This window comes from Phoenix dactylifera, unplaced genomic scaffold (genome assembly GCF_009389715.1).
Source record: "Phoenix dactylifera cultivar Barhee BC4 unplaced genomic scaffold, palm_55x_up_171113_PBpolish2nd_filt_p 000734F, whole genome shotgun sequence".
NCBI classification, from domain to species: domain Eukaryota; kingdom Viridiplantae; phylum Streptophyta; class Magnoliopsida; order Arecales; family Arecaceae; genus Phoenix; species Phoenix dactylifera.
Window position 1 is genome coordinate 119862 of NW_024068110.1, and position 70749 is coordinate 190610.

The 70749-nt window shown below is 44.8% G+C and overlaps 6 protein-coding genes and 2 long non-coding RNA genes across 9 annotated transcripts in view; 3 read left to right on the forward strand and 5 right to left on the reverse strand.

Annotated features, from left to right (window-relative positions):
• Positions 1–12090: 12090 nt before the first annotated feature.
• Positions 12091–12563, reverse strand: LOC120107033. Its single transcript, XR_005509003.1, has 2 exons — positions 12509–12563; positions 12091–12382 (listed from the first exon to the last, which is right to left on the reverse strand). It is a non-coding gene; the product is annotated as an uncharacterized LOC120107033 (long non-coding RNA).
• Positions 12564–16179: 3616 nt separating this feature from the next.
• LOC120107031 lies at positions 16180–16910 on the reverse strand. Its single transcript, XM_039120183.1, has 2 exons — positions 16615–16910; positions 16180–16525 (listed from the first exon to the last, which is right to left on the reverse strand). Exons 1-2 carry the CDS (start codon positions 16905–16907, stop codon positions 16399–16401), a joined length of 420 nt encoding a protein of 139 aa, XP_038976111.1. The 5' UTR covers positions 16908–16910; the 3' UTR covers positions 16180–16398.
• Positions 16911–17597: 687 nt separating this feature from the next.
• LOC120107036 lies at positions 17598–31325 on the reverse strand. The gene is made up of 2 exons (XM_039120187.1): positions 30825–31325; positions 17598–18261 (listed from the first exon to the last, which is right to left on the reverse strand). Exons 1-2 carry the CDS (start codon positions 31111–31113, stop codon positions 17642–17644), a joined length of 909 nt encoding a protein of 302 aa, XP_038976115.1. The 5' UTR covers positions 31114–31325; the 3' UTR covers positions 17598–17641.
• An 18614-nt stretch (positions 31326–49939) lies between these two features.
• Positions 49940–51752, forward strand: LOC120107030 (aspartyl protease family protein At5g10770-like; the record flags this gene model as incomplete). Its single annotated transcript, XM_039120180.1, has 2 exons — positions 49940–51083; positions 51748–51752. Coding segments are annotated over 2 exons (1149 nt in total), but the record flags the coding sequence as incomplete, so codon positions are not given.
• Positions 51573–53429, reverse strand: LOC120107032. Its single transcript, XM_039120184.1, has 7 exons — positions 53366–53429; positions 53015–53259; positions 52728–52931; positions 52549–52641; positions 52351–52452; positions 51916–52266; positions 51573–51815 (listed from the first exon to the last, which is right to left on the reverse strand). The coding sequence occupies exons 1-7, from the start codon at positions 53385–53387 to the stop codon at positions 51759–51761; spliced, it is 1074 nt and encodes a 357-aa protein (XP_038976112.1). The 5' UTR covers positions 53388–53429; the 3' UTR covers positions 51573–51758.
• Positions 53430–53529: 100 nt separating this feature from the next.
• LOC120107035 lies at positions 53530–55118 on the reverse strand. Of its 2 annotated transcripts, none has more exons than XR_005509005.1 (3): positions 54709–55118; positions 54042–54116; positions 53530–53563 (listed from the first exon to the last, which is right to left on the reverse strand). It is a non-coding gene; the product is annotated as an uncharacterized LOC120107035 (long non-coding RNA). The 2 variants fall into 2 exon arrangements; XR_005509004.1 differs by having other exon boundaries at positions 54042–54122.
• Positions 55119–64156: 9038 nt separating this feature from the next.
• LOC103697076 (aspartyl protease family protein At5g10770-like) lies at positions 64157–67295 on the forward strand. Its single transcript, XM_008778852.1, has 2 exons — positions 64157–64220; positions 66046–67295. The coding sequence occupies exons 1-2, from the start codon at positions 64157–64159 to the stop codon at positions 67293–67295; spliced, it is 1314 nt and encodes a 437-aa protein (XP_008777074.1).
• Positions 67296–67393: 98 nt separating this feature from the next.
• LOC103697075 (aspartyl protease AED1-like) overlaps positions 67394–70749 on the forward strand; it is a 4143-nt gene continuing 787 nt past the window's right edge. The window contains exons 1-2 of the mRNA XM_039120181.1: positions 67394–67413; positions 70267–70749. The exon at positions 70267–70749 is cut by the window's right edge and continues 787 nt beyond it. Coding sequence (XP_038976109.1) covers positions 67394–67413; positions 70267–70749 — 503 coding nt within the window. The remainder of the gene's footprint in view (positions 67414–70266) is intronic.

The window sequence follows — 70749 nt, forward strand, 5'->3', positions numbered from 1 at the left end:
GGAGCCTCCCACCTGCTTACCTGGCCAATTGTTCGATTACCTCTTATGAAGAACTCAAGTTGCAAACACTAAGACTTGATTATGCAATATTAAGTCCATAGGTCTTCCACCGTAGTAGAGCTGCTAAGGTCTTTTCGGTGTTGATTTGTCTCGGCTGGACACAGTGAGCAAGTTGCATCGGGGGACTGGACCTCTCTATTAGACATGAGATGTTGCGGGGTAAAGGTGGGGTTGGGCACCAATAATTGTTAGGTGAGGACCCAATGACGACTTTATTTCTGCGGTTATACGGTGGGTCTGACTTAACTAAGTAATGGGACCAATAACTGTTGGGTGAGGTCTTCATCACTTAGAGACCAAGTACCACTGCAATTTGCTTGAGAAGCATTGTACAAGAGTTGTACACTCATCCATTTATATGTCACCAATAACTGTTAGGTGAGGCGGCATGTAAATCGGTGAGACCGCAGTACCCACTGAAAATTCTAGTCGCGTAGGGTTTTCGTTTCTCCATCAGGGGAGTATGAGGGATTCGAGAAAATAGTGGGAGCATATTTGTTTTAAAAGTTCCTAGAACAAATTAAGTTCAAGTACAAAGTCTAACTAGAATCTTTACTCTCTACAGATCACAATGTCAGCTTCAAACCCTTTGACCCGAATCCTTGAGACCAACAGACTGACCGGAACCAACTATAGAGACTGGCTTAGGAACCTGAAAATTATTCTGAATTGTGAGAAAATAGGGTATGTGCTCGAGAATGATATCCCTAGGCTACCAGCACGTCCTACTGATGATCAGCGTGAGACGCATCAGAAGTGGACTGATGACGACATTAGGGTCAAGTGCTATATCATGGCATCCATGACTAACGAACTTCAATGCCAGCATGAGAACATAAAGACTGCTAGAAAAATACTGGCTCACCTGCAAGAGTTGTATGGTGAGCAGAGCTGCACTGCACGCTTTGAAGTGTCCAAGAGGCTCTTCAAGGCAAAGATGCGCGAGGGGCAGTCTGTCCAGGATCATTGTCTGACTATGATCAAGGACCTCGAGGAGCTTGAGAAGCTCAGTATGTCCATGCATAAGGAACTGCAGATAGATCTGATCCTGCAATCCCTTCCTGATTCATTTGGTCAGTTTATAGTAAACTACCATATGAATAAAATTGAATGCACGAAGACCGAGTTGTTGAACATGTTGGTAACTGCTGAAGGGGCCTTAAAAGGTTCAAGGGGCTCTGTTCTGGCTACTGAGCTGACTTCTGGTTCCAAGAGAAAGTTTACTTGGAAGAAAAAGAAGTCTGCAAAGAAGCACAACAAAGACAAAAAGCCTAAGAAGGAAGTTCATAAGAAAAAGGCTAATGACAAAGCAAAATGTTTCCACTGCAACGTCAACGGCCACTGGAAAAGGAACTGCCCTTCATACCTCGAGAGCCTGAAGAACAAAAAGGACACACCTTCTGAAGGTATGCTAGACTTGCTCGTGATTGAAACTAACCTTACGGTTTCTTCTACTTCTAGTTGGGTTATAGATTCTGGTTCTAGTGCTCATTTGTGCACTACTATGCAGGATCTAAAGGAAAGTAGGAGGCTGGCGGAAGGTGCAGTGACCCTTCGGGTTGGCAACGGGGCAAAAGTTGCTGCTGTAGCTGTGGGCACCTATCCTCTGCGATTACCGTCTGGATTTAGTTTATTACTTAGAGACTGTTATTATGTCCCTGCTGCTAGCAGAAATTTGATTTCTGTTTCATGTTTAGCATAGGATGGTCATGTTATGACATTTAAAAAAGACTGCTGTTCTATTTATTTTAGAAATAAATTAGTTGCACGTGGTTTCATGATTGACAGTCTCTATCACTTGCATATTGATGTGTCTGTGAATGTATCTGAACAAGTGGTGAATCCCATAGGATCTAAAAGATCCAGAGATGAGATAAACCAGAAGTATTTGTGGCACCTCAGGCTTGGCCATATTGGAGAGGACAGAATGAATAAAATGGAGAAAGATGGGCTTCTTGGCCCATTGACTTCCGAGTCATATCCAGTTTGTGAGTCCTGTCTTCAAGAAAAAATGGCTAGATTACCCTTTGTAGGACATGGGGAGAGGACCACTGAAATACTTACCCTCGTACACACTGATGTGTGTGGCCCATTCGATGTGCTAGCCAGGGGTCGTTATTCATACTTCATTACCTTTACCGATGACTATTCACGATATGGGTATGTGTATCTTATGAGATACAAATCTGAGTCTTTTGAAAAGTTCAAAGAGTTCAGAAATGAAGTAGAAAAACAGACTGGAAAAATCCTTAAGGTTCTTCGATCAGATCGAGGAGGAGAATACCTTAGTGGGAAATTTCGGGATTATCTCAAGAAAAATGGCATAGTCTCACAATGGACGCCTCCGGGTACACCTCAACTCAACGGGGTGTCAGAAAGGAGGAATCGGACTCTATTGGATCCATGATGAGCTTCACTAATCTACCTATGTTTCTTTGGGGAGATGCCTTATTATCCGCAATTTATTTATTGAATAGAGTTCCCTCTAAATCCGTTCCTACCACACCGTATGAGATATGGCATGGTAAGAAGCCGAGTCTTGGTCATCTCAAGATTTGGGGATGTCCGGCCCACGTCAAGCGACTACAGGCGGACAAGTTAGAGTCTAGGACCATAAGTGCTCGTTTCATTGGATATCCTAAAGAGTCATTAGGATACAATTTTTACATCTTAGAGGATCACAATGTGTTTGTGAGCCGACATGCCGTCTTTCTGGAAAAACAGTTTATCCTTAATAGAGGCAGTGGGAGGAAAATTGAGCTTGAAGAGAAAGTCTCTGAAAAGCAACGAGTAATGGATCCTATAGAACCTATTCACATAGAGCCAGTACACATAGTACCTCCTCCACCTCGTAGATCTAGTAGGGTCTCCCATCCTCCCGATAGATACTTAGGTATACTAGTAGAGGACACCGAGAAAATATTTCTCATGGGAGATAGGGAACATGTACAGGATCCCAATACCTACAACGAGGCGATATCAGATATCGATTCCGAAAAATGGCTGGAAGCCATGAAGTCAGAGATAGACTCCATGTATTCCAACCAAGTCTGGACCTTAGTAGATCCACCAGAAGGTATAGTACCTATTGGATGCAAATGGATCTATAAAAGGAAGATAGATTCGGATGGAAAGGTAGAGACCTATAAGGCAAGGCTAGTGGCGAAAGGGTATAGTCAGCGCGAAGGCGTTGACTATCAGGAGACTTTTTCACCTGTAGCTATGCTAAAATCCATTCGAACATTGCTTGCCATTGCAGCGTTTCATGATTATGAAATATGGCAGATGGATGTGAAAACTGCTTTTCTGAATGGATATCTTGATGAAGATATCTATATGGAGCAGCCTTTGGGTTTCACTTCTAGTGATAGAGATCACAAGGTCTGCAAGCTGCAAAGGTCCATCTATGGACTAAAGCAAGCATCTCGGAGCTGGAATACTCGTTTCAATGATGCAATCAAATCGTTTGATTTCATCAAGAACGAAGAGAAACCATGTGTTTACAAGAAGGTTAGTGGGAGTGCTGTCGTGTTCCTCGTACTGTACGTGGATGACATCCTCTTGATTGGGAATGATGTTCCCATACTAACCTCGGTCAAGGTCTGGTTGTCAAAAGAGTTCTCCATAAAAGACCTTGGGGAAGCATCCTACATTTTGGGGATTAAGATCTATAGAGATAGATCTAAGAGGTTGCTTGGCCTATCACAGAAGATGTACATAGAGGAGGTACTGAAGAGGTTCAGTATGGAAAACTCCAAGAGGGGTCTATTACCCCTTAGGCATGGGATTCATCTCTCCAAAAAGATGTGCCCCAACACATCTGAAGAGATTCAACGCATGAGCAGGATTCCTTATGCTTCTGCAATAGGGAGCCTCATGTATGCCATGCTATGTACACGACCTGATATAGCCCTTGCTGTGAGTGTCACTAGCAGATATCAGTCGAATCCAGGCGAAGAGCAATGGACAGCTGTGAAGAACATTCTTAAGTACTTAAGAAGAACTAAAGATTTATTCTTGGTCTTTGGAGGAGCATCGGAGTTAAAGGTAGAAGGATACACAGATTCAGACTTTATAACTGATATTGATAATAGAAAGTCTACATCTGGATATGTGTTCTTGTGCAATGGTGGTACGGTAAATTGGAAGAGTTCCAAACAACCGATCATTGCTGATTCTACCATGGAAGCTGAGTATATCGCCGCCTCTGAAGCTGCAAAGGAAGCCTTCTGGTTCAAGAAATTCATTGCAGAGCTAGATGTAATGCCATCAGATGCCATCACACTCTACTGCGATAATAATGGCGCCATAGCTCTCGCTAAGGAGCCAAGGTCTCATCAGAAGTCCAAGCACATAGAGCGGCGTTTCCACCTCATACGCGACTATCGAGGTATAGAGAGTAGACTCCGCGGATAACGTGGCAGACCCGCTCATTAAACAGCTAAGTCAGCAGAAGACTGAAGCCCATCTTGAGAAAATGGGACTTAGATATATGGCTGATTGGCTTTAGTGCAAGTGGGAGATTGTTAGATGTATGCCCTAGAAGCCAATCTGGCAGACACATTATTTATTCTGGGACATAAATTTGTACTTGACTTTATTATTATTGAATAATAAATGGGCATCTTTTCCTTCATATTGTTTATGTGTCTATAAATCGTCCAAGAAATTAATAAGATGATGATACATATTCTCAAGAGTTGAGAATTTGAGCCATGTATCATTGGTGATTAATTTCTAAATGCTCCTAATCAATGGATCATCACGAGGACGGTGATCGATCCGATTAGTGCACAGATCGCTTTCCTTATGGATGGACGAGACTCGAGTCCACAGTATAGGGACACTGAAGTGAGAGTGCAGGTGCTTGTTAGAGAACAAGGGTACTGAGCGTGACCAAGATAAGAAGTCACTTGGATGTCTATCCACTCGTCAGTGACTTACTTGATGTTGCAGTAGTGTGACTGGTCCTTTGACCTGCGGTGCTTCGGCTACTCACAGTGAGGTTATTGTAGTTTGACTGCACATATATATGGTCTCTAGTCATATGGGTCCTTGTTGTGTAGATTGGCTGCAGTAGGTTCACTGTAGGAGTAGGGTATGCACTTACATGGAATCTATCGACCTTGATAGAAGAGGAGTGATCCTATGTGATTTATTAGACAGAGTTCTAAAACCTTGGCCAGGGCAATAATATACAGTGGACAAAGAGTTTTCCACTATCGAACTCAAGTCGAATAAATCTAGACATATGACAGACGACGGGGTTTGACGAGTTATCCATGACCTCCGGTCTGTAGGGATCCACGATAGAAGGACTGTATCATACGATAACTGCACCTAGAGGTTCATCATTCTATTCTGCTGGGTGGCCACTACATACTGCTAGGTGTCACTGGTGGATGGTGAGACTCACAGGGATCATCTTGATGGTCGATAAACCTTGATGAGTTGAGTTGAAATTGTTTCAACCCATTGAAAGGAGTTTTCAATGATATTGTGATAGAGATCGCAATATATCTCACTACCAGTCAGAATAGAACCTATGGGGTCACACACATTAGAAGTATTGATCGATCCAATGGTTGAATTGTGATTAAGAATCACAAATAATCAATTAGATTGATAAATGAAAACCCGCTAAGAGTTAGTGGTTAGAAAAAGGAATAATTGCAATCGGATTGTAATTTAATTTAATTAATTGGACTTGATCATGAGTCCTACTTGGAGTGGAAATCATGGAGTCCTAATTGGATTAGGATTTCAAATTAAATTAGAGTCCTACTTGGAATAGGATTTCTAATGTCCTAATTGTCTTAGGGCTGAAATTTGAACAAGTCCTGATTAGATTAGAATTTTCTTAAGTCCTAATTAATTTTAAATTTAATCTAATTAATTTCATGACTCCTAATTGGATTAGGATTGAAGAGTTCAATAGAGTCATGGTTCAATTAAGTCCTAATTAGATTAGGCTTGGGAGGAAATTGAAATAGGTCCATACAAGTCCTATTTTGACTAGGATTGGACTCATGCACTAGACCCAAATTAAATCACCCATTAATTTGATAAGCGGCAGATTTAAATGGATAAGAGGGAGGGGAATATGCCCCTCCCTTTGAGCCATGCGTGGGAGAAAAAGCAGGGGCGCATGCCCCTCCTAGGTGGCATGAAATAGAGATAAGGATGAGCTCCTAAAAAATAGGAGCTCATCTTTATCCCTTTGCAATTAAAAAGGGAGCATGGAATTTCGGCCAAAATGAATGTTTTTCTCCTCATTCCAGCCGTGAGCACCCTCCTCCATCTTCCTCCTTTGAGCCACAATCAAGAGAAGAAAAAGAAAAGCTTGGGACGCCCTCTTCCTTCTTCATCTTGGTTCCAAAAAGGAAGAAAAAGAGAAAGGCTGCGGGTCTTGTTTTTTCTTCCTAAATCCATCCTTCTTCTTCTTCCTCTCAAGCCAATCAAAGGTTGATTCAAAGGAGAGGACTTCAGCCATCCATAGCCATCTCTGCAAGGGAGCTAGCACCCCGGTGAGATCCAAAGGCTTCGATCGAGTCAGTACTTCGTGTGGATACCTGTAGAGGCCGGACGCGTGTGCGGCTTCCACTGAGCCTTGATCAAATACCACGTAAATCGGATTTGCGGAGACCATCTACCCGCACAAGATGAAGATCTGATCTTCTTAATGATTTTAAATTAATTTAAAATAATTTAATTCTAATCTATCTACAAACGAATGGTTTTAAAATACGTTCATGCGATGAACGGATCCCGCATATGTTTTTCCGCTGCAATCTGAAAATTATTTCGAAATTTTCATGACATATGAGGGATGCTAACACTAGGTAGGTGAGCGCCCCCTCCTGCTTTGGTATCTGCAATATCCCTCTGATCTCCTGTCTGACTCTGCTCTTCGTACTGGGGCTGAAAGAAATGGTAGACTTAAGCAAATTCACTCTCTGGCCGGACGCCGCGCAGTAGTCAGCCACCACCTTGTGGAGAACCTGAGCGTCTGAAATCCATGCCCTGGTCAAAAGAAGACAATCATCAGCAAAGAGTAAATGGAAGATAGGGCAAGCCCCCGGGGCTGGGACATAGGCCTCCATCTCCCGGCTGGCGCACACCCTCTCCAAAGACCGTGACAAGATATCAGCACAGATAATAAACAAGTAAGGGGATAAGGGGCATCCCTGTCGTAATCCTAAGGTGGACTCAAAGAAGGATGACGGTGTGCCGTTGACCAAGATAGAAAATTTTGGCCCACGGACACACCCCATCACCCAATCAATCCACTGCCTAGGGAAATCGTAAGCCTCCAACGCCCGCTGAAGAAAACTCCACCTGATCCTATCATAAGCCCGCTCCATATCCAGCTTGACTGCCATTAGGCTGTTCCACTTCGAAGCTCGCCGAAGATCCCATATCATTTCCTGGGCCAACATAACATTGTGAGAAATATTTCTGCCAGCCACAAAAGCCCCCTGCTCCTGGCTAATGATGTCAGGTAAGAGGGGCTTCATCCTGCCCACCATAATTCTTGCCACAACCTTGTATAAGGTTGTGCACAAGCTGATAGGACGAGAGTGACAGGGCTCGGTCGCATTCTGACGCTTAGGTATGAGCGTGATGAAGGTAGCCTTCCAACCCACAGGCATAGCTGCCTGGGTAAAGAAGCACTGAATAGCCTCCACCACCGCTAGTCGGATGATACTCCAGTACTGCCGAAAGAAGAAAGGAGGAAAGCCATCAGGTCCAGGGGCCTTGTCCGGAGTCAAGGCCCAGACTGCCTCCTGTACCTCCAGCGCCGACACCGGCCAGATCAAGGATACACTCTCAGCGTAACGAATACCCACATCCACCCTCAGAGGGCGGTCCCCATCACTGGCCTCCTCATCCTCCGTCCATCTAGTACGGAAAAAGTCGAGTAAGACCTGACGGATGGCAGGCTCGCCCTCCACTCGATGTCCAGACCCATCTCGCAGAGAGTGAATCATGCTCCTCCGTCTCCGTATAACCGTAGTCCGATGGAAGAACCTAGTATTACGATCCCCTCGCTTACCCACTGCACCCGAGATTTCTGTTGCCAGAAAGTCTCATGTTGACGTAACAGCGAGTGGTGAGTCGCGAGCAATCCCCGGAGATCAGCCATATCGTCCTTTGGGAGCATACCCCCTAGGTCTTCCTTCCTTTGCAACTCAGCGATCGAGGACTCTACGCCCTCCCTTGAAAGTGCTAGTTTGTCGTAAACTTTTTGACGCGCTGTTTCACCTCGGACCAAGTGCAAGTCTGAAGATAGCAAAGATAATTCACGGATTACGAATATTATGTATAGTTATATTATTCATGAATTATAATATTAAATTATAGTGTTTGTTGGTGGGTATGCATGGACTATATGTCGGGAATACAGGTGATCACGGGCCTTCTGGCCCGCCCAGCCCGCCCGGCCCGGCCCGAAATTTTTCGGGCTTGGGCATTGAAAAGGGCCCATTGGTCGGGCCTGGGCAGGAAAAGCGGCCCGACCAAAAAAATCGGGCCGGGCCTGGAAACTTTAAAAATGGCCTGGTTCGGCCCGGCCCGGCTATAAAATCCTGTTATAATATATTAAAAATTTTTAAGAAACCCTACCCCTTTTCCTTCCTTTTCCTTCCCCTCCCCTCCCTTGCTGAGAGCCGCCGCCGCCCCCCCCCCTCCCTCGCTGAGAGCCGCCGCCGCCCCCGCCCCCCCTTTTCCCTCGCTGAGAGCCTGATAGCCGCTCCCTGTAGCCGATTCCGCCGGTTTCCCTGTAGCCGTCGCCTCCTCTCGGTGTCGTCGCCTCTTCAACGACCGGCTGGCGGCTCTTCGCGTCCTTCTCCCCCGGACGGCAACCTCCGCGGCTCCGGTCACCGACTCACAGTCACCGATAAGAGTTTTCTCCTCCTCCTCCTCCTCTTCGAGCTCGATCCCGGTAGATTTTGCCCAAGCCCGGAGAGAGAGAAAGAGAGAGAGAGAGAGGTGGGGGGGCAGCGAGAGAGCTCGGAACAGTGGAAGAGTGGGGACAGTGGTTTTGTTTTGGGTGGAGACGGTGGTTTTGTTTTGGGTGGAGACGGGAGACAGAGAAAGAGGGAGGAGGGATTTGGTTGGCTTGAGATCTTTCATCCCTTCTCTTTTTTGGTTTTGGTCTTGGTTTTCCTTCCCTCACATTGCTCCAGTTCCAGCTGGGCCATCAGGAAGAAAGATCGGGGGATTGGAGATGGACTTCTTGGAGGGTGGAGATTCTCTGAATTTTCTCCTCTCAGTTTCTTCTCCCCTGAGTTCTGATTTTTTTTTTTTTTCGGTTGGATGGTGCTTTATTTGTATTATGATAAATATTACTATCCCAAGTAATGAAGGAATGGTTTGTTGATAGGATAATTCTTATGAACTGAATTTTTTGTATAATTAGTTGTATAATTTTTTGATAGGCTTATGTCAATGGCAAGCGAAAGTTCACCTATTCTTGTTCAATCAACAATTGCTAATGTTTCAATTTTGTGTTTGTAGGTTTTGAGAGTTAGAAGATGCAAGGATGTTCTACAGGCTTCAAGAATTATGAACTTTTGAATGCACAAAGATGCATGTTTGTTATTATGTTAATGGGATAATGTAATTTGTATTTTATCTAAATATGTAATTGTCTAAGTTTGCAGTTTTTATTGTTGGGTTGTAATTTTCAGCTGGATACACTACAAAAGAAAGGATATCTCCCGGCGCTTTTTTTGGTCTATCCCGACGCTTTTAAGCGTCGGCGAATTTCCAGCCACGCATCACAAAGCGTGGGTCAGACGTCGGGCAGGTGGGCGTGGGTCGGGTTTAACCCGACGCGTCAAAAAAGCGTCGTCGCTCTATGCTGACGCTTTTAAGCGTCGTTCACGTTATACAAACCCGACGCTTAAAAGCGTCGGCGTACTTCAACCGACGCTTCCCACCGTATTTTGTGTTTGACTATGCCGATGCTTTTAAGCGTCGTTCATTTTATACAAACCCGACGCTTAAAAGCGTCGGCGTACTTCAACCCACGCTTCATGCCGTATTTTGTTTTGGACTATGCCGACGCTTAAAAGCGTCGGCATAGTCAAACCTATGGGTTGCGAACTTCTGGTAGTTGTGAACTTGAGGTTTGCTTTCTCTGTCTCTATATTGAAGACCACCAGCATCTTCACCATCCAAGGCTGTGTCCCTTGAAAAAGACACAGGTGTCTTCTTAAGAGGCTCAACTATCACACAGCAACTCAATTTCAGACGACAATTATAAAACATCTAAATAGACAATGAACAAGGATTAACATATTATTATGCTTAAACATAAAAAAGGAGGATCTTGATTGGGTACAATTCCATCTTGGAGATTGAGTGAAAGATTCTAAATCATACAAAAATGATGCCTTAAAAGACTTCTTGTTGCGAGGTTTATGATACATAAAATCTAGTGATGTCAATGCCAAAGTTTGATTACTTCTTTTAAGTTAGAAGGAACAATGCCCAGCAAGTTTTGATGGCTTCTGGAGCAAAAGATCTCCTCTGTGTTTCTCGTCTGCATCCTCGGAGCAAGGTATGAAGGTAAGATGGAAAATTTCAAAGACATTGCAGGAGCTTCAGGTATCTCGCTTGAATCATCCATTTTCCAGCTTCAGGTTATCTAATCACGGAGCATCAATTCTTTCGGTCGCACATCACAATTCTCCTTGTGAAAATTATTCTTTGAGGTCTTCAAAATATGACGCAGGAATCTCTGAGGGAGGAAGCAATGCAGATACACACTTTAACTGTTCAACAAAAAGAGTGCTCGTCAGCCCAATGAAATTGAACTTAAGGTTTTGAATCTTGCAACTACTAAGTAAAACTGATGGCAGGGTAGAAGACAGGAACCTACCCTATGCTGCTTGTACTTCTCTCTAATAGCCAACAAAGAGGATCCTTTCTTGTTCAATTGCAAATCATGTATGGCATGAATGCACTACTTTAGCTCAGACGGCCTATAATCACTGCAGTGTTGAAGTATTTTGTTCTGGAAAAATGCATCAAGAAAATTGGGCACATCCAAGAAAGACAGGCAGTATATATACTAAGAAGCCCTGTAACTGAAACCATAAACATTTGGAGTAACATGCTCTTACCCAAGGGTTGGATTTTCGATTAACAGTCAATCTTGCGACAAAAAAGAGCTGAAGCAGCAGCTACTGATGGCAAGAACTGAACACAGCCATAGTCAAGTAAGCTCAACTCTGCAAGGTATCTGCCTAAGAACTCCAGCAGAGGAGGATGCTGTAACAGAAGGTGAAAAACCACTATGAATAAATGAACCAGAAGAATTGCAACCTCCAAGGCTAACAGGGTGGGCATGCTGTATTTTCATCCAGACCAAAAAGATTTCTAGAAACAAGTGGATCAGTTCTTCTTTGAGTATTTCAATTTGAACAGGGTGTCCTATAATTGCTTTGCCATTCAATCTGCTCATCAGAGAAACCAGAGGAACATGCTCACCTTGATAACTTGCTTGAACCTTCAAATCCACATCAAACAGCATAGGCCTCATGTTAGCAACATGGTAAATACTGCAGTTTGGACTGAAAGTTAAAGCATTGCCAGGAGAATATGGTTTAAAAGAACTTTGTTAATATGAGCTGCCAGCTTGACTTTAAAAAAAAGAAAGAATAACTAAAAAAATGTAGAACGCAGTGCTTTCTTTTTTTTATTTCTCATTTAGAAGCAAAACGTTTACCAGAAAAGTAACCTACTTGTTCTTAAGGATTTAAAACATGGTCAGTGGAGGGTACCCAGAGCTTTGTTCTTATAAGCTGCCAGCTTTGAACAAAAATAAAAAGAAGAGATATACAACTATATACTTCTTTTTCTCATAAAACTTTGGAAGCTACTGCAGCTAGAATTACATTGAGAGCAAACAATTACAACAAATTAGAACCTACTTCAAGTGTACTTACAAGTTCAATGACTAGAGAAGGATTCTATCAGTCAAAATACTTAAAATAGCGAAAATGACATAATTTACACGGATTAATCACGAAATTATGACAGTACTGATAATGGTTTCTTACATTCCAAAGAGATTACCCCACTCCATCATGTAGTTACTAAAATTATACTCTGGTATGTACATGAGGTCAGCTTCTCCATCCACCCCAAATTCTCCAACTAGAGGATGGTAAGTAACTGTTGAGAAGGACGAGGTAGGGCTGCCCTCACCCTCGCCGCCGCCACCGTTGTAGCCAGAAGCTCCATTCACTGCTTGGGAGAGCTTCCTCATGGACACTTCGGCCTCTGCAAGTTTCTCCTTTAGTTTCATAAGCTGCATGCCAAACAAAATACTTGGTTATCTTCTCCGATGAGCCTCAATAACTATGGAGCATCTTTATATGATGCAGTTCTTGAATACTAAACCACATCTATAGTAACTTGGAAGAGAGAAGCAGACCTCATTCTCAAGGTGGCATTTCTCGACGACGACGGTGTCGTGGGCCGACTTAAGCCACAACTTCGCTTGCTCGCTCTCAACATGGAAATCCACCATACATCTTACTGATCCATGAAACGGGAAAGAAGTACTAAAGAAATATATAAAAGGAAGGGAAGGTGGAGGGGAAGGAGTAAGGGCAGCTAAAAGAAGCGGAACAGCAAAACAAAGAAAAACACCGAAATGGATGTTCAGCAGCACAACAAATTACCCAGCCAGCTCAAAACTCTTAAGTCAGAAATATAAACAGCAATTACCAGAACAACAGGATCTATCTCTACAGGAAAACAACTCAAAAAAGAAAAAAAAGACAATCCTATAACATCATCAAGGACCTCAGCCAGCAGCCTCCAAGCATAGTCCTCTGATGCCTCTTCATAATCTTTCTTTTGCTTCAGCACCATGTGCCCGCTGATCTCCCATACAGCAGGGTTCACTTGAGTATCCAAGAGCTCCTAGCTCACTTCGCCAAGAGCCTGTTTTTCAGCATAGCACTGAGCAATTTGGGCACAGGAAAGAAAATCAGCAAGGCTTGTTTCTACTACACCACGGAAAATTCATGATACAATTATGGATTTAGCCCACCTTCGTAAGTTATGATCATATTTAGAAAGAAAAATTAGAATACCGAGAGATCACCCTCTTCCACATACAGGTAATGGCAATAAATGTTTGATAAACAATTCCTAGCCATCCTTAAAAAAAATTAACCCATCAACTTATGACTACTATGCCTAGTATAGTTAAGAGAACCAACAGTTCAAAGTTCAAACACCGCTACTAGTTCAGGATATGAATTAGTTCACACCGCTTGTTCCCACCCACATTCCATCAAGGAGTATTCCACACATAAGTATCAAGTGCATAGACACCAGCATAAATGAAACTAGAAAAAAATAATAGAATTTACTAAAGAATACAAATAGCAAGCAACAAAAAAATTGACATGTAGAAGTCCAGTTACCTAGTATAGTTTACTTTCATGAAGAAGATGTATTCCAGTTACCTCATCTAGATCGTGGGAGTCAAGTCGTCCAGCCGGACTGCCTGTCCTGAAACCATGTTCCTGTCAAGTCAACATAGAACATACTAATTAAAGTCCTTTCCAAGATCTATACTTATCAAAGTTCTGGCATAATCGTATTTTGGAAATTGAGGTAAGTATCAAAAAAAAAAATTTAAAACAATCTAAAAACATTCATCTCAAAATCGTAAGTACACAAACTACGATGTATCAAGAATCGACGGCATCATCATCTCTACGAGTAGATGAAGTATCAGCAACCTACAAGAAAAAAATACTTTAGAAACTAAAAATACGAAAGTCATCACGCTCATACAAGAATACATTATAATTATATAAAATATTCAAATATATTTAGTTATGTACCGGAGGAGCAAATCTCTGCAAAAAAGATGAAATATGGTCAAGCTGATCCTGCAAAGATTGTATCTTCAACTCTTGGCTCTGCTTCAACTCCGCCATATCAGTCATATGACTCTGCCTCATCTCCTCTATCCTTGTCTCATATGACTGCTTTATCTGTGCCATCTCTGTCTTCAAACTACAAACCTCTGCAGTGCTAGTACCTTGTCTGGCATCTTGGGTATATCGGCTCACTGCAGACAGCTGAGTGGGGGTAACTCCGATACCATAACCCCTCACCCGACCATAACGTTCTGGGCCCATCAATTATGCATAGACCTGAGCCTCGACGCGACTGGCCGCGTCGGATGATGATGACTCCCCGACGCGCTCTGAAATGAGATTTGTAGCTCTTTCCTATATCTCTCTCAAGAAAAAAAACAGTCACATTAATATTTTAAAAGAAGTAAAATTAATAACAAAATTCTGAACAAATAAAAATGAATACATACAACTATATCTCTCGACTCGTCCCGGACAAAGCTGCCATCTCGGTGAGTGTGGGTCATCTTATAAAACTCTACCTCACCAGGCTCCCTTCCATGCTCTACCATCTACACATACGGAAAGTATATTGGCAAACTATATATCATGATACGTGCTATATGTTAGTAAAATTTCAAATAGTTTCAAAAGAACTTACGAATTCATTTCTACGTCTCGCATAACTCTTCGAGCCTGAAGTATGAGGAACTGCTTGAGAAGCTCGTGCAGCTCTACCAATATTAGAATATGTCTGAACAAATAAAAGCACACAGTATAATATGATTCAATATATATATTTGCAATCTATATTAATAATAAAGATAATAGAAGATATTGAAACAATATACGTGACCTGTCCTCTTTCAGAAAACCAGTAATGAACAAGCTCCCTCCACTGCTGAGGGTATACATCAGGAGGAGTAACACGAGCAACCTCCTCCTCTGTCATACCTTCGCGCTTGAAGTCTGTCTTCAATTTTGCTTTATATTCTTTTCATTTGCGATTGAGGGACTTTAGCACCCAATCATGGCTCTCTGGAGGGAGTACAAACTTACCCTACAACAAGATTCAGAATGTTATAATAATATTAAACATCTAAAATAAAATTATAATACTAAGCAAATTAATATACAGGAGGTGTCGAATTAAAAAGAATAAATTCAATTCATTACCTCTATAAGTCTAAGAAGCTCAACCTTATACGAAGGAAGCATGTCATTCCACTTCGTATAGTTGAGCGGACACAGCTGACCCTTGCGTGCAACCGATCCTAAAAAGCTTGATAGAAGACTTCCAGCTCTATTGATGGGCTGCCCCAATTCGTTGCATCGGATGATGATCTTCTCACCCGGAGGAAGCTTCCACATATCCTTTGCTTGAGTGGGTCCCCGTCTCGTCCTCACCATCCCTTGTCCATCTATTCAAATTAAATAAAATATGTCTTAAAAAGTTGAAGACAAATATGAACATAAAATCTTTAAATCGAATTACCCTGGATCCGGAGCTCATCCTCCGGACAATCAGCAGGAGGCTCGTGTTGAGATCCTGACTCGTGCTGCTGGTGCTCACATGGCTGCTGGGACTGCAGGGACTGCTCAGAAGTAGATCCCACCTGAGAATGCTGGAACTCCACATCTCTAAATCGTCTCCCTCGGGGCATATTGTTACCTAGAATGCACAAAAAAGAATCAATATTTGGTTAAATAATAAATTTATACTAAATAAAGGCCTAATAAAAGAGAATATAATACTTGGTTAAATGATAAATTGTACTTACCATTATGAAACTACATTCTCATTCAACATCCATCCTAATCAAACTCCTTGGCGCATTTACTTCATCAGTTGGCACAATATTATAAGGCATACACTGAGTATAAGTATCATCGTCCTCCTCTTGCAACCTTTTTCCCATATCATACAAGTCCCTAGGTTTCGTCTTAATAACAAGAGACCAATTTTTATCTTTTGAGTCTTGCACAAAAATACTTGTCGAGCTTGAGATGAAAAAACAAATGGATCATCTTTCAATAGCACACCTGTATGTATCAACCTTGAAAAATTTACAAGTGTGAATCCATTTATGTCTTGCCTCAAACCTCTAGATGAGTTTATATCCACCCAATCACATCGAAATAATACTACCTTAAAATTTCCATAATAATCCAGCTCATAAATATCTGTTAGAGCACCATAATAATTTTTTCCATCCGCCTCAACCATAACCCCACTATTTTGGGTTTTTCTAAATTTCTCACGCTCTTTAGGATGAAATTTAAAACCATTTTTAATGAACCCACCATATCTGTTGACAATATTATTCGGACCTCGAGCAATGACTATTAACTCCTCGGAACAATTCCTCTCCATCATCATTGGTACCTAAAAAGAATTATAGAAGTAATGATTAATTTCTCTCTATAAAATTTAAAAAAAAGCTTAATATATTAGACATCTAACCTGTTTGAAAAGCCATTCTGGAAATAACTCAACCAACCATCGTTGCTCAATCCTTGGTGTAGGACGAATGTTATGGTTGAGACTTCGCTGAGCTATTAAAAATTCTCTGCACGATCAAGGTTATCTTTAATTAAAAACCAATATTACATTCTCCTGACATGACAGTAAATTTAGATTTCAATTAACCGTACTAACCTGCGAGACTCGGATATTATATCACTATGAAGTAAGACATAGCGATGTGCCTGTGCCAACGATTTCTGGTCAAGAACAACACTTTCAACTTTTCCCAAAACTCTTCCGCCAGATGAGAACTTGTAAACATCTGCATTCTCTATGATATCACAATTCCTTTGAGGTCGATTGAAAACCGTTTCAACACCTTCAAGATATCTCGAACAAAATGTCAAACACTCCTCAGCAATATATCCTTCAGCAATCGAGCCCTCGGGATAGGCTCGATTGCGTACATAATCTTTTAAGCGCATAAGAAACCTTCAACAATATATTTTTAAAATAAATATCAAAATCAAACTGATTATTAAATATGGACATTAGAGTTTAGAAAAATCACCTCTCAATAGGATACATCCATCGGTAGTGAACCGGTCCACCAAGTTTAGCTTCCGCCGCTAGGTGAATGAGTAGATGAACCATAATAGTAAAAAATCCAGGAGGAAAGATCTTTTCCATATGGCATAGTGTAAGTGCAACATTAGACTCCAATTGATCAAGCTCCTTAGGATCAAGAACTTTGAAACATAATGCCTTAAAGAATGATGACAATTGAGAAACAATTGCAAAAACTTGTTTCGGTGTTGACGATCTTAAAGCCAATGGAAAGATATCTTGCATCAAAATGTGACAATCGTGACTTTTAAGATTTGAAAGTTTTCGCTCTTTGAGATTTACGCATCGTGAAATATTCGATGAGTACCCATCAGGAACCTTCAAATTTTTCAGAACTGTTAGAAAAAGATCTTTCTCTTGAGTAGACATTGTATAACATGCAGGAGGTATATAAAATTTATCATTGGCAAGCTCTGTCGGATGAAGCTCTTGTCGTATGCCCATATCTTTCAAATCAAGACGCGCTTTCAAGTTGTCTTTAGTCTTTCCATCAAGATTTAACAATGTTCCAATCAAGTTATCACAAACATTCTTTTCTATGTGCATGACATCAAGATTATGTCGAAGAAGATTATACTCCCAATAAGGTAAATCAAAAAAAAATACTTCTTTTTTTCCATAACTGTTTATGTGTAGAAGCAACCAATGTGTCATCATCATTTTCCTGTCCATATGCATTGTCATCATTCTCAAAAAAGTTAGCATCCTCTAAAATCTCTGATATTAACCCTTCATTTAATGAGCTACCAACATCCTCCCTTCCCCTCTTTTTTAAACATTTGGAGACCTTACCAGGTATGTAATTTGTGCCATGCATTTGTCTAAGAACTTCGGTACCAGTTGGTGGAATAGGGGCAGAACGCAACTCTGTGGTACTATCAAACAGATCATTCTGAAATCGAAATGGATGGTTTGGTTCTAACCATCGACGATGGCCCATATAACAGAACTTTCCTCCATTTTTTAACCAATATGAATGGGTTGAATCTCCACAAGAAGGACATGCAATACGCCCCTTAGTGCTCCAACCGGATAAATTAGCATATGCAGGAAAATCATTAATAGTCCATATAAGAGCTGCACGCAATTTGAATGTTTGACCAGTAAAAGCATCAAATGCATCAATACCCTCCCATAACTGTTTCAATTCCTCTATTAAAGGCTGCAAAAAAACATCAATATCATTACCTGGGCCCTTATCACCTGGAATAACTGTTAGATGTATGCCCTAGAAGCCAATTTGGCTGACACATTGTTGATTCTAGGGACATAATTTTGTACTTGACTATTTATTATTGAATAAATAAAAGGCATCTTTTCATTCATATTGTTTATGTGTCTATGAATCGTCCAAGAAATTAATAAGATGATGATACATATTCTCAAGAGTTGAGAATTTGAGCCATGTATCATTGGTGATTAATTTCTAAATGTTCTTGATCAATGGATCATCACGAGGACGGTGATCGATCCGATCAGTGCACAGATCACTTTCCTTCTGGATGGACGAGACTTGAGTCCACAGTGTAGGGACACTGAAGTGATAGTGCATGTGCTTGTTAGAGAACAAGGGTACTGAGCATGACCAAGACAAGAAGTCACTTGGATGTCTATCCACTCGTCAGTGACTTGCTTGATGTTGCAGTAGTGTGACTGGTCCTTTGACCTGCGGTGCTTCGGCTACTCACAGTGAGGTTACTGTAGTTTGACTGCACACATATATGGTCTCTAGCCATATGGGTCCATGCAGTGTAGATTGGCTGCAGTAGGTTCACTGTAGGAGTAGGGTATGCACCTATAAGGAATCTATCGACCTTGATAGAAGAGGAGTGATCCTATGTGATTTGTTAGACTGAGTTCTAAGACCTTGGCCAGGGCAGTAATATAAAGTGGAAAAAGAGTTTTCCACTATCGAACTCAAGTCGAATAAATCTTGACATATGACAGACGATGGGGTTTGACGAGTTGTCCATGACCTCCGTCCTGTAGGGATCCACGATAGTAGGACTGTATCACATGTTAACTGCACCTAGAGGTTCATCATTCCATTCTGCTGGGTAGCCACTACATGCTGCTAGGTGTCACTGGTGGATGGTGGGACTCATAGGGATTATCTTGATGATCGATAAATCCTAATGAGTTGAGTTGGAATCGTTCCAACCCATTGAAAGGAGTTTTCAATGATATAGTGATAGAGATCACAATATATCTCACTACCAGTCAGAATAGAACCTATGGGGTCACACACACTAGAAGTATTGACCGATCCGATGGTTGAAATCGTGATTAGGAATCATAAGAAATCAATTTGATTGATAAGAAGTTGAAGAAGGAACAAAGGGAATTAATTAATTGGACTTAAACACAAATCCTACTTCGGGTAGGATTCCTAGAGTCCTAATTGGATTAGGACTAGGAATCCTAGTTGGAGTAGGACTGGGATTCCTATTTGGAATAGGATTCCTACAATCCTAATGAGATTAGGAATTTTGAATTGGATTCCTACTTGGAGTAGGATTTCTAGAAATCCTAATTGGATTAGGACTTCGGATTCAAATGGAGTCCTAATTGGATTAGGACTAAAATTAAACAAATCCTAATTGGATTAGGATTCCTTAAGTCTAAATTAATTAATAATCTAATGAATCAACATGACTCCTAATTGGATTAGGATTGAAGAGTTCAATTGAGTCATGGTTCATTCAAGTCCTAATTGGATTAGGACTAGCGTAGATTGAACCCAATATGGTCAATCCTAATTAGATTAGGACTTAACCATAAGAGAGGCACCCAATCCTCTTTGGAAGAGGATTAGGGCAACACAAGAAGGAGGGATCACGCCCCTCCTCCTCTCCTTGTGTGCGGCATGAAGAGAGGGGCCGGCGCCCCCCTTCCCTCTTTGGAAGATTGTCTTGGAGCTCCTAATTGTTAGGAGCTCCACTCCTTATAAAAGGAGGACTAGGGCCGGCCCCAAGGTAGAAGAGCCCTCTTCCTCCAAGCCGTGGCCACCCTCTCCCTCTCCACCCTTGGTTCAGCCGCCATCAGCAAAGGAAAAGAAGAGGAGGCGTCTCCCTCCTCTTGGTCTTCTTCCTTGGCTTCAGCACGTGTGAAGAGAAGAAGGCTGCGAAGGGATTTGATCTTCTTCTTCTTCTTCAAGATCCTTCTTCTTCCTCCTCTCTAGTGCAATCAAGAGTTGATTGAAAGAGAGGACATCAGCCATCAAAGCTATCTTTGCAAGGGAGCTAGCACCCCGGTAAGATAGAGAGCTTGGATCGGATCCTGCTTCGTGTGGATACCCGTAGAGGCCGGACGTTTGAACGGCTTCAAGCGAACCCTCTTCCAAAACCACGAATTCAGATTTGCGGTGATCATCTACCCGCGCAAGGTGAAGATTTGATCTTCCTAATAGTTTTAAAAGTTTTAATTCTTACCTAATTACGAAAGGTCTCGAAACAACGTTCATGCGATGAACGTCGAACCCGTGCATGCCGATTCCGCTGCCATCTGAAAAATTTTTGAAATATCAGCGGCATGGGCAGGTTCCCAACAGTGGTATCAGAGCCTAGGCTTCGTAGATTAAGGTAAGAATTAAATATCTAAAGGCATAATAGATCTGAAAATTGAATGATCATGCATGCTGAAAAATTCTGCATGCAGATTTTTCAGGGGTGCTGATTTTTTGCATGCTGATTTTTATGTGATAAAAAGATGATTCTAAATGCATTGTTAATGGGATTACAAAGTTTAGAATCATGATTAGCATGATCAGCGACCTATGTCATGATACAATCAGTTAGTTTTCAGATCTGAAAATTATAATTGTTGCATACGGTGATGATCATAGGATTCAAACCCTTTTGGTATCAAATGTAATGACCTGCGATGTGATCTGCGATGTCATGTAATTTTTCAGATGCTTGCATGCATCTTGTTTGATGTTTTGAGAGGCCTGCGTGCCTCCTAAAAGGAGATGTAAATTATTTTTATTTTTATTTTACATCTGGTTGTATTTCTGTGATGTGATGTACATCAACGATCAAGTTGAAGCAAAGGCATGAGATGAAAGGTGATCTAAGCGGTTGATGGCGATGGGATCAAGAGTTGATCAAGGATCGAATCAAGGTGGCTTGGAACCAATTCAAGAGTTGAAGACCACTTGATCGATTGATGTGCATGTGCTTGTAATACGACCTAATTAGAATCCATGATCATCACCTAGTTAAAGTTTAGCTTTAATTTGATGCTGCGATTATAACTGCCTGTGATGTGCCGTTTGCATGTGATGTAAATGCGAGTCGGGTAGATAGGTTTACATGTGATGTAGCAAACCCAATTGAGACCTAAATCAAAACCTCCTCAATCAAGTCGAGAGTGAACCGACATGAGCAAGTCATATTAGATTAATTGATCTAATTGGTGTCTAGGAAAGCATGAAAGGTGGTTACTTAATTAGGACCTTACTCTCTGAGTAAGGGGAGCCTCCCACCTGCTTATCTGGCCAATTGTTCGATTACCTCTTATGAAGGGCTCAAGTTGCAAACACTAAGACCTGATTAACCAATATTAAGTCAATAGGTCTTCCACTGTAGTAGAGCTGCTAAGGCCTTTCTGATGTTGATTTGTCTCGGCTGGACACAGTGGTCAAGTTGCATCGGAGGGCTGGACCTCTCTATAGACATGAGATGTTGTAGGGTAAAGGTGGGGTTGGGCACCAATAACTGTTAGGTGAGGACCCAATGGCGACTTTATTCCTACGGTTATACGGTGGGTCTGACTTAACTAAGAAATGGGACCAATAACTGTTAGGTGAGGTCTTCATGGCTTAGAGACCAAGTTACACTGCAACATGCTTGAGAAGCATTGTACAAGAGTTGTACACTCATCCATCTATGTGTCACCAATAACTGTTAGGTGAGGTGGCATATAAATCGGTGGGACCGCAGTACCCACTAGAAACCCTAGTCGTGTGGGATTTCCGTTTTCCTACCAGGGGAGTGTGAGCAATTCGAGAAAATAGTGGGAGTTACATTTGTTCTAAAAGACCTTAGAACAGATAAGGATCAAGTACAAAAGTCTAACTAGAATCTTTACTATCTGCAGATACAATGTCAGCTTCAAACCCTTTGACCCGTATTCTTGAGACCAACCGACTGACCGGAACCAATTACAAAGACTGGCTTAGAAATCTCAAAATAGTTTTGGATTGTGAGAAGATAGGCTACATACTCGATTTAGATATCCCCACACTACCAGCACGTCCTACTGATGTTCAGCGTGAAATGCATAAAAAGTGGTTGGATGATGACATTAGAGTAAAATGCTATATGATGGCATCCATGTCTAATGAACTCCAATCCCAGCATGAAAATATAAAGACTGCTAGGGACATACTGGCACACCTGCAAGAGTTGTATGGTGAGCAGAGTCGCACAGCTCGTTTTGAAGTGTCCAAGAGGCTTTTCAAAGCGAAGATGCGCGAGGGGCAGTCTGTCCATGATCACGGTCTGACCATGATCAAGGACCTAGAGGAGCTTGAGAAGCTCGGTATGGACATGCACAAGGAATTACAAGTGGATTTGATCCTACAGTCACTTCCTGATTCATTTGGTCAGTTTATAGTAAACTACCACATGAATAAGATTGAATGCACTAAGACTGAACTAATCAACATGTTGGTAACTGCTGAGGGAGCCTTGAAAGGTTCAAGGGGCAATGTCTTTGCTGCTGAGTTGACTTCTGGTTCCAAGAGAAAGTCTACTTGGAAGAAAAAGAAGCCTGCTAAGAAGCAGAAGAAAGACAAGAAGCCAAAGAAGGAAGTTCAAAAGAAAAAGGCTAACGACAAAGGAAAATGTTTCCACTGCAATGTCGAAGGCCACTGGAAGAGAAACTGTCCTTCATACCTCGAGAGCCTGAAGAACAAGAAAGGTGACACACCTTCAGAAGGTATAGACTTGCTCATAATTGAAACTAATCTAACGGTTTCTTCTACTTCTAGTTGGGTTATAGATTCTGGTTCTAGTGCTCATCTGTGCACTACCATGCAGGGTCTAAAGGAAAGTAGAAGGCTGGCGGAAGGTGCGGTAACCCTTAGGGTTGGCAACGGGGCAAAAGTTGCTGCTGTGGCTGTGGGTGTTGGGAACCCGCCATGCCGGTGATATTTCAAAAATTAAATCAGATGGCAGCGGAAGAGGCATGTGCGGGATCGACGTTCATCGCATGAACGTTGTTTCGAGACCTTTCGTAATTAGGTAAGAATTAAAACTTTTAAAACTATTAGGAAGATCAAATCTTCACCTTGCGCGGGTAGATGATCACCGCAAATCTGAATTCGTGGTTTTTGGAAGAGGGTTCGCTTGAAGCCGTTCAAACGTCCGGTCTCTACGGGTATCCACACGAAGCAGGATCCGATCCAAGCTTTCTATCTCACCGGGGTGCTAGCTCCCTTGCAGAGATAACTTTTGATGGCTGATCAACTCTCTTTCTTTCAACTCATGAATATACTTGAGAGGAGGAAGAAGAAGGAAGAAGAAGAGGAAGAAGCAAGGCCCCTGCAGCCTACTTTCTTTTCCCTGCGTTGGAAGGAGGAAAGGAGGAAGAGGAGGGCGCCATGGCTTCTTTTTCCCTTCTTCTTGCTGGCGGCTGAACCAAGGGAGGGAGAGGGTGGCCACGTGATGGAGAGGAGGGGGATTCCTCTATCCATTAGGTCAGCCCCCAAGAGTCCTCCTTTTATAACATCTAGGGCTCCTACAAGTTAGGAGCCCTTAATGTATTACCAAGAGGGGCGCCGGCCCCTCTTGTTGCCGCACCAAGAGATCCAAGGAGGAGGGGCGTGAGCCCCTCCCTCTCATGTTGCCCTAATCCTCATCTAATGAGGATTGGGTGGCCCTAATGTGGTTTAGCCTTAATCCAATTAGGCTTAGCCCAAGGGTGAACCAATTTGGATCCAATCTAGGCTAGTCCTAATCCAATTAGGACTTGAATGAACCATGACTCAATTGAACTCTTCAATCCTAATCCAATTAGGAGTCATGTTGATTCATTAGATTAATAATTAATTTAGACTTAAGGAATCCTAATCCAATTAGGATGTATTTAATTTTAGTCCTAATCCAATTAGGACTCTATTTGAATCCGAAGTCCTAATCCAATTAGGATTTCTAGGAATCCTACTCCAAGTAGGAATCCAATTTTAATTCAAAATTTCTAATCTCATTAGGATTGTAGGAATCCTATTCTAAGTAGGAATTCCAGTCCTACTCCAACTAGGATTCCCAGTCCTAATCCAATTAGGACTCTAGGAATCCTACTCGAAGTAGGATTTGTGTTTAAGTCCAATTAATTAATTCTCTTTGTTCCTTCTTCAACTTCTTATCAATCAAATTGATTACTTGTGATTCCTAATCACGATTTCAACAATCGGATCGGTCAATACTTCTAGTGTGTGTGACCCCATAGGTTCTATTCTGACTGGTAGTGAGATATATTGTGATCTCTATCTCAATATCATTGAAAACTCCTTTCAATGGGTTGGAACGATTCCAACTCAACTCGTTAGGGTTTATCGATCATCAAGATAATCCCTATGAGTCCCACCATCCACCAGTGACACCTAGCAGCATATAGTGGCTACCCAGCAGAATGGAATGATGAACCTCTAGGTGCAGTTAACGTGTGATACAGTCCTACTATCGTGGATCCCTACAGGACGGAGGTCATGGACAACTCGTCAAACCCCATCGTCTGTCATATGTCAAGATTTATTTGACTCGAGTTCGATAGTGGAAAACTCTTTCTCCACTTTATATTACTGCCCTGGCCAAGGTCTTAGAACTCAGTCTAACAAATCACATAGGATCACTCCTCTTCTATCAAGGTCGATAGATTTCTTATAGGTGCATACCCTACTCCTACAGTGAACTTACTGCAGCCAATCTACACTGCATGGACCCATATGGCTAGAGACCATGTATGTGTGCAGTCAAACTACAATAACCTCACTGTGAGTAGCCGAAGCACCGCAGGTCAAAGGACCAGTCACACTACTGCAACATCAAGCAAGTCACTGACGAGTGGATAGACATCCAAGTGACTTCTTGTCTTGGTCACGCTCAGTACCCTTGTTCTCTAACAAGCACCTGCACTATCACTTCAGTGTCCCTACACTGTGGACTCAAGTCTCGTCCATCCAGAAGGAAAGTGATCTGTGCACTGATCGGATCGATCACCGTCCTCGTGATGATCCATTGATCAGGAGCATTTAGAAATTAATCACCAATGATACATGGCTCAAATTCTCAACTCTTGAGAATATGTATCATCATCTTATTAATTCCTTGGACGATTCATAGACACATAAATAATATGAATGAAAAGATGCCTTTTATTTATTCAATAATAAATAGTCAAGTACAAAATTATGTCCCTAGAATCAACAATGTGTCAGCCAAATTGGCTTCTAGGGCATACATCTAACAGTGGGCACCTACCATCTGCGACTACCGTCTGGATTTAGTTTAATACTTAGAGACTGCTATTATGTACCTGTTGCTAGCAGAAATTTGATTTCTGTTTCATGTCTAGCACAGGAAGGTCATGTTTTTACATTTGACAAAGACTGCTGTTCTATTTATTTAAGAAATAAAATAGTCGCACGTGGTTTCATGATCGACAGTCTCTATCATTTACATATGGATGTATCTGTGAATGTTACCGAGCAAGATATGAGTGCCAAAAGGATCCAAAAGATCCAGAGATGAGATAAACCAAAGATATTTGTGGCACCTCAGACTTGGCCATATTGGAGAGGATAGGATGAACAAAATGGATAAAGATGGGCTTCTCGGCTCATTGACTTCCGAGTCATATCCAGTTTGCGAGTCCTGTCTTCAAGGAAAAATGGCTAGACTGCCCTTTGTAGGACATGGGGAGAGGACCACTGAAATACTTACCCTAATACATACAGATGTATGTGGCCCATTCGATGTGCTAGCCAGGGGACGTTATTCTTACTTCATTACCTTTACCGATGATTATTCACGGTATGGGTATGTGTATCTTATGAGACACAAGTCTGAATCCTTTGAAAAGTTCAAAGAGTTCAAGAATGAAGTAGAAAAATAAACTGGAAAACCTCTTAAGGCTCTTCGATCAGATCGAGAAGGAGAATACCTTAGTGGAGAATTCCGGGACTATCTCAAAGAAAACGGCATAGTCTCACAATGGACACCTCCGGGTACACCTCAACTCAACGGGGTGTCAAAGAGGAGGAATCAGACCCTGTTGGACATGGTCAGGTCCATGATGAGCTTCACTGATTTACCTATGTTCCTTTGGAGAGATGCCTTACTCACAGCGATTTATTTATTGAATAGAGTTCCCTCTAAATCCGTTCCTACCACACCGTATGAGATATGGCATGGTAAGAAACCAAGTCTGGGTCATCTCAAGATTTGGGGATGTCCGGCCCATGTCAAGAGACTACAGGCGGACAAGTTAGAGGCTAGGACCATAAGTGCTCGTTTTATAGGATATCCTAAAGAGTCATTAGGATACAATTTTTACGTCTCAGAGGATCACAATGTGTTTGTGAGCCGTCATGCCATCTTCTTGGAAAATCAGTTTATCCTTGATAGAGGCAGTGGGAGGAAAATTGAGCTTGAAGAGAAAGTCTCTGAAAAGCAACGAGTCATGGATCCTATTGAACCCATTCATACAGAGCCAGTACACGATGTCCCTCGACCACCTCGTAGATCTAGTAGGGTCTCCCATCCTCCCGATAGATACTTAGGTATACTAGAAGAGGATACCGAGAAAATGTTCCTGGTGGGAGATAGGGATCACATACAGGATCCCAAAACCTACAACGAGGCGATATCTGATGTCGATTCCGAGAAATGGCTGGAAGCTATGAAGTCAGAGTTAGACTCCATGCGTTCCAACCAAGTCTGGACCTTAGTAGATCCACCAGAAGGTATTGTACCTATTGGATGCAAATGGATCTACAAAAGGAAGATAGGTTCGGATGGAGAGGTAGAGACCTATAAGGCAAGGCTTGTGGCGAAAGGGTATAGTCAGCGCGAAGGCATTGACTATCAGGAGACCTTTTCACCTGTTGCCATGCTAAAATCCATCCGAACATTGCTTGCCATTGCAGCATTTCATGATTATGAAATTTGGCAGATGGATGTGAAAACTGCTTTCCTGAATGGATATCTTGATGAAGATATCTATATGGAACAGCCTTTGGGTTTCACTTCCAGTGATGGAGATCACAAGGTCTGCAAGCTGCAAAGGTCCATCTATGGACTAAAGCAAGCATCTCGGAGTTGGAACACTCGTTTCGATGACGCAATCAAAACATTTGATTTCATCAAAAACGAAGAGGAACCGTGTGTTTACAAAAAGGTTAGTGGGAGTGCTGTCGTTTTTCTCGTACTATACGTAGATGACATTCTCCTAATAGGGAATGATATTCCCATGCTAACCTCGGTTAAGGTCTGGTTGTCAAAAGAATTCTCCATGAAAGACCTTGGGGAAGCATCCTATATTTTGGGAATAAAGGTCTATAGAGATAGATCTAAAAGGATGCTTGGCCTGTCACAGAAAATGTACATAGAGGAGGTGCTGAAGAGGTTCAGCATGGAAAACTCCAAGAGGGGTCTCTTACCCCTAAGGCATGGAATTCATCTCTCCAAGAAGATGTGCCCCAACACATCTGAAGAGATTCAACGCATGAGCAAGATTCCTTATGCATCGGCAATAGGAAGCCTCATGTATGCCATGCTATGTACACGACCTGATATAGCTCTTGCTGTGAGTGTCACAAGCAGATATCAGTCGAATCCAGGTGAAGAACACTGGACAGCTGTGAAGAATATTCTTAAGTACTTGAGAAGAACTAAAGATTTATTCTTGGTTTTTGGAGGATCATCAGAGTTAAAGGTAGAAGGGTACACAGATTCAGACTTCATGACTGATGTCGATGACAGGAAGTCAACATCTGGATACGTGTTCTTGTGCAATGGTGGTGCGGTGAATTGGAAGAGTTCTAAACAACCGATCATTGCTGATTCTACTATGGAAGCTGAATACATCGCCGCCTCTGAAGCTGCTAAGGAAGGCTTCTGGTTCAAGAAATTCATTGCAGAGTTGGATGTGATGACATCAGATGCCATAACACTCTACTGCGATAATAATGGCGCCATAGCCCTTGCTAAGGAGCCAAGGTCTCATCAGAAGTCTAAGCATATAGAGCGGCGCTTTCACCTCATACGCGACTATGTGGAGAAGAAATATGTAGAGGTGCAGAGAGTAGACTCCGCGGATAACGTGGCAGACCCGTTCACTAAGCAGCTGAGTCAGCAAAAGACTGAAGCCCACCTTGAGAAGATGGGCCTAAGATATATGACCAATTGGCTTTAGTGCAAGTGGGAGATTGTTAGATGTATGCCCTAGAAGCCAATTTGGCTGACACATTGTTGATTCTAGGGACATAATTTTGTACTTGACTATTTATTATTGAATAAATAAAAGGCATCTTTTCATTCATATTGTTTATGTGTCTATGAATCGTCCAAGAAATTAATAAGATGATGATACATATTCTCAAGAGTTGAGAATTTGAGCCATGTATCATTGGTGATTAATTTCTAAATGCTCCTGATCAATGGATCATCACGAGGACGGTGATCGATCCGATCAGTACACAGATCACTTTTCTTCTGGATGGACGAGACTTGAGACCACAGTGTAGGGACACTGAAGTGATAGTGCAGGTGCTTGTTAGAGAACAAGGGTACTGAGCGTGACCAAGACAAGAAGTCACTTGGATGTCTATCCACTCGTCAGTGACTTGCTTGATGTTGCAGTTGTGTGACTGGTCCTTTGACCTGCGGTGCTTCGGCTACTCACAGTGAGGTTATTGTAGTTTGACTGCACACATACATGGTCTCTAGCCATATGGGTCCATGCAGTGTAGATTGGCTGCAGTAGGTTCACTGTAGGAGTAGGGTATGCACCTATAAGGAATCTATCGACCTTGATAGAAGAGGAGTGATCCTATGTGATTTGTTAGACTGAGTTCTAAGACCTTGGCCAGGGCAGTAATATAAAGTGGAAAAAGAGTTTTCCACTATCGAACTCAAGTCGAATAAATCTTGACATATGACAGACGATGGGGTTTGACGAGTTGTCCATGACCTCCGTCCTGTAGGGATCTACGATAGTAGGACTGTATCACATGTTAACTGCACCTAGAGGTTCATCATTCCATTCTGCTGGGTAGCCACTACATGCTGCTAGGTGTCACTGGTGGATGGTGGGACTCATAGGGATTATCTTGATGATCGATAAACCCTAATGAGTTGAGTTGGAATCGTTCCAACCCATTGAAAGGAGTTTTCAATGATATAGTGATAGAGATCACAATATATCTCACTACCAGTCAGAATAGAACCTATGGGGTCACACACACTAGAAGTATTGACCGATCCGATGGTTGAAATCGTGATTAGGAATCACAAGAAATCAATTTGATTGATAAGAAGTTGAAAAAGGAACAAAGGGAATTAATTAATTGGACTTAAACACAAATCCTACTTCGGGTAGGATTCCTAGAGTCCTAATTGGATTAGGACTAGGAATCCTAGTTGGAGTAGGACTGGGATTCCTATTTAGAATAGGATTCCTACAATCCTAATGAGATTAGGAATTTTGAATTGGATTCCTACTTGGAGTAGGATTCCTAGAAATTCTAATTGGATTAGGACTTCGGATTCAAATGGAGTCCTAATTGGATTAGGACTAAAATTAAACAAATCCTAATTGGATTAGGATTCCTTAAGTCTAAATTAATTAATAATCTAATGAATCAACATGACTCCTAATTGGATTAGGATTGAAGAGTTCAATTGAGTCATGGTTCATTCAAGTCCTAATTGGATTAGGACTAGCGTAGATTGAACCCAATATGGTCAATCCTAATTAGATTAGGACTTAACCATAAGAGAGCCACCCAATCCTCTTTGGAAGAGGATTAGGGCAACACAAGAAGGAGGGATCACGCCCCTCCTCCTCTCCTTGTGTGCGGCATGAAGAGAGGGGCCGGCGCCCCCCTTCCCTCTTTGGAAGATTGTCTTGGAGCTCCTAATTGTTAGGAGCTCCACTCCTTATAAAAGGAGGACTAGGGCCGGCCCCAAGGTAGAAGAGCCCTCTTCCTCCAAGCCGTGGCCACCCTCTCCCTCTCCACCCTTGGTTCAGCCGCCATCAGCAAAGGAAAAGAAGAGGAGGCGTCTCCCTCCTCTTGGTCTTCTTCCTTGGCTTCAGCGCGTGTGAAGAGAAGAAGGCTGCGAAGGGATTTGATCTTCTTCTTCTTCTTCAAGATCCTTCTTCTTCCTCCTCTCTAGTGCAATCAAGAGTTGATTGAAAGAGAGGACATCAGCCATCAAAGCTATCTTTGCAAGGGAGCTAGCACCCCGGTAAGATAGAGAGCTTGGATCGGATCCTGCTTCGTGTGGATACCCGTAGAGGCCGGACGTTTGAACGGCTTCAAGCGAACCCTCTTCCAAAACCACGAATTCAGATTTGCAGTGATCATCTACCCGCACAAGGTGAAGATTTGATCTTCCTAATAGTTTTAAAAGTTTTAATTCTTACCTAATTACGAAAGGTCTCGAAACAACGTTCATGCGATGAACGTCGAACCCGTGCATGCCGATTCCGCTGCCATCTGAAAAATTTTTGAAATATCAGCGGCATGGGCGGGTACCCAACAATAACCATTGACAAAATGAGTGAAGACTGTTTCATACACATCCATGGAGGTAAATTATATGGAACCAAAACAACCCGCCAAGTGCTGTATGTAGAACTCATAGTTCGAAAGGGATTAAACCCATCAGTAGCCAAACCCAGTCTGACACTGCGAGCATCAGAAGCAAATTCGGGATGCCTATCATCAAATGCTTTCCATGCGGGACTATCCGCTGGGTGTCGTAACATTCCATCCTTTGTACGGCCTTCGTCATGCCATCTCATCGAGGAAGCCGTCTTCGGTGATGCAAACATCCTTTTCAATCTTGGTATAAGTGGAAAATACCTCAAAATTTTAGCCGGTTTTTTCTTAGTCGGTGCAGCATCCACTTCAGTCAACGAATCATTCTCGTCATCTTTATGTTTTCCCCATCGTGGGGTTCCACATATTCGGCACGACTCTTGGTTCCTATTTTCACCACGATATAAAATGCAGTCATTCGGACAACTGTGTATCTTCTCATATCCAAGGTTCCTATGAAGATGATGGCAAAGTAACACCTTCCGGAAATGCATCCTTTAATAATTGAAGAAGCATGGTAAAAGACTTGCTGGACCACCCATTCAAATATTTCAAATGTAATAAATGCAGAAGAAAAGAAATCTTCGTAAAATTCTTACAACCCGGATACAGTTCTTGATCACAATCTTTCACCAAGTTATCATAATGAGCTGTGTCATCAGCATGTATAGATTCCTCAACATGCATGGACTGATCAATAACTGCACGCTCATCTTCTCCTACAGTTCTGATATTATGTCCAAGAGCATCTCTAAGTAGGCCCCTTATATCATCTTCTTCTACAGAATTTTGTTCCGTGTCACTACATCCAAAATTGAAGGTGTCTTCTAGATCGGAGGGTTGGTTACATGAAGGTATGAACTCTCCATGGAGTACCCATTCAATATAACCCTTTAGAAAACCATTCCATACCAAATGTTCTTCAACAATTTTTGGATCAAGAGCAGAACCGTTTACACATTTTTGACATGGACATAAAATCTTCCCGTTCATATTAGATTTCTCAAAAGCAAACTTAATGAAATTCTGAACTCCATCCAAATATTCAGCACTAGATCTTAACTTATTTATCCAACTTTTGTCCATTCTATTAGAATACCGATTGAACTGCAGTTTTTTAAAAAAAAGATAAACAAAATTAAGTAAAATGCAACAGAAGAAGTATGAACAATGTAAGTATGTATATATATTTATATGTATACACTGTATCATATACACATTTTTTTTAAGAAATTTGAATTAATGGAGGCTCTAAATTTCTGAAAATGCATTTTAATAACATATTTTAAGTCAGGCATAATTCCACAAGATTAACTAAATATGAGAATTACTTCTTCAAAATGCATCAAATGAATTGCTTTTTAAAATTCTGTCGAGCATGAACCAAGTCACCATGAAGTAAACCATTCAGGGAAAAAAAGCACAACTTGCAATCCTACAATAAATATAATTTCACTATTCAGTAAAAAAAGTTATTCAGTCTCAAAGTAATAATAAATGCAGTCATGGTACCAACTAGTACGATCACAGTATAAAACAAAATAGCTGCGACAAACTTAATGTTTCTGCAACACTGGATGTTTCAAATTGTTTATCTCCAATCATCAGCTCATGTTAACAACATAAAGTTCTGTAATAATACATGGCCCAAAAAAAAAAGATATAGTAGGAAATATGAATAATAATTACTAACTACTGAATTTAAAAAGCATTAATTTTCCTAACTTTTTCCCAGATAAAAACCTTATGTGGAAACAACAAGTGCAACATATAAGCATATCTAGCTATTAGTATGTCATGACACTTGATTAAACTAGTTATTAAACATAAAAGGGCTCCTCAAGAAGTCAAAAATTATCTCATGTCATAAAACAATAAACTTCGAATGCAAATAAGCCACCGAAGAAAAAAAATTATGAGTTCACCTCAGAATACATAAAAATATGTTCTGAAAATTATTGCAGTAAACTTCTTCTTTATGGTGTTGTAGTCATCCTTCTCACTACCTCCAATCGAGTCAATTCCTCCTCATAGATAAAATAATTGTGAAAGTCATGTAAATATAGGGTATTTCATATATTTATTGTTTTTCATTGTTTCAAACCAAGACATCAGAAAGTAAACAATTAAAAAGTACATAAAAGTATATAACATCAAAATTTACCATTTTCTGCTATTTTAAAAAACAAACATGTTACGGGGGAACTAAGCCGCCATGCTCCACGTGACCGGCACGCGCGCCCATGAAGACTACGGCTGTCCTTTGATCCAGCAATCCGACCCCGAGTCGGACATCTTCGGCTCCACAGCCCGACCTCGAGTCGGCTGCCCTTCGATCCAGCAATCCGACCCCGAGTCGGGACATCTTCGGCTCCACAGCCCGACCTCGAGTCGGCTGCCCTTTGATCCAGCAGTCCGGCCCCGAGTCGGACATCTTCGGCTTCGCGGCCCGACCCCGAGTCGACTGCCCCTTAATCTAGCAATCCGACCCCAAGTCGGATATCCTCAGCACCGCAGCCCGACCCCGGGTCGGCTGCCCCCCTGATCCAGCACTCCGACCCCGAGTCGGAGATCTCTTGATAACAACAGGCTGCTTCCCAGAGGCACGCCGAGGCCTCCTGCTCCACTACTCCCTGCAACGGCTGTATCCGATGCTGTTCCACGATCTCCTGTATCAGCCGTACAAAGCGGAACTCCACTACGCCCTGTCATGGCCGTACCCAGCGCTGCTCCACGACGCCCTGTAACGGCCATGTCAGTGGCCACTCCGCCGCGCCCACGATGACAAACCCCCCTCAGAGACCCCCCAGCCAGGTATATATGCCGCTGGGGGGAGAAGGGGGGGTAAGCAATATCTTCCAGAGCACTCTCTTGCTTGCGATTATTATCTCTCCTTCTCCTCCAATCTCCTCTGACTTGATCGTCGGAGGGCCCCCACTACCCCAGTGGTGGTGCGAGGCTTGCTCGCAGGTTTTCCGGTGGAAGGTGGAGCGTAACCAACACCAACCAAGACAACTCAGACGGAACCCCGTTCACACCGCTGTGTCAATCGTTCTCGGTTTGGACCACCAGCAACAGTTGGCGCTAGAAGGAGGGCCTGATCTCAGAGCGATCGTAATGGCACGGCGAGGTGGTCGTGGAGCTTCCAATGCCTCCGGTCGCGGGGCCTCTCGCGCCTCCGGCCGGGAGGCCGCTGCGTCTCCAACACATTCTCAGCAACACTCCACCATTCCATCCCCCATTCAGATGGTCGAAGCCGCTCAGTTCGACCAGTTAGCCCAGCAGGTTCGCACCCTCGCGGAGGTAGTGCAGAACCTGCAGGGTGTGATGTCTCGAGCGCCACAGCGGGCCCAGGAGCCGCTGCCCCCCGAGCGCTCACCTGTCTTCCTCAACCCGCGCTCCTTCCTCTCCCATGGGGAGGAGCGCCGGCGCGAGGAAGGTTCTCGAGCACGGTCCATTCTGCCAGGACCTTCTCATCGAAGCTGCGCGGGGTACGAGAGGCGGACCCGGGCGCGTTCTCCGACCCCCCAGTCCTCGACGGGCCCGCACTCCAGTCGGTCCCCCTCGCGCCGCTCCTTGTCTCCCACCCACCGGTCGCGCTCCTTGGACCGGCGGGTGGACGATCTCCACAGACAACTCCAGGTCCTGAAGGGCCACTCCAAAGATCTCTTCGCCGACTTGGAGATCTCCTCCCAACCGGCGCTTGCCTCGAGGATCCTGCGGACCCCAAATCCGCTGGGATTCAAAATGCCGGCGATCGAGCCCTATGACGGGGCGGCGGACCCGCGGGATCACGTGGAGAGTTTCAGGACTCTTATGCTCCTCCATGGAGCATCAGATCCCCTCCTCTGCAAGGCCTTCCCGGCGACCCTCCGTGGCCCAGCCAGGGCGTGGTTCGCCGGCCTGGAGGCTGACTCTATCCAGTCCTTTGACCAGTTCACTCGCCTCTTCATCAGCCATTTCGCCGTCAGTAGCCGGCGGCGATTGGTTTCCGACTCCCTCTTTGATGTCCGGCAAAACGAGGGAGAAAGCCTGCGGGATTACCTTACCCGCTTCAACAAGGCTACATTGGAGGTCCGGAACCTGAGCCAGGAGGTGGCTCTCTCAGCCCTGAAGCGTGGCTTCCGGAAGGGCAGACTCACCTTCTCCCTGGACAAACGCCTGCCGTGGAGCTTTCCGGAGCTGTTGTCTCGGGCGAACCAGTATGCAGACGCCGAGGAGGCAGCCGCCCACCGGAACAAGGAGGCCGCCGAGGCCCCTCTAAAGCTCGGGAAGAAAAGGCGAAAAGAGGCACCCCAGAGGAGGAGCCCGACGCCTCAACATCGGCGCAGAAGCCCGTCACCGGCGAGGAACCACGGCGCCCCACGCCCTCGTTCTCCGCACCGACGCTTCAACCGGTACACCCCACTCCTGGCCCCCCGGGCCCAGATCCTTATGGAGGTCAAGGGGCGGGAGAACCTCCCGGTCCCGAGGCAGATGAAGAAAATCCCTGGGAGGAGGCCCTCTCGAGCGTACTGTGAGTACCACCGAGACCACGGCCACGACACCGAAGACTGCTTCCAGCTTCGGGACGAGATCGAGTCTCTCATCCGCCGAGGGCGTCTCGGTCGATATGTAAACGACCGACGTCCCCCCGCGGACCCGCGCCCGGCCGACCCGGCCCCTCAGGAGCCTCGGAAGCAGAATCGACCCGTCGCGGGCGTGATCCACACCATCACTGGGGGCTGCTCTCGGCCTGTGAGGAACGCAGGGGGCTCGGTGGAAGCATCAGGGGTGGCCGTCGCGAAGAGGCAGCGGGTCGGAAATGTAATCACTTTTTGTGATGAGGATGTAAAGGGGGTTCAGACCCCCCATGATGATGCCATGGTGATCTCCCTCACTATGGCGAACTATGATGTAAGGCGTGTTCTTGTGGATAGTGGAAGCTCAGCTGATATTTTGTTTTACGAGGCCTTCCAAAAGATGAGCTTGTCCCGACAAGTGTTGCACAAAACATCCACCCCCCTCATAGGATTCACTGGAGACGCTATCTCGGTCGAAGGTGTCGTTGAGCTGCCTGTGACTGCGGGCGTTGCACCCGCAGAAGCCACGGTGCGGCTCGGGTTCTTGGTCGTCCGTGTTCCCTCGGCCTACAACGCTATCCTCGGACGACCCGGACTGAACGCCCTTCGCGCGGTAGTCTCTACATACCATTTGCTAATGCGGTTCCCCACAGCGGCCGGGATTGGAGAGGTCCGAGGTGACCAACCGACCGCACGGCAATGTTTCCTAGCAACTCTCAAAGGGAAGAAGCCCGTGGAGGCCCTAAGCGTCGAGTCCCTTGACGCCAGAGACGAGGTGGCTTTGCGGCACGGGGAGCCGGCCGAGGGTGTGATCGAAGTTCCCCTTGAGGAGGGTCGCCCGGACCGTACGGTCCGGGTCGGTGCCAACCTCGACTCGGAAGCTCGGCTCAGGTTAGTGGAATTCCTCCGAGCCAATGCTGATGTATTTGCCTGGTCGGCGGCCGATGTACCCGGGATCGACCCGGAGGTCATTTCTCACGCCCTCAACGTCGACCCGACCCACCGACCAGTAAAGCAGAAGAAGAGACACTGTGCCCCGGATCGGATCCGGGTGGTCGACCAGGAGGTAGACAAACTCTTGGATGCAGGCTTCATAAGGGAGGTGAGCTACCCCGAGTGGCTGGCAAACGTCGTACTTGTCCGGAAGGCGAGCGGGAAGTGGAGGATGTGCGTCGACTACACCGACCTGAACAAGGCGTGCCCCAAGGATAGCTTTCCGCTTCCACGGATAGACCAACTGGTCGACGCGACTTCTGGCTATCAGCTGCTGTCTTTCATGGACGCCTTCTCCGGCTACAACCAAATAATGATGGCTCCACAGGACGAGGAGAAAACTGCCTTTATAACAGACCGGGGGCTGTACTGTTACAAGGTAATGCCCTTTGGTCTGAAGAATGCTGGCGCCACTTACCAGCGCCTCGTCAATAAAATCTTCAAGGAGCAGATTGGCCGGAACATGGAGGTGTACGTGGACGATATGCTGGTGAAGAGTCGCCATGCAGACCAGCACATTGCGGATCTGGAGGAGACTTTCGCCACCTTGCGGAAGTTTCGCGTGAAGCTGAACCCAGCAAAGTGCGCCTTTGGTGCTTCGGCCGGGAGGTTCCTCGGTTTCATTGTCAACCAGCGGGGGATCGAGGCCAACCCGGACAAAATCAAGGCCATCCAAGATATGTCCCCTCCGACCAAAGTGAAGGAGGTTCAGGAGCTCGCTGGAAGGGTCGCCGCGCTCGGACGATTTGTGGCAAAATCGGCCGAACGCTGCCAACCGTTCTTCAAGGTGTTGAAGCGTCCGAAAGACTTCCTTTGGACGGCCGAATGTCAAGTGGCATTCGACCAACTCAAGGAGTACTTGGCATCTCCTCCCCTGCTGTCCAAGCCGCAAGAGGGGGAGATGCTCTACCTCTATCTGGCGGTCTCCCCAACCGCAGTCAGCGCAGTACTGGTGCGGAAAGAGGCAAAGCTCCAGAAGCCTGTGTACTACATCAGCCGGGTCCTACGGGATGCCGAGACGCGGTATGCGAAGGCGGAAAAGATCGCCTTCGCGCTGCTCACTGCGGCCAGGAGGCTTCGCCCCTATTTCCAGGCTCATCCTGTCACCCTCTTGACCGATCAACCACTGCGGCAGATCCTCAGCAATCCTGAGAATGCGGGACGGCTGGTGAAGTGGGCAGTAGAACTTGGTGAGTTCGACATCCGCTACCAGCCCCGACCCGCCATCAAGGCCCAGGTGCTCGCGGACTTCCTCGCTGAGTGCACTGTGCAGGAGGCGGAACCTAGGCCGCCGGAAACACCCAGCCTCGACCTCCCAATCTGGACGCTTCACATTGATGGGTCGTCGAACCCCGAAGGTGGAGGGGCCGGGCTGGTCCTTACCAGTCCCGATGGAGTGATAGCCGAGTATGCCTTGAGGTTCGGATTTCCAGTGACCAACAACGAGGCGGAATACGAGGCCCTAGTCACAGGACTCAAACTCACCAAGGAGCTCGGCATCCGGCGTTTGAAGGTCTTCACCGACTCCCAGCTGGTGGTCGGGCAGGTCCGAGGGGAGTTCGAGGCTCGGAGCCCGACCATGCAGAGCTATGTCTGGAAGGTGCAAGCACTCATTCCCGACCTCGGCAGTGTTGACATTCAGCAGGTCCCAAGAAGCGAAAATGCCAGGGCCGACAGGCTGTCCCGCTTGGTGGGCGCAGATGCGCACAACTTGTCGAGGGCGATCTACCTGGAGACCCTGGATGCCCCGAGCATCGGCGAGGCCGGAGCGGTGATGGCGATTGATCCGGAGCCATCTTGGATGGACCCGCTCGTCGCCTACCTCGCCGAAGGAATCCTCCCAGAGGACGAAGATCAAGCTCGGCGACTCGTCATGAAGTCCGCCCACTACGTACTCTATGAAGGGAGGCTGTATCGGACCTCGTTCACCGCCCCCCTCTTAAGGTGCCTCCGCCCCTCGGAAGCGGCCTACGCCCTCAGCGAAGTCCACGAAGGCATCTGCGGATCGCACCTGGGGGCTAGGTCCTTGGCGCATAAGATCATGAGGCAAGGCTATTATTGGCCTACCTTGTTGGAGGACTCAAAGGATCATGTGCGGAAATGTGACGCCTGCCAGCGCCACGCCAACGTCCAGAGAGTCCCTTCTGTCCCCTTGGCACCAATCACTGCACCCTGGCCCTTCGCCCAGTGGGGAAAGGATATCCTCGGACCATTCCCCGTCGCTTCAGCTCAGCGGAAATTTTTGATTGTTGCAATCGACTACTTCACCAAGTGGGTGGAGGCAGAGCCGCTGGCCACTATCACGGAGGTGCAAGTCCGGAAGTTCGTGAAGAAGAACATCATTGTCCGATTTGGGGTACCTCGGGTCCTCATCTCGGATAATGGGCGACAGTTCGACAACAAGCATTTCCGTGACTTCTGCGAGGAGTTCGGGATCGAGCATCGGTTCACATCTGTGTCGCATCCCCAAACCAACGGCGAGGCCGAGGTCACAAATCGGACAATCCTCCAAGGAATCAAAGCGCGAATCGGTCGGACGGGGCAAGCTTGGGTCGAAGAACTCGAGAATGTCCTTTGGGCGTATCGGACCACGCATCGGACCCCTACCGGGGAGACGCCTTTCAGCCTAACCTATGGCACGGAAGCCGTTGTCCCCGTGGAGCTCGGACTCCCCTCACCTCGGGTGGCCGCGCACCGACCCGAGGCCAATTCGGAACAACTCCGAGGGAACCTGGATCTCTTGGAAGAAGCGAGGGAAATGGCGCAGGTTCGGATGGCGATGTATCAGCGGAGGGTGGCCCGATATTACAACTCCAAGGTCCGACCGAAGCTTTTCAGAATCGGAGATCTGGTGCTAAGGCGAGCTAAAGCATCTCGACCTGCGGAAGGTGGGAAGCTAGCGCCAAATTGGGAAGGCCCATATAAGGTTCGCTGGGTAAACCGACCTGGCTCCTACCAGCTGGAGGCCCTAGATGGTCGAGAAATTCTAAGGAGCTGGAATTCCGCTAACCTGCGGATGTATTACCAGTAGAACGACGATGCCAGAAAGACAGTTCAAAAATGTATAACGCTTTGCATTTCAATAATTTCTGGTTACAACGGCGTGCTCGTGTGATTACAAGGAATTCCCAGGGGGGAATTAGGGTGTAAAGAAAGTAAAGAAGAGGTGGAGACTCCGAGGAGCTGAAGATCTGGGATCCCGAAACCTCCATCTGAAGCGGTTGCAATCCCGTCGGAAGTGGGTGCTTCCAACCGGAGGCGCCATCGGCGTCTCACGAAAGAGACGAAGAGCCGGCGCGGATGAAGAAGAAGTGGACGAAGGAGAAGTCCACACTGCCTCCAACCGGAGGCGCCATCCACGCCCCACGAAGAGGATGAGGAGCCGCCGCCGACGAAGCTCCCGCTGCCTCCAGAGGAACGCCACCTCCAAGGGATATTCCGGTCCTCCCCAGTGTTAGGGGAGAGAAGGAATACGAGGGGGAAGAGCATATGGAGGCGCGGTCCCGGATCAGGCGTCTGGTGCAGAGCTCAATCGGGAGGCTGAACTTCAAGGAGGGGAGATGTGATCCCGGATGAAACGCCTAGAGCGGAGTTCCGCCGGGGAGACCCTCCTTGCTGATCCCAGATGAAACGGCTAGTTGGTTGAAGTCGCGAGGGGCGCGCCTCCCGTTCCTTCGGCAGGAGTCTCTCAGCCATGCGCCAGAGAGAAGGTCCACGATCCATGGCAACTTGAACAGCTCCGGCTTGGCAGGCTCCATCGCACCTGCACCTATATTTATAGCCAAACTGCGGCCCCCCGGTCGTTCCGATACGGGTGGCTCCAATAAATGCGGGCGCATTGAATCCGGAGCCGATCCGGCTCTCAAGGCGTATCTTCCCGCGATTTCCTAAGCGTCATTCTCCTTAATCGCATTTTTTGTGCAGGACACTCCGGGTGCCCTGTACCCCTAGGTCCACGTATCTCCGCCCGCGCCCAGGCCGCATCCGCCTCGAAGAACGCGCGCATCGCGGCCGCTTAACTGACACTCCTCGCAAGCAGCAACTGGCGATCCGATTTCCCAGGTAACGCATCAATTAGCGTTTAATGCCCTTCTGGTGTTCCCCAGGCAACGCTTGGAGAAGAGGAGAAACACGATCGCAGCTGGCCACGGAGAAACCCCGTCGGGCTGCAAGCGACAGGCGCATGGCCAACGAGCGGAATTTTCCGAGGCACGGCCCTCGGATGCCAGGCTAACCCGATGATCATCCCGGGAGCAGACTAGCCTGAAGCCCCGACCGGTCGCCTTGGCTTGCGCCAGCCTTGGCCGACCAACGAGCGGAATCTCCCGAGGCTCGGCCCCCGGATGCCAGGCTAACCCGATGATCATCCCGGGAGCAGACTAGCCTGAAGCCCCGACCGGTCGCCTTGGCTTGCGCCAGCCTTGGCCGACCAACGAGCGGAATCTCCCGAGGCTCGGCCCTCGGATGCCAGGCTAACCCGATGATCATCCCGGGAGCAGACTAGCCTGAAGCCCCGACCGGTCGCCTTGGCTTGCGCCAGCCTTGGCCGACCAACGAGCGGAATTTCCCGAGGCACGGCCCTCGGATGCCAGGCTAACCCGATGATCATCCCGGGAGCAGACTAGCCTGAAGCCCCGACCGGTCGCCTTGGCTTGCGCCAGCCTTGGCCGACCAACGAGCAGAATCTCCCGAGGCTCGGCCCTCGGATGCCAGGCTAACCCGATGATCATCCCGGGAGCAGACTAGCCTGAAGCCCCGACCGGTCGCCTTGGCTTGCGCCAGCCTTGGCCGACCAACGAGCGGAATCTCCCGAGGCTCGGCCCTCGGATGCCAGGCTAACCCGATGATCATCCCGGGAGCAGACTAGCCTGAAGCCCCGACCGGTCGCCTTGGCTTGCGCCAGCCTTGGCCGACCAACGAGCGGAATCTCCCGAGGCTCGGCCCTCGGATGCCAGGCTAACCCGATGACCATCCCGGGACCAGACTAGCCTGAAGCCCCGACCGGTCGCCTCAGCTTGCGCCAGCCTTGGCCGACCAACGAGCGGAATTTCCTGAGGCCTAACCCTCGGATGCCTGGCTTAGTGCCGGAAGAATTTCCTGAGGCCTAACCCTCGGATGCCTGGCTTAGTGCCGGAAGAATTTCCTGAGGCCTAACCCTCGGATGCCTGGCTTAGCACCGGAAGAATTTCCTGAGGCCTAACCCTCGGATGCCTGGCTTAGCGCCGGAAGAATTTCCTGAGGCCTAACCCTCGGATGCCTGGCTTAGTACCGGAAGAATTTCCTGAGGCCTAACCCTCGGATGCCTGGCTTAGTGCCGGAAGAATTTCCTGAGGCCTAACCCTCGGATGCCTGGCTTAGCGCCGGAAGAATTTCCTGAGGCCTAACCCTCGGATGCCTGGCTTAGTGCCGGAAGAATTTTCTGAGGCCTAACCCTCGGATGCCAACTTAGTGCCGGAAGAATTTCCTGAGGCCTAACCCTCGGATGCCTGGCTTAGTGCTGGAAGAATTTCCTGAGGCCTAACCCTCGGGTGCCTGGCTTAGCGCCGGAAGAATTTTCTGAGGCCTAACCCTCGGATGCCTGGCTTAGTGCCGGAAGAATTTCCTGAGGCCTAACCCTCGGATGCCTGGCCTAGCGCCGGAAGAATTTCCTGAGGCCTAACCCTCGGATGCCTGGCTTAGGGCCGGAAGAACTTCGAGAGTCAGGAGTCGGCAAGACGCCGCCAAGAGTTAAAAAGAAAAAAAGAGGAGGACGAAAGCGAGATGAAGAAACATTCGACTTGTATTAATTTTCATTGTTTCAGGGCCAAGGCCCATACAATTTGGCAAAATGCCGACATACAAAAAAAGAGGACAACGAAAGGTACAAGAGGTCAGCTTGGAGAAACCCCCGGGTCGGGAGCGTCGGGCTCGTCCGCAGGGGGTAGGGAGGCGGTAGGAGAATCAGCAGGCGATGGCGCCGGAGAGGAGTCGAGAAGGGAAATCCCACTCAGGTCAACTTCGGGGTACTTAGCCGACACCCTTGCCAGGCCCTCCTCGAAGCCTAAGATGAAGGATTCGGACCCCGCGTCCGACGCGTCACGGACGAACTCGTCAGACTGACGATAGGCCCGTACCGCCTCCGACATATCACGGGTGAACTCGGCGGACTGACGATAAGCCTGTACCGCCTGGCGCCCGATCTCCGCACTCTTCTCGGCCAGCGCCGCCTCTGCTCGCTCCGTAATCTGAGCCTTAGCCTCCAAGACCTTCGCCACAATCCGGTCTTCAGCCTCGGAGGAGACCCTCAGCAGATTAGCCTGAGCCTCCTTACGCTCCGCCTCGGCAGCAGTGCGAGCGGCCTCAGCTTCCTCCAGGCGCGAACGGAGCTCTTGGTCGTTCGCGCGGGACCTCTCCAAGGCTGACTCCAATTCGCCCAGTTTGGCTTCAAGAGACCGGGTTCGGTTGCGGGCGCTGTCGGCAGACCGCTGAGCCTTCTCCCACCTCTCTCGATAGTCCGCGACCTTCCGGGACTGCTTTTCAGCTCGTTCCTCCGCCTTCTTAACCCTGCTTTCGAGGCCCGAGGCGACTTTGAGTTGCTCCCGAGCTTCCAACAGTTGCTTCTCGAGGGCGGCGAAGCCGAGTGCCCGCTCTTCGGCCTCCCGGAGCCTCGCCTCGAGGTCCCCGGTCGTCCTGCCCGCCACGGCCTGGCCTCCCTCTTCCACTGCTTTCAGTCGGTCCTCGGCCTTCGCCAGAAGCCCCGCCTGTTCCTTGTAGCACTCCTCTAGACGGATCATGTACTGGGCGAGCTAAGAGATAGGAAAAGTGAAGGCGTCAGGCGGAGAACAACAGAGCTAATAAATGGTGAAAAGCGGCCAGAAGAACACTCACCGACATGAGACAGACACAGCTGGCAGCCCCGACGTCAGAGACCCCCAACTCCCGGACCCGCCGACGGTCCTTCTCCAGCAGCACTGTTTCGATGAGGTTTCGGGCGCCATCGGTAGTGAAGGCCGACCCCGATTTCTCCCCGGAGCCGGATGGTGGTTCTGCAGCCTTACCCTTATCCATCGCCTGGGAAAGAGTCCTGCTGATTGTGCTCGGGGCGGGGGTCACTCCAGGAATTGATAGGGCCCCGCTCGGCCGGGGCCTCGGCGCGTCCCTCCTCGGATCATCAGGAGCCGGCTGAGTCGAAGGCCGGACCGGGGACCGATCACGCCCGACCCGTCCGTCTCGAGCGGGCTCGGATGATACCTCCAGAATAGCGGCAGTCTCACCACCGGAGGGCTGATACAGCGTCAGCTGCCGGTCCGTGCCCACGGCGTCTCCCTGATCGGTGGGCCCGGACTCGTCGGTCGGCGTCGGAGGCACCTCCTTGCGGGACTTCTTCGCCGGCGGGGCCCCGCTCGGAGGAGCTCGTTTCCTCCTCCGGACCGCTTCCAGTAGGGACGACCTACCAACAGCCGGTCCCTTGTCCGACCGCATGACGTCGTCAATCTCTGCAACAAGAACGAGATGGTCGAGGGCTGAGAAACCGAAGGAAAGAACGAGACGAAAGAGGAGAAAAGAGTCAAAAAAGAAATGGTGGCGGGCTCACGGTCGGTGGGGACCGAGCTCAGACCGACATTCACCAAGGTATCCTCGGAAATAAGGCGGGCCACCGGGGGGAGCTGGCCCTCGGCAACCAACCCCTTCAAGGCAGCCAAGCCATCGGATTCCTCCCTCGACAGTCTCGATAGGCCGATCGGGGACTTCATCGGCGTCTCCCAGGTCGCCCTGATTTCCCAAGAGGGATCTACATCGATGAAGAAGAAACGCTCCTTCCAGCCGTGAATGGAGGAAGGAGCCTCTTTAACGAGGCCGCACCCTCGCCGCGCCGCAAAGCACCACCACCCTTTGTCCTGGGGGTGGCCACTCAGGCTGTAGAACTCCCAAAAAACATTCAGAGTGGCGGGAATCTCGTGCATGCGGCAGAGAACCTGGAAGACCGTCAGGGCACGCCACGAGTTCGGCACCAGTTGCGTCGGCGCAACTCTTAAACCCCGGAGTACCTGCACGACTAAGTCCGAAGGGGGAAAGCGGAACCCGGCCTGGAGAATGCCCTCATTGATGGCGATCTTCCCTGGAGGAGGATGGGACATCCTCTCCTCAGGCCCCGGGAGCGTAACGTTGCAGGCCTCGGGAAGGTGGTACCGAGCCACGAGTTTGTCTAAGTCCTCGGCGACCAGCTCCGACTTAATGCGGTCTGCTCTCACTTCGCCCATTCCTAATGGCCAATAAACCTACGGTCAGGACGGGGACAAGAAGGGGGGAAAGACCGGAACGACTGGGGTACACTAGTACAAAAGGAGAAAGTACGAAGAGCCCTAAGTAGAAGAATGGGGTAACTCACCGGAAGAGAAGGAAGAACGGCTCCGAGAGCGTCAAAGGAGAAGCAAGCGAACAGTCCGACGGCAACAACGGCAGCGCAAAGGGGAAACTCGAAAATGTCTGTAAAGAGGAAGACGGACGGGGGAGGGCCCCCGGTTAAATAGGCGGAAAGGCGGGTGATGCCTCGATGACGCCAGAGGACGCCTGGCCGCCGAAGGGTCGCTCGCGCCCCAAAGGCAAATCGACACCATTAAGGAAGGATGTCCGCCGAAATCCTCAGACTGCCAGGTCAGCAACAACCGCCATACGCCATAAAGAAGGCGGGGAGCTCGAAGCGCGCGCGCCTCTCCGAGGGATGGCGGCAATCTCGAAGCATCACTCCCTTCACCCGTTCCCCTTCTGGTTCCAGGCTCGGAAGTGGGGGGCTACTGTTACGGGGGAACTAAGCCGCCATGCTCCACGTGACCGGCACGTGCGCCCATGAAGACTACGGCTGTCCTTTGATCCAGCAATCCGACCCCGAGTCGGACATCTTCGGCTCCACAGCCCGACCTCGAGTCGGCTGCCCTTCAATCCAGCAGTCCGGCCCCGAGTCGGACATCTTCGGCTTCGCGGCCCGACCCCGAGTCGGACATCTTCGGCTTCGCGGCCCGACCCCGAGTCGGCTGCCCCTTAATCTAGCAATCCGACCCCAAGTCGGATATCCTCAGCACCGCAGCCCGACCCCGGGTCGGCTGCCCCCTGATCCAGCACTCCGACCCCGAGTCGGAGATCTCTTGATAACGACAGGCTGCTTCCCAGAGGCACGCCGAGGCCTCCTGCTCCACTACTCCCTGCAACGGCTGTATCCGATGCTGTTCCACGATCTCCTGTATCAGCCGTACAAAGCGGAACTCCACTACGCCCTGTCATGGCCGTACCTAGCGCTGCTCCACGACGCCCTGTAACGGCCATGTCAGTGGCCACTCCGCCGCGCCCACGATGACAAACCCCCCTCAGAGACCCCCCAGCCAGGTATATATGCGGCTGGGGGGAGAAGGGGGGGTAAGCAATATCTTCCAGAGCACTCTCTTGCTTGCGATTATTATCTCTCCTTCTCCTCCAATCTCCTCTGACTTGATCGTCGGAGGGCCCCCACTACCCCAGTGGTGGTGCTAGGCTTGCTCGCAGGTTTCCCGGTGGAAGGTGGAGCGTAACCAACACCAACCAAGACAACTCAGACGGAACCCCGTTCACACCGCTGTGTCAATCGTTCTCGGTTTGGACCACCAGCAACAGAACATAATATAACACTTCCTAACATTACGGACTTCAAACCGAATTCTCCACAGTAGGATAAAGGTCTCTACAGTCTCCACCACTGGACAGGCATGGATATCTTCACTCAAATAAGTACCTTCTGAAAGGTCAATCAGAACATCATAATAAAAAAAAAAATCATAATAGGTCCATCATCTCATTTTTACCAGTATGATAGTAACAAAATGAATAATATTATAATATTCTAATCTCAAAAGGGCTAAAGCTTCATAAAAATTGGTCAGGTATTTTTTTCTGAGAAAAAAAAAACACTCCTGGTTCCCCGATCAAGCATCATACCTTTAGCTTTTCCCAAAATTCTACCTCTTCTAGTGAGGTAAGATCTTTGCCGTCTTGTTTGGCCCTTAATAAATTACCAGCACAGACTACACAATGACTCCTTAAAGGCTGCATGCTCAGAATTAGAAAGAGCCTACACAATTACTCCTTAAAGGTTGCATGCTTAGAACAAGAAAGAATTACTAAAGAATACATTCTCGTTTAACCTTCTTTCCTACCACCAACCTCTCATGGCCTAAACAAGAGAGACTTCACCACAAGTAATGCTCAACTAAGAAAATTATGGTGGTAGAAATTATAATTCCAAGCTTAGATTAAAACAACCATATAGCATACAGACACTAAACAAGCAAATAATGGCATCTCAGTATTCTCAAAAGGAAAGAAAATGGCAAGTTAGGTAACAGCAGACACAGTAAACAGTAAATGCCCAGAGAGAAAATGAGAAATCTACCAACATATGAAGTAGGAACAGAAGATCACTCCAACAACTTTCTTTTGTTTTTCTACTCATTTATGCCCATTGCAATCAGAAAATTTAAGAAAATACATAAGGATGAGGAGTCTCTCGAAATCGATCAAATCATAAATAGGAAAGTCCTTGGTGTTGGAATAGAATATCAAGACAACCAATCGAATCATAAATAGGAAAGTCCTTGATGTTGGAATAGAATATCAAGATAACCATTTTTTCCAACACACATTGATCCCTAATGCAGACAGAAAAGTAAAGGAACAGAGTAAGGGCAATAGACTAAAAGAAAAATGATCTAATCATGAAAAGGGAGGTCTATTCCTTGCTGTGACCAGCTATCTCACAAAATCAAAGGCCAGCAACTTAATTTAATAAATTAACTTGCAAATGACAATCTTGTGGGTTCTTACAGTACCAGTCAAGATTACAAACTAGAGAACCTAGTAACTTAAAAGATGAGCCTCAACATAACTATATAATAGATAAACGAACAATGTACTAAAGAATACGTATCTATGTATGAACAATGTAAGTATGTATATATATTTATATGTATACACTGTATCATATACACATTTTTTTTAAGAAATTTGAATTAATGGAGGCTCTAAATTTCTGAAAGTGCATTTTAATAACATATTTTAAGTCAGGCATAATTCCACAAGATTAACTAAATATGAGAATTACTTCTTCAAAATGCACCAAATTATGTAGCCCAGAAATTTGAGTATGCAAAAATTACTGCAAAAATCTATTAGTAACCCAGAAGTGCTGAAAAGAGTCTAGACAGTAGGCACGATCCTAATCCATCTTCTCCGCAGAGAAAAAATTTAGTAGGTGGCTTATCGTTTACAGCACATATTGATGTCTCTAATATCAAATGTTGCTCATCTCCATTACAAAGGAGGCACCAACCTAGTTTGAGCTGCTCCGATCCCCTTAAAACATATTTTTGCCATAGTTGGTGTGATTCTCGAGGACGAAGCTCGATCAAGGCTTATACAAAAGAAGAGGAGAAGGAGCGTGTTGAGGAAGGAGGAGAAGGAGGAGAACAAGCGAGACGGAGGGAGAGAATGGAGTAGGAGAAACTACCTCGGGCGGAGCGCGCGTTGGGGTCGGTCGGTCGACGCCGGAGAGGAGGTAGGCCTTCTGGAACGTGGCCGTTGGCGTCAAGGAAGTCCGATTCGTGGCTTTCAGCCGTCGGAGAGGAGGGAGATGGGGGCAGCGCCGGAGACGAAGGCAAGGGCAGCGCCGGAGACGAAGGCAAGGGGTATCGGGAGTAGCTAGGGCAAGAATGCGGGCTTGGGGTCGGGCGCTGCATTTTAAGGGGGCCTTGGCGACGCTTATAAGCGTCGTTTTAGCCTCAAGTCTACGACGACGCGTTTAAGCGTCGTCCAATGCTTCAAATTTCCCACGCTCACCAAGAGCGTCAGGAAAGGTTGACGCGGGAGCAGGAAATGCCGACGCTTTCCCTTAGCGTCGGCATTTAAGCGTCGGCTTTTCACACTTTTACTGTAGTGATAACAGTGTTTCATACATTTTATTTTCTTTCTATTGGCTTGAAGAACAGTTTTTATTATCTAAATAGGCTAGTTATATCCTTAACATTAACCAATTAACCAATTTAGAGAGTCCATTAAGCTCTTGGGCCATTTTTGCTCATTTCTAGATTTCAAACAAAAAAAAAAATCGGGCCTGTCGGGTCGGGCCGGTCGGGTCGGGCCTGTCGGGTCGGGCCGGTCGGGTCGGGCCTGTCGGGTCGGGCCTGGGACCAGATTTATAAGGTTGGGTCGGGCCTGGATAAAAATTTAAGCCCGACAGTCGGGCCGGGCCGGGTCTGGGCATAGCCATCGGGCCTAATTTCTGCTGTAGAACCCGACCCGAGCCCGGCCCGGCCCGGGTTTTGATCACCTCTAGTCGGGAAGAATGAAAGAATCATCTGGATACCTTTGATTTTTTGGCAATCATCATCAAATTAAAATCTAAAGCAAATGAAATTTGGGAATATCTCATGAAGATTCTTTAGCAGTGGTCACCACTACACTTGCCCGTTAGACAGGCTGGACCTAGCTTAGCACTAAGTATGACCAAAATTAACGAGATCCAAGCTTTGACCTTTGGATTGGACCTTGGATTGTTTTTGGACCACGTGACCTGCATGCCTATTAATTTTTAGCCCACCAAAAATGGATCCGATCCTTTTTTTTCTTTGCATAAAAATTGGTGAAAACAGTAAAGAAGCGATTTTCATTTATAAATTTGGTGATTTTTTTTTTTTTTGGTTGGGATTGACACACCTTTAGATAGACGACGCCGACGGCTTATAGAGCTAGTGGTTGGCGACATCGGCCTAGGAGAAGAGAGTGGAATTGTCACCGATGAGACGGACGTCGGCGGCTCTAGCGGAAGAAGGCCTTCACAGCCGCGAATCTTGAAGTAGGGTCGATGTAAACACGAGTCTAACCTATTTGGAGGGTAAGCTGAAATTTCAAATCGTAGTTCTATTAGGCTTAAAATCTTGATCCATATTCATTCAAAATGCTTTGGGTTCAGGTGAGCCATCCGGTATTGAAACAATTAATCACCAATGAGCTCATGAGATATTTATGTGAGTATGCGAGGGCTCATGCGAGCGTGTGTTTATTTCCACATCGGGAAGATTTTGGGTACTTAGATAGATCTAAGGAATCCCAAAAAATACTTTTTGATTTGTCTTTTTGGTATAGGTCCTAAGTTGTTACAAATAGTATCAAAGCGAATCCGGCCCATAGTTTATGTGGATTAAGAAATACTGTAGCACAGGCTTATTGAAGTTGATTATAAACCAATCGTAGTGCTTGTGATTAAATTTGAATAGATTTGGATTTTTTATCTGACGAAAACGTCAGAACTTAAACAGAAGAAGAATGTGAGTATGTGAGGATTCATGCAGACGTGAAGACGTGTACTTAATTAATCCTATATCGATTATTCGTCGAAGAGATTTTGGATGACATGACCCAAAAAAAAAAAAACAAAAACTTCCCACAGCTTGTACTAAGCCTCGGTCAAACCTAACACTAATTGGTATTTCCTTTTCTTTATTTTTTCCTTAACTTCTTAATTTCAGGGTCAAACCGGACCTTGCTGGCCGTAACCCACCGACACGGTCCCTGTTCACCAATCCCTAGCAAGACGCGCCCAACACTGGGTGAAATCCTGCGCCAAGACCAACTGCGCGTCAATTATCTCCAGCAAGTGGCATCACATGGCTCCAGAGAAACCCGGGTACAGGAATCCCAGACAAGCGTCCCGGCAAAACTTGGTTTTGCACTGGGCTCTGCTGAATACGTCGTGACGGTCGGCTACGGCACACCCGAGCAAAACCAGACTGTGGACTTCGACACTGGAAGTGACATCAGCTGGATCCAATGCCAGCCATGCCCGGCCTGCTACCCACAACAAGAAAATTACTTCAATGCATCTCAATCTTCTTCCTATGCTTCAATCCCCTGCAGCTCTCCCGAGTGCTCGCTGTCCTTCCAACATGCTTGCTCCAACTCTACCTGCATCTATGGCGTCACCTATGGTGATGGTTCCTCAACTGTAGGATACTTGAGCCGTGAAACGCTGACACTATCTCCTTCCGACAAGGTCTCAGGCTTCATTTTTGGGTGCGGCCAATCCAACAAGCACTTCATTGGAAAGTTGGCTGGGTTGATGGGGCTCGGTCGAGGCAATCTCTCTTTAGTGTCCCAAACATCTCAGAAATTTGGCAATGTATTCTCCTACTGTCTCCCACCTACAGAAAGCTCTGCAGGCTACCTGACATTTGGCGAGCCCGCGCCTTCTGCCGCCATTTCATACACACCGATGCATACCGATCCCACCTTCTACGTCGTTAATTTGACAGCAATAAGCGTCGGGGGCCAGCAGCTGGCGATCCAGCCTTCGGTCTTCTCGTCCGCTATGTTTATCCTAGACTCGGGAACCGTGATCACCAGGCTACCTCCCTCGGCCTATCAAGTCCTGAGGTCTGCTTTCCAGAGCTCCATGATGAATTACACAATGAGAAAGTCGTCTGGAATACTTGACACTTGCTATGATGAGAATGTGGATATCAAGCCGGCACCGGTTGCACTGCACTTCGAAGGGAATGTCACATTGAACCTCGATGATTCAGGCATCCTCTTTGATAACTGCCTAGCTTTCGCGGGAAATAAGAAGGACAGCGATGGAGGCATCATTGGTAACGTGCAGCAACGCACCACTACAAGAAAGATCATCTTTCCCGACGCTTTTTATAATCTTTACCGACGCTTATAAGCGTCGGCTAAAGTTCCCGCAACGCAAACAGAAGCGTCGCAAAAGCGTTGGCGATACCGGAGTGGCAATTGTTTTTGCCGACGCTACTTGAAAGCGTCGGAAAAAACAGGGCTTTCCCGACGCTAATGTAAGCGTCGGCAAAAACAAGATTCGCCGACGCTTTAAAGCGTCGGTAAAGCCCAAAGGAAGCCCAGAAAAAACTGGTCTTTCCCGACGCTAATAAAAGCGTCGGCAAAAAACAGCATTTCCCGACGCTTTAAAGCGTCAGGAAAGCCCAAAGTAAGCGCAGCTATGGGTTTTCACCGACGCTATAAAGCGTCGGCGATGGCGTGCAAGGCCGTGCCAAAGGGGGTTTTTAACGACGCTTTAAAGCGTCGGGAGTGGATTTTGTTTTAAAAAAAAAACAAAAGCGTATTAAAAAAGATATTATAGCAAATATGAACCTGCATTACATTTACATCAAGACAAACATACAGATCATTCGAAACATTCATATTGTCATATAAGATTAAATTTACATAAGTTTAGAATTACAATATATTTTGAAAAATATAAGAAAGATACATATAAAACTCATTAAATAACAGTCTAAAAAATATCAGGGACCGCATTCAGCCCCATCATCATCTCTGCGAGCTGTTGAAGTATCAGGAACCTAAAAAAAAAAAAAAACTTTAGAAGTTAGGAATATGAAAATTATTAACTCATGCAAAATAAGTAATAATTATGTATAGTCATCAAATACATATATTTACCTGAGGAGGGAGAAATCGCTGTAACATAGATAAAATATGCTCAAGCTGAGACTGCAAAGTTTGTTGGTTCTGCTTCAGCTCTGCCAACTCTGCCTGATGGCGATCCTTCATATCTTCAATTATTGCCCGAAGTCTACTAACTTCTGCATTGGTACTGCCTTCTTCAGCATTTCTTGTATACATGCCCACTGCAGACAACTGAGTGGGGGTAACTCTAACGCCATAACCCCTCACTCTACCATAACGCTCTGGGCCCAGTAATTCAGCGAGCACCTGAGCTTCGACATGACTGGTCGCGTCGGATGATGATGACTCTTCGACGCGCTCTGAAATAAGAGTTGTTGCCCTGTCCTATATATCTCAAAAGAAAAAGTCATATTAATGCATGCCAATAATAGAACTAATAAAAATATCATTGAAAGAGTGAATACATACAAATATATCTCTTGACTCCTCCCGAACAAAACTGCCATCTCTATGGGTGTGAGTCATCTTATAAAACTCCACCTTACCAGGCTCCCTCCCATTATTATCCATCTATAACAAAATGTATATTGGCAAGCTAGTTATCATGATACATGCTATATGATAGAACAGTTTAAAATGGTTTTAAAGAGTTGCAAAAAAACTTACGAATTCAGCTTTACGTCGAGCATAACTCATCGAGCCTGAAGTATGAGGAACAGTCTGAGAGGCTCGTGCAGCTCTACCTATGTTGGAATATGTCTTCCCAAAAAAAGAATAAACAATATAAATTTATAATCTAAATTATTAGTAAATACAATCTAAGGTATTGAAAAAATATACACAACCTGAGCTTTTTCCGAAAACCAATAGTGAACAAGCTCCCTCCACTGATGAGGGATTACATCAGGAGGACAAACACGGGCAACCTCCTCTTCTGTCATACCATCGTGCTTCCAGTCCGTCTTTAACTTGGCCCTATATTCTTTCCACTTGCGGTTGACGGACTTCAGCACCCAATCATGACTCTCTTTAGGAAGCAAAAACTTTTTCTACACCAAAGTAATTAAAGAATATTATAACAATGTTAAATTAAAAAATAAAATTGTGATAGTAAGCAAATTCAATTATTTACCTCAATAACTTTAAGAAGCTCAACCTTATACGAAGGAAGCATTTCATTCCATTTCGTATAGTTGAGCGGACACAACTGACCCTTCCGCGCAACCGATCCTAGAAAAGTCGATAAAATGCTTGCAGCCCTCTTGATAGGCTGCCCCAGTTCATTGCATTGGACGACGATTTTCTCATCCTCACGTAGGCCCCACACGTCCTGTGCTCGAGTGGGTCCTCGTGTCCTCCTCACTCTCCCCAGTCCATCTATAAAAATAAAATAAAATATACATTAATTAAAACATTAAAGGCAAATGATTTAATATAATTAGATTATAAGAAAAATTAATATATAAAATGTAAATCAAATTACCCTGGATGTGCACGTCATCCATGTCTGGACAATCAGCAGGTGGCACGTGCTCAGACTGAGACTCGTGCTGAGAATGGGACTCGTGCTGCTGGGACTCGTCGGGCTGCTGGGACCGCAAGGACTGATCGGAAGAAGATCCCACAGTTGTGTGCTGAAACTCAACATCTCTGAATCGTTTTCCTCGCGGCATGTTGTTACCTAGTATACACAAAAAGAAACAATATTAGTTAAATAATAAATAAAATCTAAATATTGATTGCCGTGCTCACCAATTCTTTGGTAAGATTGTTTTTGATGCTGAGCTGCTCGATACACTACCCATTGTTTACTCATGATATGTTAAAAATTCATGCAACTCTGAATCACAGCTCATTCTTGCATAAGAGCTTTTATTTCTCAGAAAGAAGGGTTGGAAACAGATGTTATAGATGCTAAAAGGAATGAAAGATTTTATTAATGTTTCGCCTTCTCCTTCGTATTGACCTGTGTGCTAGTGTTCTTGTTAATGCTATAAATCTTTTTAAAGCAAATTAGCAAGTATAAATCTTTCTAAATGATTTTCTCAAAAATCATTACCTAATGAAACAGAAGAAACATATCAGTAATCACATAACTGTCAAAATTGTCACGAGAGAGAAAGAGAGATGTAATTCATAAGTGCGGGAACAATGTATACCTGTTTACAAGTAGGGCAAGTATCACTCCTTTCATCCACTGAAGAATACACTGTATGTGCTGATCTTTATTGTTTCTGTTCCTAAAAGTGAGCATTCAGAATAGGGGACAAAGCAAGTCTCCAATATACAACTAAAGATGAGGCATGCTGTAGGTTTCTGAGAACCCCGTTTCCACATAGACTTTTGTTCCATTTCTACATTAGATGCTTTGTTGGAACCATTTCTCTTTATAAGAAAAAGAAGAAGAAAATTTAACAAATCTTGTGGAGCTAACAGGTTTGAACCATGAAATGGCGCCATACTTCGCTAATTTTTTTGTCTTAGGAGATGAGCTGTACCAAAAGAATGCAGATGGACTTCTCTTGAGGCTAAAATGAAATGAAACCAGACACTATTAATTTCCGGAATGAACTGCTAATTTGACTAATTGATAATTCAAATATCGATTGAAATCTTAAGAAATAAAATAGAAAATACTGGCTGATATTTTGATATTATCCTGAGCAACATACTAAATTAATAACCAAAAACCTCTGAAAATATTAAAACTTTATTTATGAAAAGAATGATTTTTTAAAGAATTAGACATCCCCTTGGAGACTGAAAATATTTTTACAACAGACTAAATATTTTTAAGTCAATGATATGCACTTAATAAAACTTCACCTGTTGCTCAGTTGGCTTTCCAATGGCTGCCTTCCCCATTCTCCTCAAGAAACAAAATGTCAAAGAATTAAGGAGATAAGTGCATAAATATGGAGATATCATAAAAACCCCTTTTATCCATCTGAATAGCTAGCATAGCACTTAAAGAAATGGGATGAAGGGAGAAATTAAAATCAAGTTACACCATCCTGATGATTAGAAAATGCTTAGTAGCTCTGTCATGGATCATCTTCCACTACCTACCTTCACCAACATTTTACCATGGACTATGTATGGTCCACAACATTATTGTCTTCCTCCCCTATACGTAAGTCCAGATGCAATAATAAGAGGCGCAAACAAAATTATGGTCAAAGATATCAGAACGGAATATATTTTCCAGATATAACATTAAGTTCAATTGTCTCAAATAAGACCTCAGCAATCAGTAATTTCAACCTCTTCATTCACTTCATCCACAGTAAGACGGTCTTCCCCAGCAATTCCTCACTAGGTGCTTGGCGAATGTCTGGAAAGGATCTCAATGTCATCACTTTATGTGCATGGTGAACTGCACCATAACATAGCACTATATCTGAATCATTAGTACAAGAACTGAAACACACCAAAGATGACGCAGGCATGCCGAATTTATTGACCATATAGATAATACCTGCTTTATCCACTGTTTATCAATCAGTCAGGAGTCAGGGCACTCTGAATGAAGTCATCTCTGTGATCTATTTTCATGAAACTCAGTACTCATTACTCACCTTATAGAGACATTGTCTTTACTCAATGTACAAGCAGCACCACACATTTTGGTGTACATTATTTTCCCTTGAATTCAGTGTTAACCTTACCAATATTATAATATGTCCTCATCAGTTAAAACTTCAAGAATAATGGTTGTTTTGTTGTCACAATCCCTTAGTTGCTTCCACAATGTTGAGACTCATCTACGCTTTACGACCTTTAAGATGTTATCATGTACTAATATGCATGTTTAGTAATTAGATGACACATCCCAACTATCAAATGCCTTGAACCCTTATAATAACACGCGAACAGCATCCTAGCATGTGAGGGTGAGTTTTGAAATCTGGCATGCACAAACCCTAAAAGGAAAGTTTATCTACTCAATTCATCAATGCAGGAAAGAACCCTAAAATCCAAGTCGATTGGCATGGATTACCAAAATTACCTCAAAAAATCTATTGAATTACCTCTTTCTCAGGCGGAGGGAGATGGGGCCGGCCGGTCGGCGCCGCAGAGGAGGAAGGAGGAGAGGAGGACGCGGACGGTCGCTCGGTGCCAGAGAGGAGGGAGGAGGAGAGGAGCTTGCCGTCGTACGTCGCTCAGCGCCGGAGAGGACAAGGGCCGCTCGCTCGTCGTCGGAGAGGACAAGGGCCGCTCGCTCGTCGTCGGAGAGAAGGGAGGAGGAGAAGGGGACAAGGGCCGCTCGCTCGTCGTCGGAGAGAAGGGAGGAGGAGAAGGGGCTAGGGCTTGATCGATCGGTCGGAATGCAAAATGAGGAGAAGGGGGCCGGCCGCTTGGTTTTGGTTGTAAATTTGACTTTGGACGACGCTTATAAGCGTCGTCTTAGACTGTGAGTACAATGACGCTAATAAGCGTCGTCTATTTCGTATGCTTTTCTATAAGAGTACGACGACGCTTATTAGCGTCGGCTATTCTTAAGAATTACCGACGCTTAATTAAAGCGTCGGTAAATGTCAGCGGCTTTCCTGTTTTTCCCGACGCTTCTCCCTAGCGTCGGGAAAAAAGCGTCGGGAAAGACCTATTTTCCTGTAGTGCACATTCGAGGTGGTTTATGATCTGGCAGCAGAGAAAATCGGGTTCCATCCCAATGCTTGCAAATGATAAGAACTATTCCCCTGCTATAAGTCTAGTAAATATCCATCGAATAATGTGGAGGGGTATTAAAGTGGAAGTAATCCCGTGTTAAGCTAAGCATTAGTAGAACTCATAGAATATTTTTCGAGTATCGGTGTGTCATGAGTCTTGGCTGCTAAGAAATAGTGAATAATTATGTACGAGTGAAGCCTATAGAATCTGTGAGATGTTCCTTGATAATGAAGGCTTTTCAAGGGGACTGGCAATGCATGCCTTGGTTTCACATGCCTCATTGGATGTCTTTGCTATGCTTAAGCCCAAGAAAAACATTCCTTTAAATAATGTCGCGTCCTCACCAGTACATGGAAAACCAGCGACTATTGCACCTTCCTTTAGCTTCATGAATGTACGGAAGTGAGGATACTCTAAGACGGCATCAAATTGTTATGATTACTCTTTTTCTTTTAATGAGTCATAAGGTAAACTCATCAATTAGCATCTAAGTACAGAAGCTCGCAAAGTTGCCAAGGAGCAAAGTCATACAGTTAATTTTATGATTACTATTTTTTTTTAGTACATCGGCTGCTCATAGGCGACCTAATTTGCAGCTCTATTCGTCTTTCAGTAGATATGCACAACCTGAAAGGCATCATACTCCCCCAATAGTCTCAGAATATTGACTAGAAGTGGATGATCTGCCTCCCACATCCCCTCCTGTAAAATCCATTCAATAATCTCCACTGAGTCTCCCTTTAGGATGATGCTCCTAGTCTTTAGCTTCCGCCTGGTGTAAGAGATTCCCTCCTATGCTGCCCTGAGTTCGGCTTTAGGAATAGATGCCTCAAATGTACACCGTCCCCCATAGCTATCAACCTAGAATAGTAGTCTTTGATCACAAATGCAACACCAACATAGCCGCCGCCGCCTGGCAGACTACCATCAAAGTTCACCTTCAGGTGGCCGAGAGGTGAAGGCTCCTAAGAAACAAGAATATATCAGGGTGTTGAGTGATTGTTGTTCCCCTATTTGATTTTGATGAGCCCAAAACACTTGAGCATATTTCATATTATACTAATGAATTCAAATGAGTGTTTCAGGAAAATATTGTTGAATATGCTAGAATAACTTAAAAATTGGTTCAAGGATTTTTAAACTCAACCTTTACTATGTTTGGAACCATTTCAATGTTCGCCCTGCACTCGAGCTGACACCGAAGACTCTCGAGTCGACTCTGGCACAAAGGCTGCTAACTAGCACGCCCTCGAGCCGACTCCCAGTTTGGATGAGTCGACTCCTGATGAATTGGCAGAAAGTAGGATTTCTAAGTGCAAAGCGCGAGTCGACTCCGACTGAGACTGAGCCGACTCTTAGAGCAAATACAGAGAAGTATTTTTTAAGGTACAGTGCCCGAGTCGACTCCATCTGTGGGCGAGTCGACTCCTGCGAAAAAACAGAAGACCAGCTTTCAAGCCAACTGATATCGAATCGTCTCTAACTAATATCGGGTCGTCTCCAACTAATATCAAGTCGACTCTAACTGTGGGCGAGTCGACTCCTGCGAAAAGATAGAAGTCTCGTTTTTAAGCCAACTGATATTGAGTCGACTCCAGCTATGGACGATTCGACTCCGACAAGAATGACAGAAGAATGTTTTCTACGGAACTGAGATCGAGTCGACTTCAGTGAAGGCCGAGTCGACTCCAAGGATCAAGTCTTTAAAGCTTCTGATAACGAGTCGACTCTAGCAAGAAAGATAGAAGGTCAGTTTCTGATACACTGAGATCGAATCGACTCCAACTGTGCTTGAGTAAACTCCAATAAGAAAAGACAGAAAATCAGTTTCTAGTATAATAAGATCGAGTCGACACCTGAAGGTCGCGAGTCGTCTCTCGCTTTTGGCGAGTCGACTCCTAAATGCGCAAGCCGTCCCCTGGAAGAAATGCCTAGGCAGTACTATTAGAGATACAGTGAGCGAGTCGTCTCCTGAAGAACACGAGTCGTCTCCAGTTTCAGCCGAGCCGTCTCCTAGTCGCACGAGTCGACTCCAATCTCAATGTCATATTGTCAAGCTGCATAATAATGTTAGAACGGCTCTCTTACTCTCTCTAACGGCTATTTTTCAAAAAGAAGAGCCTTGAAAAGTATATAAAAGGAGAAGGGAGACAAGAACAAAGCATCCATTTGAAGGGCATTCAAGTTTACATCTTCCTAAAAGAAAGTTTAGAGCCTTTTAGAAAAAGGAAAGAGGAGTAACTACGCTTACATTGATTTCAGAAGTACTCCTCACATTCAAGGCTTGATTATCTGATCCTCAACAATCGGGGCATTCAAGAGAGGATCCAGAAAAGGAGAAGCCACACCTTCCTTTAGCATAAAAATCTGTTTGAGAGCTTCTACCTTTCTCATATTATTTATATTATGATGTAACTTATATATTCTGATTTTGTTTCTTGATTCGATCAGGGGATTGAATCAAGGGGATTAAGGGTTGTTGATGAGCCAGTGTAAAATCAATGTTATTTAGGTTGTAGTTGGTAAGTTGGAAAAAACTACTAGGTTGGATTGTGAGCCCGGAAAAACAATCGGTTTGGTTCTAGTCGGTGAGCCTGTGAAAACCGACCGAGTTCGTCGTGATCTCGTAAAAATAACAAGTTAACACTACAAAAAAAAGGATATATTCCGGCGCTTTGTTTGGTCATTACCGACGCTTTTAAGCGTCGTTAGATTTCCTGCCAACACCCCCCAAAGCGTGGGTAAGACGTCGGGCAGGTGGGGGTGGGTGTAATTTATGCCGACGCTTTATGGACCGATGCTTAAAACCGTGGGGTTGTGTCGGACTGGGCCGACGCTTAACAGCATCGGCTTATCTTCGTTCTTGCCCGATGCTATAAAGCGTCGGTAAAGGCGTGCCAAATTTCGTGCCGCTTGCTATTGCCGACGCTTAAAAGCGTCGGCAATGGGGATTTTTTTTAAAAAAAATTTCGTCAAAGCAATTTTTCATACTGTATACATTAGATTCCAACAAAACAAATACATAAATCATATAGATATCAAAATGCACGTCACAAACAAAAACTTTTCATTCAAATTGTTCATATTATCATTTGATTATATTGTACTTCAAAAACACACTGAAAACATATATCTCAAATTCCTGAGTAAACAATCTACGATGTATCAAAGGTCGACGGCATCATCATCTCTACGAGTAGATGAAGTATCAGCAGCCTACAAGAAAAAAAAATACTTTAAAAACTAAGAATACGAAAGTTATCACGCTCATACAAGAATACATTATCATTACGTAAAATATTTATGTACATTTAGTTATTTACCAGAGGAGCAAATCTCTGCAAAAAAGATGAAATATGGTCTAGCTAATCCTGCAAAGATTGTATCTTCAACTCTTGGCTCTACTTCAACTCCTCCATATCGGTCCTATGACTCTGCCTCATCTCCTCTATCCTTGTCTTATATGACTGTTTTATCTATGCCATCTCTGTCATCAGACTATAAACCTCTACAGTGCTACTCCCTTGTCTAGCATCTTGGGTATATCGGCTCATTGTAGACAACTGAGTGGGGGTAACTCCGACACCATAACCTCTCACTCGACCATAACGTTTTGGGCCCATCAATTCGGCATAGACCTGAGCCTCGATGCGACTGGCCGCGTTGGATGATGATGACTCCCCGACGCGCTCTGAAATAAGAGTTGTAGCTCTTTCCAATATCTCTCTCAAAAAAAATAGTCACATTAATATTTTAAAAGAAGTAAAATTAATAAAAAAAATTGAACAAATAAAAAATGAATACATACAACTATATCTCTCGACTCGTCCTGGACAAAGCTGCCATCTCGGTGGGTGTGAGTCATTTTATAAAATTCTACCTCACCAGGCTCCCTTCCATGCTCTACTATCTACACATACGGAAAGTATATTGGCAAACTATATATCATAATACGTGCTGTATGTTAGTAAAGTTTCAAATAGTTTCACAAGAACTTAAAAATTCTTTTCTACGTCTCGCATAACTTTTCGAGCCTAAGTGTGAGGACTGCTTGAGATGCTCGTACAGCTCTACCAATATTAGAATATGTCTGCCAAAATAAAAGTACACAGTATAATATGATTAAATGTATATATTTGCAATCCATATTAATAATAAAGATAATATAATATATTGAAATAATATACATGACCTGTCCTCTTTCAGAAAACCAGCAGTGAACAAGCTTCCTCCACTGCTGAGGGTATACATCAGAAGGAGAAACACGATCAACCTTCTCCTCTGTCATACCCTCGCGCTTGAAGTCCGTCTTCAATTTTGCTTTATATTCTTTTTATTTGCGGTTGAGGGACTTTAGCACCCAATCATGGCTCTCTGAAGGGAGTACAAACTTACTCTACAACAAGATACAGAATGTTATAATAATATTAAACCTCAAAAGTAAAATTATGGTAGTAAGCAAATTAACATACAGGAGGTGTCAAATTAAAAAGAACAAATTTAATTAATTACCTGTATAAGTTTAAGAAGCTCAACCTTATACGAAGGAAGCATTTCATTCCACTTCGTATAGTTGAGCGAACACAGTTGACCCCTTGCGTGTAACCGATCCTAAAAAACTTGATAGAAGACTTCTAGCTCTATTGATGGGCGGCCCCCAATTCGCTGCATTGGATGATGATCTTCTCACCCTCATGAAGCTTCCACACATCCTTTGCTTAAGTGGGTCCCTATCTCGTCCTCACCGTCCCCTGTCCATCTATTAAAATTAAATAAAATATGCCTTAAAAAGTTGAAGACAAATATGAACATAAAATATAAGCTTTAAACCGAATTACCCTGGATCCGGAGCTCATCCTCCGGACAATCAGTAGGAGGCTCGTGCTGAGATCCTGACTCGTGCTGCTGGTGCTCACATGGCTGCTGGGACTACATGGACTGATCAGAAGTAGATTTCACTTGAGAATGCTGAAACTCCACATCACTATATCGTCTTCCTCGGAGCATATTGTTACCTGGTATGCACAAAAAAGAATCAATATTAGTTAAATGATAAATTTATGCTAAATGAATTGCTAATAAAAGAGAACATAATAACTCATTCAACGTATACATTATAAATATTACTTACCATTATGATCAAAAAATTCTCATTCAACATCCCTCCTAACCAAACTCGTTGGCGCATTTACTTCATCAGTTGGCACAACATTATAAGGCATACACTGAGTATAAGTATCATCGTCCTCCTCTTCCAACCTTCTTCCCATATCATACAAGTCTCTAGGTTTCGTCTTAATAACAAGAGACCAATTTATATCTTTTGAGTCTTGCACAAAAAACACCTGTCGAGCTTGAGATGAAAAAACAAATGGATCATCTTTCAATAACACACCAGTATGTATCAACTTTAAAAAATTTACAAGTGTGAATTCATTTATGTCTTGCCTCAAACTTCTAGGTGAGTTTATATCCATCCAATCACATCGAAATAATACTATCTTAAATTTTCTATAATAATCCAGCTCATAAATATCTGTTAGAGCACCATAAAAGTTTTTTCTGTCCGCCTCAACTATAACTCCACTATTTTGGGTTTTTCTAAATTTTTCATGCTCTTTAATATGAAATTTAAAACCATTTATAATGAACCCATCATATCTGTTGACAATATTATTCGGACCTCGAGCAATGGCTATTAACTCCTCAGAACAATTTCTCTACATCATTATTAGTACCTAAAAAGAATTATAGAAGTAATGATTAATTTCTCTTTATAAAAATTAAAAAAATGCCTAATATATTAGATATCTAAGCTGTTTGAAAAGACATTTTGGAAATAACTCAACCAACCATCGTTGCTCAATCCTTGGTGAAGGATGAATGTTATGGTTGAGACTTTGTTGAGCTATTAAAAATTCTCTGCACGATCAGAAAATCTTTAATTAAGTACCAATATTACATTCTCCTGATATGACAGTAAATTTAGATTTCAACTAACCATACTAACCTGTGAGACTCGGATATTATATCACTATGAAGTAAGACATAGCGATGTGCCTGTGACAACGATTTTTGATCAAGAACAACACTTTTAACTTTTTTCAAATCTCTTCCACCAGATGAGAACTTGTAAACATCTGCATTCTCTATAATATTATAATTTCTTTGAGGTTGATTGAAAACTATTTCAACACCTTCAAGATATCTCGAACAAAATATCAAACACTCCTCAGCAATATAACCTTCAGCAATCGAGCCTCCGGGATAGGCTCGATTGCGTACATAATATTTTAAGTGCATAAGAAACCTTCAACAATAAATTTTTAAAATAAATATCAAAATCAAACTGATTATTAAATATGGGCATTAGAGTTTAGAAAAATCACCTCTTAATAGGATACATCCATTGGTAGTGAACCGGTCCACCAAGTTTAGCTTCCGCTGCTAAGTGAATGAGTAGATGAACCATAATAGTAAAAAATTCAGGAGGAAAGATATTTTTCATATGGCATAGTGTGAGTGTAACATTAGACTCCAACTGATCAAGCTCCTTAGGATCAAGAATTTTGGAACATAATGCCTTAAAGAATAATGACAACTGAGAAACAATTGTGAAAACTTGTTTCGATGTTGACGATCTTAAAGTCAATGGAAAAATATCTTGCATCAAAATGTGACAATCATAACTTTTAAGATTTGAAAGTTTTTGCTCTTTGAGATTTACGTATCGTGAAATATTCGATGAGTATCCATCAGGATCCTTCATATTTTTCAGAACCGTTAGAAAAAACTCTTTCTCTTGAGTAGACATTGTATAACATGCAGAAGGTGTATAAAATTTATCATTGGCAAGCTCTTTCGGATGAAGCTCTTGTCTTATGCCCATATCTTTCAAATCAAGACGTGCTTTCAAGTTATCTTTGGTCTTTCTATCAAGATTTAACAATGTTCCATCAGGTTATCACAAATGTTCTTATCTATATGCATCACATCAAGGTTATGTCGAAGAAGATTATACTCCTAATAAGGTAAATCAAAGAAAATGCTCTCTTTTTTTTCATAGTTGTTTCTGTGTAGATGCTGTCATTGAGTCATCACCATTTTTCTGACCATATACGTTGTCTTCATTCTCAAAAAAGTTGTCATCATCCTCAGCAACCTCTGCTATTAATCCTTCATTCATTGTGCTGCCGACATGCTCCCTTCCCCTCTTCTTTGAACATTTGGGGATCTTACCTAGTATATAATTGGTGCCATACATTTGTCTAAAGACTTCAGTTCCAGTTAGTGGAATAGGGGCATATCGCAACTCTATGGTACCCTCTACAGGGGTCAATTTGGGTCCACAAAGTGAACATCTGGGACCTCCTACTAGATCCATTAAACTATGCAAAGAGAAAGAGAAAGAGAAAGAGAAAGCAAAGAGAGGAAAGAGAAAGAGAGAGAGAGAGAGGAGAGAGAAGGAAGAGAGGGCTCTTTTTTTCTACCCAAAATAGGGAAGAGCCCATTTTTCCTTTCTTTTCGGATTAAGGTTGTCGGCCGACCTAGCCCCGATGGCAGTGGCTATATGTAGCCTCCAACCGCAGCATCACCAACGACTATGGCCAGTCGGCACAAGGAAGAAGGGATGAAGAACCAAGAAATGATAAAGAGAATGATCCATGGTAACTTGGCCTAGATCCTAGCCGGTCCATTGACCGACTGCCATATAATCACAGAGGTCCTAGAAGGTGGTGAAGTTTGGCCCGAACCAGCGGCCAGCGGTGGTGAATGCAGAAGGACACCGAAATAGGGCACCCCTATTTTGGATGGATACTAGCAACTTGTCAGCTCAACTCAAGGCGGCGATGGCTAGGAGACCAGAAAAAGAAAGAGAGAGAGAGGTGAACGTTGTTTACCTTAGTTCAACGAGGTGTTCAGTGGCTTTTCCAACGGAGATCCAAGGAAGAGTTTCGGACAAGGAAACCCGAGATCGACGGCTGTTCCTCGAGTTATTGGGGATGGTATTCAGCGGAGCAAATGGAGGATCTTAAATAGATGAAATTCTAGAGTTTATGCAGTGTTTGGATCACCTTAGGACTCTCGGAGTCTTGGTTATATTGGGGGAGAAAGAAGACTCCAATCGGAGTCTTCTTCTCTGCCTCTCACGTGCAAGAGGGCGCGTTCAAGCATTAAGCCTAGGCCTCTTTGGGCCGGCCCACAAGCCCAAGGTGCTGAGCTACTACACACGGTCTAAGGTTGGCATTCTTTTAGTACTACTCGACCTGTCGGCCATGTACTTCGGCCTCCTAGCCCTATACTTTGACTTGCTGATGAAATATAGGTTCAGCCTGTTGGTTGAATATAACTTGACTTACTGGCTGAACACAACTTCGACTTGCAGGCCGAGTTCTCCGCCTGTATCTTAATAATTAATCAAAAATTGACATCCTTCTAAACCTCTTATTTAGTCTGCATAAGATATTTCTTTTGAAGATCTATTGCTATTTGGTCTATACTAAATAGCGTTTCGAGACTTAGTAGCTGGTCTATATATGTATTACAGTCATTGATTTGGATGTGGTGTAAGAAATATATAAATAAATTATCAGAAATAAATATTTAATTTAATTTTATTATAAGGATATTATTTTAAAAGTTGGCCAACCACCCATGATTCATTCAAGGATATTCCTTAGGTGACACCCAGATACTATCGGATCTTTAGCCATAAGATATGGTAACGGGATATCTAATGACAATCTTGTACCTGAGAAACAAGTTCAGCTGTTTCTATTTGAGCGTTTAGTGGCTTCTTAATAAAGTCGATCAATCTGATACCGTGCATATTAATTATATTTTATTTTAATAGAGAGACGAATCTTAACTATTTATTCTTTTTTATCCCATACGGATTCTAGTAAGCAACTTAGTAAACCCCATCCATTTAACCTTTGTGACCTTGTTCTTAGCTCCCTCGTCGAAGTGGAGATAACAAGCCCATAAATTCCTTGTGGCGCCCTGGCGTGCCATCCGAGGCCCGAGAAAATAATAGAAACGAGGTGTCGCCTTCCATCTCTTGCAAGTCTCAGACTATAAGACTTCTCCTGTTCTCTCCAATGCACTAAGAATGGTAATTAAATTCCAATGGCTCCCCTAAACTCCCTCTTCGTTTTGTTTCTCCTATCCTTTTCCCTTCTCTGTGGCGCTGCAGATGTTGACGGAGGCGAATCACAAAGCTTTCATATAATCAGCATCAACTCCTTCATAGCAAGAGCTGATTGCTCCCCATCATCCAGCTCACAAACAGGTTCGAAAATTAAGATGCTTTTATCAGTTCTTACCATATAATCAAGTAGTTTCTCGCTTTCTCCTCCGATAAAACTACCGTTTCTAATCCAGAAAAAATAGACAAGCTACTACGCATTCACTTATCTCACCTAGCAAGATAACAATTTTGGTGTGCAACACTGTCTGATGATTCCTCACAAATCACAATTTAATTTGCAGGATCCAACAACAGTCGCTTGACGGTCGTTCACCGCCACGGCCCATGTTCACCACTCGGCCGATGGAAGCACCTGAACCACCACCGTCTCCTCCGCCAAGACCAATACCGAGTCCAATCTCTCCACCACCGCCTCTCCTTCCCTACTGCATCCAAGCCAACGAAACTCGGAACCTCACTCGCCGGCGTGACAACCCCTTCCCGCTCCGGCATCCCCCTTGGCACCGGTAACTACATTATCACCGTCGGCTTTGGTACTCCCAAACGAGACTTCACCGTGATCTTCGACACCGGCAGCGACCTCACCTGGATCCAGTGCGAACCTTGCGTCAAGTGCTACGCTCAAAATGAGACGCTTTTCGACCCATCTCAGTCCTCCACCTACTCCAACATTCCATGCAGCTCCAGCGACTGCTCGCTACCCAGCGGTCAAACCGACTGCGACTCATCTAATGATTGCCGCTACGTAGTCGAGTATGGCGACAGGTCCTCCTCAGTGGGAATCTTAGCTCAGGAGACCCTTACGTTGACACTTTCCGACGTGCTAACAGATTTCCGGTTCGGCTGCGGGGGGGAGAATGAAGGCCTCTTTGGCCGTGCCGCCGGACTAATTGGCCTTGGACGCGGCGAGGTGTCATTGGTGTCGCAGTCGGCTGAGAAGTACGGAGGAGTCTTCTCGTACTGCCTCCCATCCCGCTCTAGCTCGACAGGCTACTTGATGCTGGGAGCTGCCACGCAGACACCTAATATCAAATTCACCACAATGCCAACAGAGTCATATGCACCATCGTTTTACTTCGTCGAGCTAACCGGATTAACCGTCGGAGGAAGAGATCTTTCAATAGCATCGTCGGTGTTTTCTAATGTCGGGACTATCATCGACTCCGGCACCGTCATCACGCGGCTTCCAATGCAGGCCTACACCGCCCTTCGCTCGGAATTCCGGCAACATATGACCAAGTATCAGTTGGTGCAGCCATTCGTGATATTGGACACTTGCTACAACTTCACTGGGTATAACCACATCACAATACCTGCGGTGGTTCTGCAGTTCAGTAATGGGGTTAGCCTTTATGTCGATGCCTCAGGGATACTCTACTTTGCAAGCCTCTCGCAGGCTTGCCTCGCCTTTGCTGGCAATGATGATGAGAACGCTGTGTCCATTGTTGGGAACATGCAGCAGCGGACGTTCAATGTGGTCTACGATGTGCCCAACGGAAGGATTGGATTTGGTTCTGGAGGCTGTGGTTGATTAAATTAGCACGAATGTAGTGAATTAACTGAGATTAGACGAGTGGATAGAAAGACAGGAAGAAATAAAGCAGGGTGGGTTGTTGGAATAAGCGGGGGATGGTAAAACTGGGACCCTGGTAATCTTGATTTCATGCTCTTCCATTAAGGAGTCTTAGAGCTAAAGAAAATAAAAGGAATTACAATGGAATAAGGAATTGCAAAGGTTACAGCAAGAAAGTTTCTTGTGGCACTTGAATTCCGGACATGTAGATGTAAAACCCCCTAGTTAAATTTTTTTTAGCAAAACAGTGGCTCGTATTCTTTTAACTCTCTCTCAGGCTGAAACTGCTTATATATAGTTTGGCCTAGACTAATATCATGCTTGTGGTAATTAGTTAAGGATATAATCCACCCAGAGAACGAGTAGAAGGAGAGACGCAAAATGAGCTCCATGTATCTAGCTTGGGCACATCATAGTGAAATCGTGCATTACCCTATCAGCATTTATTCCAATAATGAAAGTGTTAAACATACATACCCTGTAGATGAAGGTAGTTCATGCATGTTACGAGCCATACAATCCATGGTCTCATAGTCAGCCTTTTATCCAATTCCCATAAACCACGTAACTTAGTTTGAGGAGTTTGCTCAGTATCTGAGATAGGTTTTACCTGCATGTGTAAGTTTGAGCATTATCATTCCCAAAAACATCTTGATTTCAAACTTGAACAAGAAACCTGGAGATTTTGCAGGGTTGTCGATGAAATACTATTAGTATGTCCCATTTCAGCAGTTATTGAATCCCTCAGAAACGGACAATAGGACAAATATAATCTAGTTTAATTTTATATTAGTTTTGTGAGCATCCATGCAGGCGTATTTTTAATCGTACATCGGTTATTCGCTAAAAAGATTTTAGGTATTTATAGATGATTGAAGAACCTAAATAATATCTTTTGGCTAGTCTTTTGAGATGAGGCTCTGAGTTGTTACAAATTTAACATAATCTGTCAATGTTAACATTGTGACTCCTCTGAGATTTTTTTTTTTTTTTGAGAAATTGCTGATTTCAATGACAAAACAAATGTATGAATTAACTAGTCCAACAGGTTGCAACTTACAACCAAATAGTAGCAACATGTTGATATGGTTCGATGTGTATGATACATGTGGAGATAATCCTGATTCATGGAAGTGGTGAATTTAGACGAAATCAGAAAGCTTTCAGCCTATGGATGATCTTGACGGTCTACTTCTAGGTTGTGCATAGACTTGTTCATAGATCAGACAGCCTATCCGGGCCCGAAACCTTTTAGACGGGCATGAGTCAATATTTAGGCCCGTTCGGCCAAGCTAGGCCTTAAAAAATAAGTCTGCTGAATAAACGAGTCGGTCTCCAGCGTCGGCATTAAAGCGTCGCCTAAGCTCGATGCAACCTATTTTTTTTTAAAATTTTGCTTATGTTATTTGGCTATGTTTGATGTGTTTGTAGATTTAACGGACAGTTATTGTTGATATACGTATTTAATGAGATAATAAACATATTGTAGGCCGTTTATAATACTTAATTATTTATATTTATTTTTTGAAATATATTTCATAATACAGAAGTCTGAGCAAGAGCCGGCCAGGCTCAGGACTAAGAAAATTGAGGCGACCAGGCCCAGCCGGCCCATGAAAGGGTCTATTCGTGCAACTAGAACACCAAAATGCTACTTCGTACTCACTAATATAAGTTTTCAATCTGTGTAACAGTAAAGTCATCTGCAAGATTAATGCCATCAAGTAAGTTTGGAGGATAAGTATTACGTATTCCCAAGTATTGGATAGGTTACATGACCCAGGGGCTTGTCTGTCTTCCAAAACAGAAACCAAATTCGGTAATAATTGTTTTGGTGATGTTAGCTGCACACACCCAATTCTTCTTCAGATAACATACTTAAATTCAGACTACAGATATACCATGTGGAGGTTCTTCTTGTTAGACGACAAAAGATAGATTAGATGTTTCTTAAAACAATATAATTAAAAAAAGTGTATAAATTGCTGAGTTAAATAGAATAAGTATCATATACAATAGCTAAGGTTTGGGAGGATGTTCCATTCCTCTACGTTAGAAGCCACGCGCACAAAACAAAGCCTTGTTTCCTTGTTTACTCGGTCCTATATTTTGGCAATAAAAGCCCATCATGATAAGCAACGCCACAGCATCCAACGCCTCTTTCTCCCTCCGTGGCGATGCTGACAAGAAGGCCGGCCTCAAAATTAGGAGGAAAAAATAGTACCAAAGCCGACTTCGAAAGTTTACTCAATAAGGAAGTTGATAAGAAAGTAAAATCCCCATGTCTAGGTGCCTTCCATACCATTAAGAAAACCTAGCTAGATTTTGTTCTTCTAATCATAGATAAGACGTACCTTACTAGGAGAAATGGAACGGATTCTTTTTCCTTTTATGATATATATAGACGGCTTCCTTCCGTAAACAACGAACGTCTCTTCGAGGAGGACATGGCCCCCCTTCCTAAGCTCTTGTGCTTGCTCACATTCTTCAGTCTCGTTTGCCATTGTTCGCATGCCAATGGAGGAGAGACGCAACACAGCTTCCATTCCATCGACATCAGATCCTTAATTCCATCCGCCATCTGCTCCTCATCCGCTGGTGCGACAAGTTAAACTTCAATTTCATTCACTAATATCTAAGGTTGCTTGCATTGCTGATTGTATGTACCTGGATTTCTAAGTCCACAAGCTTGCTCATTTATCCGAACCTAGATAGAGTTTGACTGAAATTGGAGGAATATGCAATGAGACTAATAGAAGTTGGAACCATAGAAATTCCTGAAAAGTTAAATTATGTCAAATAAATATTTGAGCTGTTGCATGCTAATCATCAGTTATCTTAAAATATGAGAAACATTTATAGTTGAGCTTTTGCATGCTAATCATCGATTACATGTACTTCAAATTTTAAGATGCTTACTAATTAGTAGTGATCCCTCTGGCGTTTCTGCGCAAACTCTTGCAGCATCCTCTGGTAATAGGCTGACGGTCATTCACCAGGACGGCCCCTGCTCGCCCATCATCAACACGAGGCAAAAGCTGAACCACAGGCAGCTCCTCGGCCGTGACCAAGCCCGGGTCATTTCCCTCCACAACCGGATATCCACTGCTTCCAGGAAGGATAAATCGGCGGCCGGCGTCACGGTGCCCGACCGTGTTGGCATCTCGTTCAGCACCTTAGACTACATCGTGACCGTGGGCTTCGGCACTCCCAATAAGTATTTCTCGGTGATCTTCGACACTGGCAGCGACATCTCGTGGATCCAATGCCGGCCATGCGCCGGCGGGTGCTACTCGCAGAATGAGACGCTCTTCGACCCATCCCAATCCTCTACCTATGCCAATATATCATGCAGCTCAGCCGTCTGCCTCTCATTCGGCTCAGATTGCGATGCATCATCGACTTGCATCTA

What these genes read in the sequence shown, in the direction of transcription:
- LOC120107036 (XM_039120187.1), bottom strand. Translation starts at nt 31,113, where the DNA reads ATGTTTGCATCACCGAAGACGGCTTCCTCGATGAGATGGCATGACGAA. An exon ending in TTCACTCATTTTGTCAATGG is followed by an intron (nt 18,262 to 30,824) that starts TTATTGTTGGGT and finishes TACATCTAACAG; the next exon opens with TTATTCCAGGTGATAAGGGC.
- LOC120107031 (XM_039120183.1), bottom strand. Translation starts at nt 16,907, where the DNA reads ATGCGCTTAAAAGATTATGTACGCAATCGAGCCTATCCCGAGGGCTCG. An exon ending in ATAATATCCGAGTCTCGCAG is followed by an intron (nt 16,526 to 16,614) that starts GTTAGTACGGTT and finishes TTGATCGTGCAG; the next exon opens with AGAATTTTTAATAGCTCAGC.
- LOC103697076 (XM_008778852.1), top strand. Translation starts at nt 64,157, where the DNA reads ATGGCCAGTCGGCACAAGGAAGAAGGGATGAAGAACCAAGAAATGATA. An exon ending in GATAAAGAGAATGATCCATG is followed by an intron (nt 64,221 to 66,045) that starts GTAACTTGGCCT and finishes TTTAATTTGCAG; the next exon opens with GATCCAACAACAGTCGCTTG.
- LOC120107032 (XM_039120184.1), bottom strand. Translation starts at nt 53,387, where the DNA reads ATGGATGACGTGCACATCCAGG. An exon ending in GGATGACGTGCACATCCAGG is followed by an intron (nt 53,260 to 53,365) that starts GTAATTTGATTT and finishes TTATTTTTATAG; the next exon opens with ATGGACTGGGGAGAGTGAGG. An exon ending in AGGAGTCAAGAGATATATTT is followed by an intron (nt 52,267 to 52,350) that starts GTATGTATTCAC and finishes TGAGATATATAG; the next exon opens with GACAGGGCAACAACTCTTAT.